General features: G+C 50.1%; 1 protein-coding gene across 2 annotated transcripts; it reads right to left on the bottom strand.

Annotated features, from left to right (window-relative positions):
• Positions 1 to 9,852: 9,852 nt before the first annotated feature.
• Positions 9,853 to 41,891, bottom strand: CHRDL2 (chordin like 2). 2 transcript variants are annotated; one of them, XM_004279791.3, is made up of 12 exons: positions 41,146 to 41,891; positions 30,562 to 30,674; positions 26,395 to 26,488; positions 24,006 to 24,148; positions 21,662 to 21,755; positions 19,909 to 19,964; positions 17,902 to 18,070; positions 16,766 to 16,960; positions 15,240 to 15,413; positions 14,344 to 14,398; positions 10,760 to 10,852; positions 9,853 to 10,015 (listed from the first exon to the last, which is right to left on the bottom strand). In XM_004279791.3, exons 1-12 carry the CDS (start codon positions 41,225 to 41,227, stop codon positions 9,925 to 9,927), a joined length of 1,359 nt encoding a protein of 452 aa, XP_004279839.1. In that variant the 5' UTR covers positions 41,228 to 41,891; the 3' UTR covers positions 9,853 to 9,924. The 2 variants fall into 2 exon arrangements, with proteins under 2 accessions (XP_004279839.1, XP_004279840.1); XM_004279792.3 differs by lacking the exon at positions 14,344 to 14,398.
• Between the last annotated feature and the right edge of the window lie 14,145 nt (positions 41,892 to 56,036).

The following is a 56,036-nucleotide window of genomic DNA, read 5'->3' on the forward strand; positions in this document are numbered from 1 at the left end:
TAAGCTATGAGGATATATGTTGTTTTCTTATCAAAAAAAAAAAGATGTAGGTGATCCCCAGATTGGCTCAGTGTGGGTCATCGGTGTCATTGAGGATTCTGTTCTCTACAGCCTTCCTTAGCATTGCTGGCTTCCATAATCCTTGGCCTCATGGTCACAAGATGGCTGCTGCAGCTCCACGTCTCATGTCCTTAAATGATAGCATTTGAAGCAGGAAGCAAAGGGAGGGCATCAACAAAAAGGCTTTCTCCTCGTGTGACTCTCTACTATGCAGAGAAAAATCTCCCCCCACCCCACACCCCACCAGAAATGGGGTCATGGGCTCAACCGTAGACCAGTAACCGGCAGAGGAGAATTGGATTGCCAAAGCTGACTTAAGTCAGTCATGGTTCACTCCAGATGCTGAGCACCTATCCAGATGGGGTTCTATTAGCAAAGAGGAGGTTGGGGAATGGCTACTAGGTGGGCATCCAACAGCCTCTGCCATAGAACATCACTTTTCCTCATTTGCAAAAGAGTAATTTTCGTACCTACCTCTGATATTCATAGTGAAGATGAAATGAGCTGATTTTTTTCCTTTTTAGCTGCACTGCATGGCATGCGGGATTTTAGTTCCGCCACCAGGGATCGAATCCATGCCCCCTGCAGGGGAAGCACGGAGTCTTAACCATTGGACCACCAGGGAAATCCCCAGAAAAGAGCTGATTTTAATTGCTATGTATGTTCACACCGTTTCTTCTCTGCTGCACTGTGAGCTCACTGAAGGTAGAGGCCATGTCTCACTCACCTTTGCTTCCCTTGATTCTACCCTCTAAATGGTGCTGAACCCCGTCGACTTCTCTCCATCTCTGTTGTCACACCCTAGTCCCTACTGCCATCATCTCTCTCATGATAGTTGATAAATTACTCATGGCTGGCTTTGCTTCCATTCTTGGCTCCCTCCAAGGCTTTTTCTCCCACAGAAGCCTGAGGAAAGTTTATAAAACAGAAATCTGATTGAGTCACCTCCTTGCTGAAAGCACTTCCAGGCAAAAAAAAAAAAAAAGAAAAAAGGGGTGATATTCAGAATAATTACTGATTTGGAATAGGCTCTGGGCAGTCAGAATAGGTACCAGCATTGACAGCCATGTGAGGGCATCCTCCCTGAGCACCACTCCTGTTCTGAGGGCCCTGGAAGAGCTGGCCTCTGCCTACCTCTCCTGGCTTTTCTCTAGAGGCTGTTGCCGCCACTCCCTGCTGCCTGTACTGCCTGCCTCCACTGCCCAGCCCAACTGTCTTGCCAGGCTGGTCTGCTTGCACTCCCTGAATGTACCACTCTTACTTGTCTCCAGGCCTCTGAACGTGCTGTTTCCTGGGACTGGAATGTGATTTCCCCACTTTCTCTGGCTGCTTCCTTAAAGTCTCTACTTAGGTATCCCCTCTTCCAGGATGCTTTCTTTTTGAGGGTACATTGGGACACAGAGGACCATTGCATCACTGGTGCTGGTAGTAATGGGTGGTGATAGTGGTGGTGGTGATGGTGGAGGGCAGGACAACGCTTAGAACCAGGCAAGGGGGACCCCATCCTGGGCCACACCCTCTAGAGGGCCCCAGTCTGACCCCCTTTCAGCTGCACCCCTACCCATATAGCACAAGGAGTCTGTGGCATCAAAAGGATGTGTGCCCACCCACCCCCCTTTTAGACCAGGGAACCCAGGGCCCTGGTATTCTCTGCCTAAACAGCCTGAGTCTGCCTCCAGGACTGTGCAGTCCTCTTCCCTAGGTCTGTTCTCTAAGCCTGAAGGGTAGTTTGCCTGGGGAGGGGGCGAGGGTTTGAATGAAACTTGGACATTTTTCTAGTTATTATTGCTACATAACAGATTACTCTAAAACTTAGCTTAAGACAACTATTTTGGGAGGGAATTTTAAATATCTTTTATTGAAATATAGTTGATGTATAATATTATGTTAGTTTCAGGTATACTACATAATGATTTGACATTTGCATACATTATGAAATGTTTACCAGGATAAGTCTAGTAACCGTCTGTCCTCATATAAAATTATTACAGTATTTGCACTGTATTCCTTATGCTATATATTACATAATAAATAAATATCATTTATAATATAACTAGAGGTTTGTACCTCTTATTTTTCTTTCTTCTTTTTTTTGCAGTATGCGGGCCTCTCACTGTCGTGGCCTCTCCCATTGGGGAGCACAAGCTCCGGACGCGCAGGCTCAGCGGCCATGGCTCACGGGCCCAGCCGCTCCGCGGCATGTGGGATCTTCCCAGACTGGGGCACGAACCCGTGTCCCCTGCATCGGCAGGTGGACTCTCAACCACTGTGCCACCAGGGAAGCCCTAGAGGTTTGTACCTCTTAATCCTCTAAACCTGTTTTGCCCACCACCCACTTCCCTCCCTTCTGGCAACCACCCATTTGGTCCCTGTATCTATGAGTCTGTTTTTGTTTTGTTTGTTTTTTTAGAATCTGCATATAAATGAGATCATGCAGTATTTATCTTTCTCTGACTTATTTCACTTAGCATAATACCTTCTAAGTCCATTCATGTTGTCAGAAATGGCAAGATTTCATTCTTTTTCATGGCTGAGAAATATTCCTATATATATATATATATATATCACATCTTTATCCATTCATATGTTGATGGACACAGGCTGCTTCTATATCTTGGCTATTATAAATAATGCTGCATTGGTATACATATATCTTTTTAAATTAGTATTTTTGTTTCTTTGGATAAATATAATACCTAGAAGTGGAATTGGTGGTTCATATGGTAGTTCTAGTTTTAATTTTTTGAGGAAACTCCATAATGTTTTGCATAGTGACTGTACCAATTTACAATCCCACCAACAGTGCACAAGGGTTCATTTTCTCCACATCCTTGCCAACACTTATTGTTTGTTGTCTTTTTGATAATAGCCATTCTGACAGTTGTGAGGTGATATCTTATTCTGGTCTTGATTTGCATTTCCCTCATGATTAGTGATGCTGAGCATCTTTTCATGTGTCTGCTGGCCATATGTATATCTTCTTTGGAAAAGACGACTATTCAGATCCTCTGCCCATTTTTTAATTGGGTTGTTTGTTTTTTTGATGTTGAGTTGTATGAGTTGTTTGTATATTTTGGATATTAACCCCTTATCAGATGTATCATTTGCAAATATCTTCTTCCATTCACTTATGCTGCCATTTTCATTTTGTTGATAAATTCCTTTGCTGTGCCAACGCTTTGTAGTTTGACACAGTCCCATATGTTTATTTTTGCTTTTGTTTTCCTTGCCTGAGGAGACATATCCAAAAAAATACTGCTAAGACCGATGTCATAGAGCATACTGCCTATGTTTTCTAGGAGTTTTATGATTTTAGGTCTTACACTTAAGTCTTTAATCCATTTTTAGTTTATTTTTGCATATGGTGTGAAAAAGTAGTCCAGTTTGATTCTTTTGCGTGTAGCCATCCAGCTTTCCCAGCACCATTTATTGAAGAGGATGTCTTTTCCCCATTGTATATTCTTGCCTCCTTTGTTGTAGGTTAATTGCCCATATAAGTGTGGGTTCATTTTGGGGCTCTCTATTCTGTTCCATTGATCTATGTGTCTGTTTTTGTGCCAGTACCATACTGTTTTGATTACTGTGGCTTTGTAGTATAGTCTGAAATTAGGAAGCATGATACCTCTAGCTTTGTTCTTCTTTCTCAAACTTGTTTTGGCTCTTTGGGGTATTTTGTGTTTCAATACAAACTTAAGAATTATTTGTAAAATAACTTTTTTAATGCTTATGAATTCTGTGAGTCAGGAACTTAGACAGGGCACAATGGGAATGATGTGTCTCAGCTCCATAATGTCTGGGACATCAGCTGGGGAGACTCAGTGACTGGGGGCTAGAATCATCTGGAGGGGTCTTTATCTGTATATCTGATGGTTGATGCTGGTAGTTGGCTGGGAGGCCAGTTGTGATTATTGACTGGAGCATCCATGTATAGGCTCCCCATGTGCTCTGGGCTTCCTCACAGTATGGCAGACTCAGAGCACTTGGATTTCTTATTTGGAGCAAGTATCTTAGTAAACAGAGAAGCAGCTGCGTTGCCTTTTCTGGCCTAGCCTTGGAAGCCACCCAGCATAATCTATTGGGTTACAAATGAGTCACAGCCCACCCAGACTTAAGGGGAGGGCACTCCTCTCAATGAGAGGAGTATAAAAGCATTTCTAGATGTGTTTTAAAACCACCAAAGACATGTAGACTAGGGTATCTCCACCTAGTCTATGTGTGTATGAGACCCCTCATAGTTCAGGACAGAGCTGGAATGAGAAGAGAGTTGGGCCAGGAGCTAGAAGCCAGGGGGCTGGGCTTCCTGTGCTTCCATGCTCTGGCAAAGAATTCAGAGAAGTCAGAAATTTTAAAATTTGAACTTGGCCTTCCAGGTCATTAAGAAAATATGTTTGTCAAGGTAGGAAGATAGAACATATTTATTTAATGGTTTGTTAGTTTGGTTTATAGCTTTTAAATATTTAGGATATGATAAATAGGCTCCATTTGTATTCCTGGCTGGGCCTTGCAAATGAGAGGGGTAGTCCTGGTGGTGGAGGTGGCAGTAATGGTGGTGGCACTGGCAGTGATGGTGGTGAAAATGGCAGTGGCGATCATTCGAGGGCTCAACATTTATTGAGCACCTACTATAGGTCAGCAGTCAACCACATTGTACCACCATTGTCTTCATTGTCATTATTTCCCTTCCTTCCCTCCTTTCCTTCTTCAATAAGTACATATTATTAGGGCCATGCTAGGGGCTGGGAATACAAAGATAACCACCATGTGGTCTCTGGCTCAAGAAGCTTACTGAGCAGTGGGAGAAAGGCTCAGGAACAGATCACTGCAGTACAAAAGGGTGAATTCAATTACAGAAGAGGGTGCAATACTGGGGCAGCAGAGGGAACCAGGGAGGGCTATTCTGAGGAGGGCTTAAAGTCTAAGCTGGACCACCATAGGCAGAAAATAGGGAAAAGCATTCTAGAAAGTGGGAACAGCATGTTTAAGGTGTGGAAGAGAGGACACTGGCTTAAGAAATGGTCTGAAGGTGTAGCAGTGGCAGCCTGGGAACAGGGATTCCTTTTGTGACCATGTGTGTGCTGTCCACCCCCTTATTTGGGGGACTGCTCCCCCAATCCAATCATATGATTCTAATACCTCCTTCCTAATCACCCAAGATGGACGAATCCAAGTCCTCCCCGAGAATCTCTCTATTGGAATTGGAAGGGAAGAACCTTTGTATCTTATCTAATTGAGAGCTATCAGGATACTGAGCAGTGCACGGTATATCTCCTTCTTGAAAGAGCTGGTTGGAAAGAAATTGCTGATAGGCAGGGAGCAACAGAGAGAGAACATCCTGATGGTGTCAGAGCCTGTGATCCAGGTGTTCCTAAAGCCCACACCCATCCCAGCTTGATCAGGTGGGGCAGCAAACCAGACCCTGGGATGCAGCTGGGAGAAGAAGTGGGGGAATTAGGGCTGAAGAGGCAGCAGGAGTCAGATCCTGAAGGGCCGGGAGAGGAAGTTTCAAGGCTATTCTGAGGGCAGAGGGAAGCCATTGAAGGAGGGGCTTAATGGAGGGGAGACAGAGTAAGATTTGCATTTTTAAAAGATCATTCTGGTTTGATAGGCAAGACTTGCTAGGAAGGGGAAAGCGTGGAGAGGAGAGGCTGGTGGCAGGGGAGCTGGCGAGAAGACAGATCTTATCCTCAGCCCGGACATCATGGGGCAGAGGGAGAGGGCAGACTTTGGGGCCAGACCCTGCAGGTTCCAGTCACAGCTCCAACTCTTCATTGCTGTTTGACTTTGGGCAAGTTATGTGGGCTCTGTTTTGTGCCAGGGGTGGATAAGGTGGGGAGAGACATTAGGTGTCATGTGGTCATTCAAACAGCCTTGAGCTGGGGACCAGAGATCCAGGTCCTAACTCCCATTATAGAAGGTCTGAGATAAGCCCTGTGCACAGAAACCCACACCACCCCAACCCCTCCCAACTTCAGCCAGCCTCCTAAGGCGCTTCCTGTTCATCTTCCACGAACTGACCCTGCAGGTGAAGAAGGCAGGCAGTGGGTGTCTTCCAGGGACCAGGGTGAAGGGAAGGAGGGTGGCCGGACCTGCCCTGGAGAGAGATGCCATTGTGCCTGGTGGGGCCCCAGGCCTTCCCTCACCCCCAGGCCAGTCCCAAACCACAGGCCATGTCCTGTTTCTCAGAAATACTGCCATTTCCCAGAGCCCAGGGTTTGTTGGGGGACAGGGGGAGGTGGCTTCACAGCTGCTGGAGGAGGAAGAAAAGAAGAAGGAGGAGGAGGAGGAGGAGGGAGCCTCTCCAGGAAATCTGGAGGCCAGGTGTGGCCTCATAATAGGATGATCAAGTTTAGGGGCCAGGAAGCTACCTGGGAAGGTTGAGTGGAGCAGAGGCTGCACCTGCTCCAGCCCAGGACCTGGCCCCTCCAGTGCTCTGGGCTCCATCAGGGTGCAGAATCCCAGACCTCAGCTGGAATCCAAGCCTTCCATTTACTAATGTGTGATCTTAATTAGGTCACTTCCTCTCCCTGAGCCTTAGTTTCCTCATCTCCATAATATGGTTGACATGCCCCACCTAACTGGGTTGTTCCAGGGGTTAGACGAGACAACGGACTTGACCGTGCCTGTGGGAGGGGATGTCCCTACTTCATGCAGAGCCCAGCCTGGCCACCAAGATAGTGGATCCCACAGGACTCCCTGCTGCGGTCTCAGGGAGCCCCATCAGGGATAGAGCTGGGCAGCCCCAGGAGACCACCGCATCCCTCTCCCCCGTCCCACTCATGGGGAGACCAGCCAGGGTTATGCAGCGAGTTAGTGGCTGGGGAAGAATGGATTTTAACTTGTCCCTAAATCTTCCCTTCCTCCATCCTCACTCCTATTTCTTCTACTTTTCCCTCTCCTGTGAGGTCTCCTCATCAGCAAGACTTGCTTAAATCTCTCCCGCCTGAAAAACCCCCTTCTTCCATCTCATGTTCACTGTCAGCCGCTGCCCTGCCTCTCTCCTCTCCTTTACCACCCAAGTTCTTCAAAGGCTTGTCTGTTTCCTCACCTCCCAGACACCGCCTCAGCCCTGCACAACCTGCTCCTGCCTCCCAGCTCCCCTCACAGTGCCCATGGCCATGGTCACCAGAAGCCCCCTTTCCAGGTTTCACCTATTGGACTCTCAGCTGTGCACCCTCCTGGCTTCTCTCTCGCCTCCATGCAGTTCCTTTGCTGATGCCCCGGGGCTCTGTCCTAATGACCCTTCTCTTTTCACTCTACAGGCCAATGTCTCCCATCTCCTGGCATTAGTTACCACCTGCAGGCCAACAGCTCCCAAATCCTTGTCTCTGGCCCAGCCTCCTCTCCAGACCATAATATACCCAAAGGGCTGGGGTTCTCTCCTGAGACTCAGCTCAGCTGAAACTCCTGGGTTCTGGTCACCACGTGAGGCACCAGCTGCACCCCGACTCCCCCCTCTTCCTCAGCTCTGCCTTCTCTCCCACCCCCGTCGCCTCTCTCCTGCCCAGGCGTTGTCATCCCTTCCACGGATCCCACAGCAGCCCCCTACCTGGTCTCCGCCTCTCTCCTCCACACCGTGCTTCACCCAGCAGGCAGGGCCAGCTTTCTAAACCACAAATCTGACCAAAGCACTAAAACCCTTCCAGGGCTCTCTGCTGCCCTCAGGATGACGCCAAAGTTTCTCGGCCGGGCATTCAGCCTCACCTCCCTCTGCTCTTTGCCTCACATTTTATTATCCAGCAACAGTGAGCTGTTTGTGGTTCTCCTTGTAAGATGCTGTTTTTCCTCTTCCATGAAGCTGTCTCTTCCTGTACCACTGTCCCACCCGCCTCTCCCTGCCTCCACCTTTTCTTCTAACTCCTGCTCATCCCTCAGAGCTAGCTGAAGTGTCCTCCATCTGGGCAGGGGCTGTGGTCCCCACAGCCCTGCTGTCACAGCCCTTGTACTCATGGTGTTGTGAGGCCTCATCTCCTGCTCAAGATTTTGGCTCCCTAGGGACAGGCAGGGCTGTATTGTTTCCTTACACTGTGTCAGTCATCTAGCACAAGGCCTAGGCCAGTGGAGATCAGAAAGTGTCTTATGAATGAATACAGGGAAGGAGAAGACAACTCAGAGTGATGTAGAGCCCTGGGAGAGCTGCTTAGAGATTCCCAAGGCAGGCCTTATGTTGACACACTCAGAAAAGTCTGGACCAAAGTCCGGAGGTGCTGATGGGCTGAACATGCTCCCATGGTGGGAAAGATCTGGGGTGAATGTCACAGGCTTCGGATAAGTCCATCAGAGAAACCAGGAAGGCAGTTGGCCTGCAACACTAGGAAAAGTATACAGGGAAGTCATTCCTGTCCTGAGGCCCCGGAGATGCCTCTGATTACAGAGCCTTGCCTTCAACCCCATTCTCCAGCCGAGGGGAGGGGCCCCTGTGCAGGAGCAGGGGTGGGGGTGGCGTGGCAGGAAAAGCCCCGCTGAGCAGGAGACATCTGAGCTAGGTTGAAGGATGACCAGTTCATGGTGTGACTGGCTGGCTCCTATGTTTTAAATGCAGGAGGCTCAGAAGCCACGCCTGGACTTCCAAGTTAACCCCACGTGGGGATCAAACAAGGCCAGAATGGCGAGTCTTCTCCAGGAGGGCCAGGCAGAGGCTGTGAGGAGCTGGATGTCCTTTGACTCAGAGGATGAGGGGGAGGTTGCAACCATGTTCCTCAAACCCCAGACTCTCGATCCAGCCCCCCTGGGAGCTGGCAGAGGGAGTTTGGGGAGGGTGATACCCGTCCCTGCTCAGTAAGGGCAGCACTGGGAGGCTGCTTAGACGACTTCCCAGACCTCAGACGCCCAGGTATAAGACCAGGGCTCGGAGCAGAGCCCTCTAAGTGGCTGCAGGTGGCAGAATCCCACCAAAAGGCCACTTGACACTGTCTCTCCACGGCTTCCGATCAGGCTTGGGGTGGGAGTGGGCCTGGCCGTGGGATGAGAGCACAGGTCTAGGAGTCAGTAGGTCTGAATTCTGGTTCTGGCTTCACCACTCATCACCGTGAGGCTTTGGGGAAGACAGTGGCCGATCCTGAACCTCTGTTCTCTCCTCTCTAAAATGGGGGTAATTCCTGTACTAGTTCACCTCAAGTAGAATCACGGGCATTAAAACATCTTTGAAACGGCGAGGAACTGCACACGCGGGCAGGATCAATGACTGATGTTGTCTTTAATTGTAACCGTTAGGCTTTCTTCCCAGAACGTGGTGCCAGGGTTGGCAATCTGACTGCCAAGTCTTGGAAATCCTCTGAGGTGAGAAGGTTTGGGTTTATAACATTGGTCACGGTGGAACAGGGACGAGTGCTAGCTTGGAGCAAGAGACCGGGCATCCAATTCCAAATCTGCTACCACCCTGCTCTGTGGCTTCAGGCAAATGACTGCTCCTCCCTAAACTCAGCGACCTCATTGTAAAGTGTAGCTGACAACTGTAAGGATCTCTGGAATATCTGCTGGGAAAGCACTTTGAGGCTCCGTGCACCCCGCTCCTCTGGCTAACTCCAGTCAGTCCCCTTTCCTAGGCTCACTGCCAAAGAGCTATGGGAGGGGGATGGCCCACAAAAGCAGGAGGCGCTGTAGTTGGGGGCTGGGCACAGAAGCAGCACAGAGCAGGGGAGAGGCCACGATGGCAGACGAGGGTCTGGGTCAGAAGGCTGGGGGAACTAGCCCCGACTCTCATAACAGCTCACCGTGAGGACGCGGGCCAGTCTCTGCCTGTCTGCAGTCACTGTGAGAACACGTGGAGACTGGATATGGACTCAGCAGGCAGGGTTGAGGGGTGATGCAACTTCTTATTTATTAATATATAACAACAAAAATAATAGAGCTCACATCTGCAGCTGTTCAGGTCTGTGTTACAAGGTCTTGGTCACTTTGTCTGGACTGGCCGTGACCTTCAGCTCCGGGGTCTGGGCTAGGAAGACGTTCCAGTGACCTGCATGGAGAAAAGAGGAAGAGTCGCGTGTGTGTGTAGGGGTGTGTGCTGTATGTGTGTGTGCAGGGGTGTGTGTGTGTGTTGTGTGCGTGTGGTGTGTGCGTTTGCATGCATGTGCACAACAGAGATGGGGTGACTGGGGTGGGGCAAACTTAGGACAACGAGGATTGAGTAGCCTGGGTTTGGAGCCCACAGGGAGGAGGGAGGTGGGGACCCCATCACACCCCAAATCCCAGAGGGTTCTGACACATGACTCCGCCTCAAACAACCAACATGTGTGGGCCGGGCTGGTATCCTGACTCTTGTTGGTGACCCTCCCGTCTGTGACTTCCTCTCCCCCACCTGAAGACCCACCTGGGTCCCTCTTCCTCGGGGGAGTGTAGAGCAACTTAAGGGCATCAGAAGGAACGTGGTTAGAAGGTTTCAGTGGGAAAAGTTCCAGTGGAGAGAAACGAAGCAGCACCAGGACTTAGGGGCTCAGAGCCCCACCTCTGACAGCCCCGTCTCCCTCACCCCCAAGACCAAATCCAGCTGGCTCTGCTTTACCTTCCCGCTCCCAAGCTCCCGGGCGTCTGAGTTAGGAAATCTCTGGCCCAGACGCCCACTGGATTCCTGTGCCGGGAACTGACGTCTGTGGCTGACAGCCGCCCTCCTCCCGGCACCAGCAGCCTGGAACTCTCCAGGAGGCCCCAGCTTCTAGCCCGGCTCTCTTCCCAGGCCCCAGTCCTCAGCCCAGGGTCCCACCTTTGTGGGTGCCAGTGAGCAACCGGAAGTTCTGTGCCTCTTTCTGGAAGTCTTGCTTCCTGACTTTCTTGATCTGAATCAAGTGGAAGATTCCTGAGGGCAGAGACAAGGGCATGAGCAGGAAAGGCAGGGTGTGTGGTCAGTGAAACAGGGTGACTTAGACCTGGGACAGACCCCGTCACCTCCCTCCCCTCCCCTTTTCTGACCAGCCACCAAATCCTGTGGACTAAATTCCCTAAATATTTTGAATCTGTTCTCCTAACCCCACTGTCACCCTTCCCATTCAGGCCCCATCATGCCTTGCCTGGGTCACTGCACTAGACTTCTGACCCCTTTAACCCCGCCTCTAACCTATGATCCTGGCTGTGGTCATTGGAAAATATGCATGTTACCCCGTCATTCCCCTTCCGTGACCCTGCTCCTGTCACTGTCACCTTCCTGCTCTCACACCACTCACCTGTCCACAATGCAGAGAGGGGGAATGCAGGAGGGAGGGAGGAAAGAAGGAAGAAAAGCTGCCAGGCCTGTAGGGCCTGGTCAAGCTTTTATCTGGACACAGAACGTATGATAAAAATCAATAGGTGATTTGCTTCAGACACCCAAGCACTACAGGTGTCAGGGTTGTAGTCTCCCTTTCGGCTCAAGGCTCAGTTTACCCCATCCCTCTGAGTGGCCCTGCCTGTGCTACAGTCCTAATCAGCTACTTGAGGTCCCTGAGGGGGCCAAGCCTTTACATATGCTGCCCCCTCTGCTGAAACACCTGCTCCTATTGCCACAGGTGAACTCCTACTCATCCTCCCAGCCTCACCTGGGAAGTCTTCCTCTCTTCTCCCTCTTCCCCCAAATAGTTATAATTTCCTCCTTGGGTTACCCACAGCTCTTGGCTTCTGTTTGTGATTGTTCCTATTTCTAATGTGCTATCATTGTGTCTGCTCTTGCCTCCCTTACCAGACTGGGAACTTGGGGAGGGTGTTCCTCTTGGGTTCCCTGCACCCGGCCCACATTAGGCATGCTGAATGAATGAATCCATGGGTGGATGGATGGATGGATAAGCAAATATATGTGTACCCTGTGTAGGCCAGGCCCTGAGGGGGAATGAGGTACTAGCTGTGTCTCCTGATGTTTGCATCCCCTGGGGAGCACAGGCACCACACATGGGGCTGAGGCCCTGAGCACATGGGCTCTGATGTCGTGCCGGCTGTTACCACCGGGGTCTGTGGCCAGAAAGAACAGATGTGACAGCAAGACCTCTGGTAGGCCAGCACCGCCCTCAAGAAAACCAGGAACCGGCCTTACTTATGGGAATCCAAGTGGGATCCCACCGAGGGGAAGAGACAGCACGGATCCTGGGACTGAGGTCCAGGAAGCTGGGAATGCCCAGCACTGTCTTCAGGCCCCCCGGTCCAGAGGCCAAGGACCAGAATACGGGAGAGACTTGCTCCAGAGGCCCAGGTCACATCACAAGCATAAGATGGGGACAGGTCCTGGTGCTCCAGTCCTGCCGCTGCACAAACCCCCAAACACAAATTGGAGAGGTAACGGGGCTGAGGGCAGGTCCCCACGCTGTTGCCTATAAGGCATGAGTGAAAGGTCCGAGATCTTGGGCCTGGAATCAAGAGCTTGCCTGAGGGTCATGGTTGTGCCTCTTGCTCTTTGAAGGGCGTGCCAGGCCTGAGAGTGGCTGGGCTCTGTGTGTCCTGGGCAGAGGTGGCAGTGGTGGGTGAGTTCCAAGAGATAGGACAGGCTTCGCTTAGTGTGAAGAACCCTCTCTGGGTAGAGCCATGTCCAGAATGGCAAGTGAACCACCTGTCTGGAGGTGGGGAGGGGTTGTGTGCAGTCAGGGGCTAGAGACCATCAGGGAGGCTGCAGGGAGACTTCCTTCCTGGGGTGGGGGGAGGAATGGAGACCCCTGAGGTCCCTTCTACTCTGAAATTCTAGACTCTAAAAAGCCCTTTAACCCTACGCCAGCTCTCTGCTCAGACTCTGAGCCTGGGGCTGGTCCCACTGTGGTGTGGCCTCAGCCCAGCTTTCAGCATCCACCTGCTCACTTTGTGTCCAGGCCAATTGCCCTCTTCCTCTCCTGGCCCCCAAGGCCTGCTGTTTCCACTTGTCTGGGTGAGGAGACAGGAAAGGTTTCCCACTGACGATCAGACCTTGGCAGAGTTTGTTCTGACTTTCACAGTCTGGGACAGGGAGGTAACAGACAGGGAGGCTGATGGGGCATTTCAGGCACCCAGAGGCTCAGGAGATAGGGGGGCGGGGGTGGGGGAAGGTTTGTTAGTGACAGGATGGCAGGGCCTGGCATTGTAAAGTTGAAGAGTTCTCCCCACCTTGTTCCTTTTTGTTGGGCCGCCTGGTAATGAGATTTTGCCTTGAGCTATCATGCCTCCTTCTCTGCCATCCTGGGCCTTCCTTAGGCCCTTCCCTAAAAGCATAAGGTCACCTTTGTGGAGGCGGCACTGGGGACAGTAAGACCTGGGTTTGAATCTTTGCTTTACTGTTTAAACTGTGTGGTTTTGAGCAAATCATTTTACCTCTCAGACTCAGTTTTCTTATCTGCAAAATGGGGCATTAATACATACCCTTCAGCTTTCTTATATGTGGGTGAATTGAAGCACATTATATATAGTACCTGCTAAATGCCAATCACAGAGCACCAGGCATGTAAATGTGGGCTCTGGCACCAGAGTTTGAGGCTGTCACTGTCAGCCTGCCTGTAGTGTGCCCCTCTTGCCTTTCTAAATCCTGTCCAGCTCAGGCCCATCCTCCACAAAGCCTTCCCTGACCAGCTTAGCTCCCAGGGAGCTCCTCCTGCACCCAGGGCACAGAGCCATGGGGTCCTGAGGACAGAGCCTGGGCCTGTTACTCTCTGTGGTCACAGAGGGGTGGGAGGAGGCCCATCGTAAACATGCAGCCCCACCTGTCCAGGGAAAGATGGAATCTCAAGGTTCAAAACAATCACGAAGGTTATTGAACTTAACTCCTCAGCCAGTGGCCAAGTCCCCACCCAGCCCTTGCCTGCACACTTGCGTGAATGGAACTTGCTTCCTCCCTTCCACTGCAGGAAGGCTTTACGCTTGAGAAGGTGCTTCCTCTCATAAACTGAAACCTGCCTCTCTGCCATTCTAACCAACTGATGAGGCGGGATAAGAAGGAGGCTGACATTTTTAGCACTTACTATAGGTCAGGGGTGGTACCTATATTCTTTCATGTAATCCTCCAAAACCCCTTCTCCCCCATTAACAGAAGAGAAATCTGAGGCCCAGAGAGGTCAAGTGATTGCCCAAGGCCACACAGCTAAGAAATGGCAGAGCCGGGATTCAAACCCAGGTCTGTGTGATTCCAAAGCCCCTGCTTGTTGTTCTGACCCTTGTGGTCACTGAGAACACAACTGCTCCCTTTGCCTGGGGCAGTCCTTCAGAGCCATGAAGCCAGCGGTCCTGTCCCCTGAGTCTTCTCTTCTCCAGGCTGAACAGCTCCGCTTTCTTCGTCCATTCCTCCTACGACAGGGGGCAGAGTAGAGCAGGGAAAGAGCCGCATCTGACGTCACAAGACCTGGGCTCTAGCTCCCGTCCTCCACTTACTGGCTGTGTGGCCTTGGGCCAGGTACTTCACCTCTCTGAGCCTCAGTTTCCTCATCTGTAAAATGGGGATAATAATACCTAACTCTCAGGATCGTTGAGGATCAAATGAGATAATGAACGTGAAAGCACTTTGTAAACTCCAAAGTGCTTCACACATTGGTTGTTATTATCATTGTCATCATTCTTATTATCATCCCCTCTTTCACCCCCCACATCTCCCCCACCTCCCCACTGCCAGCCAAACACATCAATAAATTGACCTTACAGCTAATTTCCACTTAAAGGTTTTAATTTGTTTTACTCTATCCAGGGGATTTATGTTTTACAAGAAGAGCCCCAAAACTGAACTCTCGGCAATTCCCTATAAATGAAAACTCTTGACCTTCAGCTGGTGATAGGAGCAGCCTGCTGAACAGGGTGAGTTTCTACAGAACGAGAAACATATTCTGATGTCGACTTACCTTGGAGGGATAGAATCCACCTTATAGAAAGGGCTGAATGAGACTAGCCTTGAGGATTTGAGGATGCTGTGAGGGCCCTCCTGCCTGAAAAGATCTCTCCTCCCAGTCTGCTGAAATTCTACCAATAGACAGCTCTTTGTTTTATCAGGGTAGGCATTACTCTGTCCTGGCTCCTCACAAAGTGTAAAAACCCCTTTCCCCCAGGAGAGGGAGCACTTCAAGGGCCTGGCATTTCAGAGTGGGTGAGCTTATCAGAATCGTCAGATAGAATCAGTCTCCCTCTATCTCGGAATCTGGGACTCAAAGCTGGAAGGTGGCCCAAGGCAGGTCTTCCTGGGCCAGAGGCACTTGATCAACAAAACTCCCTTACCACCCTTGGCGGGTCTGCAGCAAAGGAAGGGGGACAGGCCAGAGTGGGAGTGGGCCCCTGCTCACCTTCTACCAGCTTCCAGAGGTAGATCTCCACCTGTTCAGAAGCCTCACGCTCGAGGGCCAGGCGACGCAGGTTGTCCGGGCTTGGGGATACTGATGTGTGGACAAGGACCCGGCCCGGCGCCTTCGGACACTTGGTGGCACTGATCTCACTGTGGCCAGGGTCTGCCTTGTCCTCTGGGAGAGACAAGGAGCTCATGAACACTCTGTCTCCCCACCCCTGGTAGCCCAGGAAGAGGGGCCACTGGTCTGACATCTCCCTCAGGGTCAATAGGGCCCTTGGGAAAGTTCTGGTGCCCCTGGGAAGAGAAGGAGGTCTCTGGGGAAGAGAGAAGGGGCCTCTCCCCCATTCACCTCCCATTGATTAGCATGTCAGGAAACTTCTCACCCTTCAGGGCCCAGCTCACCTTCCACCTCTTCCAGGCAGCCCACCTGGAACAGCTCAGCGCACCATTTCCTCCCACCCATAGCTTGTAAAACCCTTCTTGCTTATGCCTCTCCCTCAGGCCCTTAATCCCACACTGCCTTGCATTGCCTTGTAATTGTTTCACTTGGGTATGTTTTCTCTCTAAAAAAAACCCACAGGGTGAAGGGCAGGAATCATGTTCTCCAAGTCTTTTGAGTGACTCATACCACCCAGCACAGGCTCACACTGAACACACGTAGAATGAAAGGTTTGGGAGGGATTGAGGTGACGATGGCAGTAATGATGATGAGTGTGATACAGGACAGGTTCTAGGAGGAGTTCCAGTTCCAGCTCTACTGCTCTTTTGCTGTGTGACTTAGGAAGTTCCCTTCCCTTCTCTGGGTCTCAGTTTTCCCATATGTTGATGAGGATTGAAGGAAGACAGCAGTGGTGAAGAGCATGGTCTTTGTGGGAATTCCCTGGCGGTCTAGTGGTTAGGATTCCACGCTTTCACTGCTGTGGGCCTGGGATCCGATCCCTGGTCAGGGAACTAAGATCCTGCGAGCCGCGCTGCGCAGCCAAAATAAATAAATAAGTAAATAAAAAGAGGGCATTGTCTTTGGAATAAGACCGACAGGGTTCCTATCCCAGCTCTGTCACTTACAGCTTTGGGACCTGGGACAAGGTATGTATCTTCTCATTCTGTAAAATGGAGATAAAGATGCCTGCCTTGTCCGTTTTGGTGAGGATTACATGAATTCAGCCAAAATACCTACCCGGCACATGATAAGTGCTCAATAAATGTTGGCCATTCCTCTTAAAAGTCCTAATAGCCTAAGATTTTATGACTTCACAGAATCCAGGACATTATTTGATTCTATGTATGTCTGAAAGTCTCTGAATCTGTAACAGTAGATGGTTCCATAAGTCTAATATTTTATGAGTTGGGCATTTTTCACTGCTGTGCTTCTAACATTCTGTGCATGTGATAACCCCTACATCCCCTGGCTCTGAGGCCATGCCCCATTCATGTCAGAGATGTTCCAAGTGTCTGTGCTCTGGGGAGAGAGACCCATGGCTCACTCTGGCCAGTGCCCTCCCTGCCCCCAGGCCCTCTTTGTACCTGGACAAATCTTGCAGCACTTCCCAGCCACTTTCTTGGGCTGACGGCAGGGGTACTCAGTGGGGCAGGTCACCCGCTGGCAGTCCTGGCGGCCGTCCTGACAGGTGCACAGGATGCAGGGCAGGGGTCCAAAGGAGCGGAAGGCTGGGTGCCACACCTCCCCATGGGAGTACGTCTTCCCGCCATGCACACAGGCTGGGAGGGCAGGAAGGGAGGAGGGTCAGTGCCTCGGACTCGGGTCAGAGTCCAATAATGGCTGGGAGTAGGTCCTTGGGGCGCCCCTGCTCCGCCAGTCTGGCCCAGCCACACTGCCTGCAAAGTGGAGGCCAGGGAGTAAACCAGTCCTCTGTCCCTGACATCCCCCATCTCAGCACTCAGGGCCGAGATGGGCCAGTAAGTTCTTGCCGAAGATGGAGAGTCCTCCCCTGCACTTCACAGGCACCTCCAGTGGGGCATGGGGAGGGATGGCCTGACAGTAGGAGACCTGTGATCAAGTGCTGTCACTACCTGGCCATGTGAGCTCTGTCAGGTCCCTTCTCCTGTCTCAACCTCAGTGTCCCATCTGTACAGCGAGGGGCTGGACGGATGCCTCTGCAACCCCTCCCGCTCCACCAATCAGGGTGCCCTGCAGTGAGGCCTCTTTCCTCCCCCTCTGCTGCCACAATTGTCCCCTTAGCCTCCTTCCCTGATCCATCCCAACCATCCTCCTGCAGCCCAGCTCTGTGTCCTCCTTCCTTCATCAAAAACTTTCCCTCACCACTTCCTTATCTTATAATAATTAATGTAAATGTCTGTCTGCCCTACTAGTCTAGGAGCGCCTGGAGGACAGGGACCATTTTCATCTGTCTGTTCTGTGTCCCTCAATTCCCAGCAAAGACGTGGCAGATGCTAAAAAAAATATTGTTGTATGGCCCGTAGTCCTGGTTCCGGGACTGGTTCTGTCTCTAACTCAATACTCTGAACCTCAGTGTCCTCATCTGTCAAATGGGGGTTTAGACCCGACGTTCTAGGGGTCTACAAGCTCATGGCCAAGTTGAGATTGGGGAACCACTCAGTGGAGGTGCAGGGATGGGAAGTGGGAGCGGTCAGGGCCCCCCTTTCCCACCTCAGGGGTCGGCAGAGGCTCCAGTTCCCACCTTTCTTATGTTTCTCCTTCAAAACAATCTTGACTGTCGTGCTGCCTGCCTCCTTCGGTCGGAAGTGGCGAGGGAGGAAGCCCAGGGGGGCGCTGGGGCCAGTGGGGCTTGGGGTGCTCAGGTCTCTCTTTCTCCCACCGTCCCCTGAACACGGATCCTGGGAATGTCTCTGCAAAGGGCAGGAAGGATGCAGATCACCGACAGGCCACTGCCAGTGCAGAAGCAGCCAGACAGAGGCTGCGGGGAGAGGCCTGAGGATGGCTCTAGTGACTGAGCCTGATGGCCCAGGGAAGACAGGGCATAGGCTCTGGGTAGAAAGAAGATCTGGATGGGGTCGAAGATGTTCCCAGGCCTTTGAAAACTCTCAGAGGATAGTGGTTTGGAAATCTAGCCTCCACTGAGCCCTTCTCAGGCTGGCAGAGCCAGAGCCTTGGGGCTGAGATGGGCAAGGGTACTGTGGTCTTGATCTGGGAGACATAAGTGATCAGGGACCTGGAGAACTTAATATGTAAGAAATGGAAGGTGAGAATGTAGTGAGGATGAGAGTCAGGAAATTCTTCTTTGTCCAAGAAGATTTAGGTGATGGGACAGGGGATGGGCCTCTGAAGATCCCACCAGGCCCCGGAATCCCACAGGCAGGAGGGCTGAGAGCAGGCCCTGTCCGGAGATGATGGGTCTTGGGAGCCTCCTTTCCTGAGTCCCTGGAATCCAACATCCCGAGACCCCACCCCTCCAGATCAGGTCTTGGGAGGGCTGGCAGTGAGAACAAAGGGTGTGTGTGTGAAGGCAGCCTAACAGGGCAGGGGCTCCCCAGTCCAGAGATTGGGGGTTGGGAGCTCCAGGCCGTGGGAGAGGAGCAAGTGGGCTGGGGGCAAAGGGCAGAGCTTACCACCCCGTCACTGACACTGAGTCACTCACATGCCTTCTTCTGCAGCCCCTTTCTGACTGTACAATCTCTGAGTCTGTCCTCTGATGGCTGGACTGAGCCCACAAGAGCTCCTAGAGTGGAAACTGTGTCCCAGGCCCCAGCACAGGCCGAGGCACACAGGAGGCACCCAGGAAATGCTTGTCAAGTAGAATAGAGGCAGAAAGGAATTGAAGAGCCCAGCCCCCTAATTGGTGACTTGCCCACGGCATCCAGCAAGTCAGTAAGTAGCTGCTCGGGGCCTGGAACTAAGTCTGGTGGGTTTCACTTAGCTGCCTCCTGGGGAGAGGATGGGGAGGAAGGGGGATGACATGGTCAGGTCCCGTGGCCCAGCACCCACTAGACAAAGCCCAGCCTGGGAAGTGGGGGTGAGCTGGCAGGGGAGAAGGGAGAGCGCATTCGTTCAGACCCCCGGGGAGTCTCTGGGAAGGGGAACCCCCCCCCCCTTCGAGTCCCCCAGGGTCCAGGTGACCCAGGATGAAAGAGCAGGTGGAGCTCTTCACATCATAGACATAGCACAGGTGCAGACAGGGACGTGAGTCAGTGTGCGGGCCCATTCTCCCACCTCTTTCCTCTCTGACCAGAGAGCGCTGGGCAGGTTAGCTCATCTTAACTCTAGACCAAGATCGAGAGGGGTCAAGATGGAGCCAGCAACAGTGAGGTAGCCCCAGATGAAGAACTGGTACCTCAGGAGCTAGATGGGGAAGGCTGGCCCAAGTCAGAGGCCATTCCCCTGGGGGACATGCTGCCCAGAGGCGGCCTGAATAAGGACAGACACAGGCTCTGGGTGGAACAGCGTCAGAATTTTCCAGGAAGGAAATTGGGAAGCTTGGGGCCTGCTCCTGCCCTGTGTGGTGTTTTATCCCAGACCCTCCTGACTCACCAGCCCACGGTGGGAGCCAGGATGGAAGTCTAAGGAGAGGGCCTGGAACCTGGTGGCAGCTAACGGAGCTGACCCAGGGGACAAATGAGAAACGAGGGCAACAACTGGTATTGCCTGCTCCAGAGCAAGGAGACCTAGGCCCTGGATACCAGCGCCCTCCCCTCCTCTCCCCACCCTGTCCCTAAAGCTGTGTACTCACCACCCCACGGTGTGACTGCGTGGCATCCTCTTCAGCTGACTTCTCACTTGACCCATCTGAAAACCCAAAGGGAGTTGGGTCAGCCTCTGCTTCCTCAGCCTTGGGGCCAGAGCCCTGCAGGCCACCACCTCTAGGCTCTGCCCCTCCAAGGCCTGTTGCCACTTCTGCAGCCCCCCACACCAGTAGGTCCCTTTGCCCCAGTGGGGCCTTATTCCTACTTCTCATTACAGCGTCACCTCACCCTTAGGTTGATGAAGTCCCTACAACTGGGCCACTGCCTCAGTTTCCCCACACTGGCCTCTTGGTCACTTAAGACTGAACCACCTGGCTGGGCCAGAGCATCTTGTTCAGTGTCGTCACAGATGGCCCGAGGGCTCTGAATCCCAGCCTGCTTAGCTGCAGTCCCCCGGGCAGCCTCTCTGTCCAGCCACGCATGAAGTCACCAGACTTGGTCTACACCATACCCTCCCGTGGTTGCCCTCTAGCCCCTCTGCCCCTCCAGCTGGAAAAGCCTAGGACTCCTCCATCCCCTACATCCTGGGGCACCAGCACACAAAACCCTCTGGAGTCCTGCCGCTTCCTAGATCCCTGAGTGGGATTCTCTCCCCTTCACCCCTGCCTCACATACAGAGTGTCTACCACTGAGCATTCTGGGTTCAAAGATCCAGAACGTTGGAATCAGCCTGTACATTAGAAATCACCAAGGCCAATTTCTCAGTGCACACACAGCACAGCTGAGGCCCAGAGAGGGGAAGGAATCTGCAGGAATTAGCTGGAAGAACCAGGACTAAACTGGGATCACCTGGCTCCTGGCCCGGTGCCCTTCCACAGTGCCAACATCTGGGGAAACGTTCTATAGTGCAGCACTCCCCTCCTCAAGTCCTGCCCACAGGGGACAGTCCGGCCATCTGTGCACTTCATTCTGCCCAAGCTGCTTGCCCCGCACTCGTCAGTGTGTTGCCTCTCTCTGTGCTATACAGAGATGCTACCTGGATTCTGCTTGACACAGGTGCCCTGAGCTCCAGTGAGCCCAGGCCTGTGCCCGGCTCTGCCATGAGGAAGACAGGAAGAGACACGGTCACTGCCTGTACAGACCCCTCTCTTGTGCCTCTTCTGATCCTCTTGGCCTCATTTGATTGCAGGGATTTTGTCCCCTCACTGCAGGCACTGCAGCAATACCCCCTTCACATGGGCTCCAGCCAACTTCCCTCAGACTCACCCAGCGGGTGCCCTCGTGCCACACCTCCTCCATGTCTCTGCCCCCACTTCTTACCCTGCCCCACTCCCACCTCCTGCTCCCAGGACAGCCTAGCACAACCGGGGAGTGTGAGGGAATCACCCCGCCTTGGGGTGAATCTTTGACCAGTGAGAGTTGGTGGCTGGTGGGCAAGTTCCACCTCCTCCTCTATCACCTCCAGACTTTTCTGAGGAGGAGGAGGTCACTTAGAGCAATAGGTCACACTTGATATCAAGCAAAGGCCAGCTCCCCAACACATTCCTGTGTTGTTTTTCCCTCCCTCCCTGCTTCACTTTCCCTTCCCCTCCTTCCTGCTCCCTGAGATTGCAATAAAAAATAATGCACATCAGCCTCTGACACAGGCTTAGCTTTCTAGAGGCTGCAGCTAAGCCACCGCCCTGAGGAAAGAATGGTTTGCTACATGCTTGGTGTTCCCTGAGGTTCCCCCCTAACAGTCCATGGCTAGGTCCCTGCGGTGGGATGGGCGGGCACTGCCAGATCTAGGGACAGACTCACCTTTGCAGGCCTGGCAGCAGGAGGCAGGCAGCAGGAGGGGTGCAGGGCAGCCCGGTTCTGGGCAGGTCATGAGGCCGCAGTAGATCTGGCCCTCCTGACAGGCAGAGCAAACAGGAGCTGGGAGATGAGCTCTGTTGAGCACCAGCCTTGGGGCTGGGAGAGCCCCTGCCCGGTGGGGGGCAAATGGCCTTGGGGTCCCCTCTGAGGTGGGGAGGGAGGGAGCAGTAGAGTGTCCTGGGCACGGCCCAGCCATCTCAGAGGCGGGGTCCCTGTACCCCTCCCACTCTTACCCAGGCCCTGAGGTAACAGTTACCCTTCAGCTTCTAAAGTGTTTTTGTACCCAGTCTCTCCCTAGGCTTTCACAGCAACCCAATGAGGTGAGATTCTCCCATCCTACAGATGGGGAGGGACTGTGGAGGGGCCTGGACCTTCTGACGTCAGAGACACAGCTGGGCAGAATGGACTAGAACCCAGTCTTCAGGCTTTTCCTACTGCTATCAGTGTCCTTCTCCCCTGGCCTAGAACAGGGAGCCCAGCATAGAGGAGGGGATGAGTGCATGACTACTTGGGCTCATCTTGCTCTTACTGAAACTCGAGGTTTCCCAAACTTCAGGATGCAGCCTGCAAAGGCAAGACTGCAGGAGAAAGGGCCTTCTGGGAGTCAGAGGCCAGATGACCTTAGGTGAGTCACTTCTCTTCTCTGGGCCTCAGTTTCCTCTTCTGTGAAATGGGGGCACTCCCATCTGGGTTGTGAAATCAAATGAGGGAATGGTTATGAAAACCCTTGTTAAACTGCGAGGCACAATGTGTACCTGGGAGGAAGTGATATTACCTTGAGTCCTTTCCCTATTCCTTTTCCAGTGAGTCTCAGAAGTAAGGATTCTGATCCTTCAAACCACTCCCATATAAACAGGGATCAGAAGAAAGAAGGGGAGACCCAAGTATCCAGGGAGAGGAGACAAGGGGTCACAAGAATGCTTCTTACCACCCCACCACCATCAGTTCTGTCTCTTCCCACAGCCCCTGCTAATCTAGGTGGTCATCCCTTCACAGGAAGCCACACAGTGCAGGTAAAGGAATGTGGGTTTGGAATTATATGGCCCTGGGTCTGAATTCTGAGTCTGCCACTTAACTAGCTGTGTGACCTCAGGCAAATCGCTTAACTGCTCTGAGCCTCAGTTTTCTTATCTAAAAACTATGAATAGTGATATCCCCCTCATAGGGCCACTGGGATGCTGTATATAAACATAAGGCATTTCCTAGTAGGTACAGTGTACTAGTCCACTGCAAGAGGCCCAGGCCCTGCAAAAATAACCATTCTCTCAGTTGATTTCTAAGTGGTCACTCTTGTTATTATTAAGTTGTTTGCTCTGCAGCACAGATAACTTAAAATTCAGATTCTTGGAGGGGTGAGATCCTCTCACTGAAAAGATGGGAGGCAGGCCTGAGAGAGGTGACTCTCTCAAGGTCACACAGGGAACCATGGCAGAGCTGGAGCTGAAACATGGGTCTCGGTCTCTTATCCTCTCATCACCACTGAATCAGATTATTATCTTAAATGGAGAGGACCTTGGAGATCACCTGGTCAGACTCCCTTACACACTCAGAGGAACTGAGGCCCAGAGAAGTTCGATGGTCAGGTAGTAGGGAAATCAGGAGGGCAGGAGTTTCTCCCACCAAAGCACAGATGCGCTAAGCCCAAGGATGAGGGTGACATGCCAAAGGCCACCTGCAAACATGCAGCAGGGCCAGGCCCAGAACCCACCCTGAGGAGGAGGGGAAGACTTTCCAGCTCAGGCCCTGCTTGGCTTCGGTTTCTGTCCCCTGATAACACTGCTGGTTCAGCCCTGCCTGTCCCTAGGCCCAACTCCGACCACAGCAGGGGAGTTTAAGCAGCTTCAGATTAAACTGCATTTACTGCAAGCAGTCTGGCTCTGTCTCTGTGCCCCAGGATTGATAACTGATCATTTACTCATTCACTCATTCACTCACTCATTCATTCAACAATCATTATAGACATCTGTGTGCCAGGCCCTGAGCTGGGCGTAGTGGGGGATATAGAAATGAGTTGAACATATCCCCTCCCCTCAAGGAGTGCAGAGTCTACTGGGGGACACAGTAATGGCAAATGTCAGTGCAAGGTGACCAGGCAGCTTAGGAGGGTGCGGAAGCCCAGAGAAAGGCAGGACATTCCAAGTCCCAGATGTTCCCTTCTCCCTGAGCCCATTCACTTTCACTGTCCTTTGACCAGGAGGAACAATTCCCCTTACCCCCCCGGTCCACACCACTGTGCTCTGCAGGCCCAGACCACTGGCCTGTGCTAAAGGGAAGTAGCAGGTCTTACGGTACAGCTGCAGAGGACACACTGGTTGGGCAGGCGGGAAGGGAGCAGCTCGTGGGCACTGAAGATCTCTCCATGTTGGTACGTGGTCCCGTTGTGCTGGCAGGACCTTGGCGGGGCCCGGAGCCCAGAGGGGGTGTGAGGTTCTGCAGGTGGGAAGGGGAAGGAGGAAGGAGAAAACGGTTGAAAAGCTTCGCCAGAACTAACTTGGGCACTTTTCTGAAATTTTTGTATCCTATCCCTTGCTATCATTTAAACCAAGCTCTGGCCTCAGCCTTCCCAGCCAGACCTCCTATCAGTGAACGAAGAGGTCCCCGGGACACCTATGTCTGACTATGTCACTCCCTCCCATAGCCTTTGAGCCCCTCAGTTTCAGAGCTGGCGCTGATCAGAGCAAGAAGGCAAGGCCAGAGGCTTCAGGTACACTGAGCCCCACTCGGTGGGGACCTGTGTGAGTTCATTCAACATTCGATAAGCATCCGTGGAGCACCTCCTAGTGCCAGGCACTGTTCTAGGCGCTGGGGATACAGCAGTGAACGAGACAAGGTCCCATATGGAGTTTCATCCTAGTGGAGTCAGCTGGTATGATATGGACTGTGCTTGTGTAAGCTTGGCGTCAGCTCCTGCCATTCCCTGGCCACCAGAGCCCCCTCCCCGTCACCTGCCAATTAGCCAGTCCTCACCCTGCTGGGTAGAGGGGTAAGCCTCCTGTCCAGGGGGAACCTGCTCATTCTTTTTTTTTTTTAATTTTATTTTTTAACATCTTTATTGGAGTATAATTGCTTTACAGTGGTGTGTTAGCTTCTGCTTTATAACAAAGTGAATCAGCTCTACCTATACATATATCCCCACATCTCCTCCCTCTTGCGTCTCCCTGCCACCCTCCCTATCCCACCCCTCTAGGTGGTCACAACCTGCTCATTCTTTCAAGACATACTTACTAAGCACTTTCTCTGCACCAGGCGCCATGCTACACAATGGGAATGGAGCGCGAATAAGACCCGGCCCCTCCCATCAGGAAACTGACAGGCTCACTGGGTAGAGACAGGTCCCAAGCAGTGACACTGGTGTGGTATGGGCTAGGGCGATGCAAGCACAGAAGTTGTGGCAGCACAGAGGAGGCGCCCCTAACTCAGGTGGTCAGGGAAGGCTTCCTGAAGGGGCTGATGGCTGAGCTGAGTCTTAGGAGCTGAAGAACACGCAGACCAGGCAGGGAAAGGGGCAAGGCTGGGTAAGAGAGGGGGAGGGAGGAGCCTGTGATGAAGAAGGGGTCTGGGCCAAGGCACAGTCCGCAAGGCGTGGTCGGGAGTCCCGGGGTCAGCCTCAGCTGGGGAGGAGGCGTGATGCCCCCTCACTAGGCGGGATGAAGCACAAAGCCTCTGCTCCCCTAGGGAATCCAGAATCAGGAAACTATGACCCAAGCTGGAGTCATGGTCAGATCCCTACTGGGGTCCCACTTGGAAAAGGAGGCCCTCTACCTACATCCTCCATACAGGTCCCCAGCTCCCCAGGAGAGCCATGATTCCAGAGTCTGGAGCCTCCCTCCCTTCACCATCTTCTTTTTCTTTTTCTCACCCAACTGAACTTTTTTCTTTTAACATCTTTACTGAAATATAATTGCTTTACAGTGCTGTGTTAGGTCCTGCTGTACAACGAAGTGAATCAGCTGTACGCATCACCTTAACGCTACGAAGCGTGGATGCGCCTCTCAACGTGGCCCTGCCTTCTGAGTTGGCCTCCCCACTGGCTGCCCCTCATTTGCCACTTGGTTCTGCCAGTTTCTTCTCAGACCACCTCTCCTCTCCTCTCTCTTACCTCTGCTTCCTAGAATCCGAGTCTCAGAGGCTCCCAGCAGATTCTTAAAATCATGGACATTTAGCATCATGGCACACAGCAGCCCTAAACCCCAGCCCTGGGAGGAATCTAAGAGCACATGTACTCCAACTCCTTTGGCCAGTCCCAGCCCCTGGTGGTAATCCTGGGCTGATCCTGGGGTGACGCTGCAGGGCCTCCCAGCCCCAGCTCACTCACTTGCACTTACACAAGGCACGTCCACTCACTCAGGCTCTGGCCAGCCCAAGAGCGATAGGAGACCATGTGTGTCGTCAACAAGCCAAGCATATGCCCATTTTCCTTCAGCTATTTTCCACGTTCTCTCTGTCTTCAAACACAGCTACTTATGTACGAGAAGTTTGTGGCTACCCCAGCCCTCCTTGGGGATCCATGGAGGATGTCTTCCCCTGAGCACCTTGGTGTCTTAACACTTCTGGTGTCTGCAGACTGCCCCTCTCATTCCAGGGGTCTCCTTCAGCTGGAGGCCTGTGTCAGGAGTGGGTCAAGTGTCAGTGGGCAAGCGGGAGGCTGGCACGAGGGCAGGAGCGTGGCTACTTACCCACACACCGGGGACAGCACTGCTGTGGCTCGGTCACAGGCTGGGGGCAGTGGACAGGCGGGCAGTGGAGGCGGTAACAGCTCACATGGGCACTCTGAAGGGGACACAGGGGTCAGTCCTAGTTCCAAGGAGCCACTGTCTCCCACCGTCCTCTCCCCAAACCCCCTCCCAACTGCAGGGCACTGTACTCGTTTTAAGCCTGCGATGGGATAAAAGTGATAAACTCTGTGTGTCCAGTCTCTCCCCTTCCCCTCCTTATTTGTGTGGCTCGCCCATCCGTGTCCCTCCCCCACACGGAGGAGGGCACCGTGTGCCTGGATTTACACAGATCTTTTGTGTCCCTTTGTGGTATTTGAGAAATACAAGTGAAAGACTGGGTTATTCTAACGTTGATCTTGACTCTGTGCTTTTTTAACTGCAGGGCTTTGTTCTTTTACCTCTGGACCTGAGCCTCAGGGCTAAGAGAGGAGTGTGACACAGAAAGGGAGGTGACAGGGATGGGGACACAGCTAGAAACAGGATGTGGAGAAGACTCAGGGCTTTGTGATCTGCTCTCTAAATCTCTGGGAGGTGTGGTTGATCCCACACAAAGCCTTGGGATTGGTACCAGAGGAAGGGCCTGAAATCTTGGACTTTTTCAAATACAGCAAACGAGAGAGAAGGGGCAGAGAAGCGTTCACAGAGATGAGCAGAAACAGAAGAACTGGAGGGAGAGGCCACCACTGGAGATGTTCCCAGGCAGTCTGTCAGCCTGTCACAGACGTCCCACACTTTCCTCTCCCTCTGCTGTAAGGGCGTTGCCCCGTGTTGTAACAAACCATTACATCTGTCTCTTCTGTTCAGCCGCGAATTCCCAAGAACAAGGGCCAAGGCTCACTCTACTCCTCTCTGAACTGTGGGCACAGGGCCTTGCTCCAAACAAGTGCCTGCTGAAGTTCGAATGAACGAATGAGTGAATGAATGAGAGCCAAGAGGGGAAGGAGAGATGGTCTCTTCCTTAGTCAGATGGAGCCAGCTTTGTTTAAACTTTGGAGTTGGCAAGTGTGTTTCCAGCCCCAGCTGAGTGCCCCCGAAACACTTCTCCCAAGGCAGCCTCCTGCCCCATGGAGAACCCTGGAGCAGGCCTTAGTCTCTCTGGGGTCACTGCTTCCCCAGATGGCCAGAAGTGATGACAAGGATTCATCAGTGCTAAGGGACATCCTAGAGTCCACAGGATTGGTCTGAGCTCCAGAAGGGGCCTTCTAGAGGCCTGGCACACAGCGGTGTTTGATAAATGTCCAGAGGGTGAACGGAGCCCCTCAGGTGAGAAACCAGGGTAGAGTATGAGGAACTGTGTTGTCTGAAGAGTTAGAATCTCTCTCCTGATTCTGGCGTTGAAGGAACCAAGGGGTGGAGATGATGATGAGCGACATGCAGCAGGAAGTAAGGCAGAGACAGGCTGTGGGGACGAAAGGGCAGGGGCAAGGCAGGAGGCCTTGCAGCCAAGGGGTGCCTCTCAGGAAAGTCATAACTACCATTTGGAGTGGCTACTAGGTATGGGCATTATGTTATATAGAAATGCATTCTCTCACTTCATCGTCTCAACAACCCTAGAGGTAGATACTATTTATTATCCACCATTTCAAAATGAGAAAAGAACCTCTGAGAGGTCCATTTGCCTAAGACACACAGCAGGTGAGCACTGTGCAGGGTCTGTGCACTTTCCATGAAAGTGCCTCTGGTGGAGGGGGCGGGAACTAACTCATTCACTCAATGTTTACTGCATGACAGCTGGGCGCCACATCCTCTTCTGAGCACTAGGGGCATAGCAGTGAGCGAGAGACAAGAGCTCTGTCTCACGGAGCTCCCCCCTAGCAGGGGGAGACAGACTATAAAAAATAAATAAGTAGGAACAAGATCATGTCAGATGTTAAATTTATAACAGGAATAAAACAGTGTAATGTGATTGCGTTAACAAGGTTAGACTATTTTAGAAACAGCCATAGAGAAAGCCTCATAAGGAGGCAACTTTATGTTATAAACTGCAAGATGAGAAGGAACCATTCCTGGGAAGATCTGGGGGAAGAACATTCCGGGTGGAGGAACAAGTCGGAATGAGTTGAAGTGTTGGTGCAGGTAGGAAATGAGGTTGGAGAATAAGGCAGAGTCATATCACATAGCGCCCACAGCAGGCAATTTGAATTTTACTTTAGGTGCAACGAGAAGCTATTGGAGGGTTTTAAGAGATTTTTGAATGACATGATTAGTTTTTTGTTCAGAAAAGATCCTTCTAGCTGCTGTGCGGAGGACAGATTAGAAAGGGGTACAGGGAGACCTCATGGGATGCTCACATAGCAGCCTAGGTGAGAGAGGAAGGTGGCTTAGATTAGGGGGGAGCAGTGATGATGGAGAGAAGGAAGGGATTCAGGGTGTATTGGGGGGATGCCGGCTACAGCCCCTTGGGGTGAGGACACTGTGTATGTGTGAACTCCGGGGAGGGAGAAATGAATTAGCTCCACTGGATCACAAAACTTGGACTTTGTCAACTGGACCGCATGATATGTCTGGAATTTTCTGTTATGGTTTCCTTCCTGTTTTTTGGCTATATTTCACAAAGTTCTTTCTGAAAAAGCTGATTGGCCTCAGATGTGCTAAGGAAAACCAAGGGGAAGTAGGGATGGGGGGTTGTGCTCCCACTGGCATCAGGTTCGACCAGGGGCCAGCATGGTAGAAGCAGTGGGGAATCAGAGGGAAAGACCCCAGGAGGAGTGAGACCCCAGTGGTCAGAGTCAGGAGAGGGGCTGGCCCACCCCGCCTCCATGTCCCAGTGTTTCCTCAGAAGCTCTTCTCTGCTCCCACCCTGAGGATTGTTTTAACAAGGGAGGCTCTCACAGCCTTGGCTGTGCAGGGAAAGAGAGGAGCTAAGGGGCTGGCTCCAGCTGGGAGCTAGGTACTCCCTCCCCTCAGCACCCTCCCCTGGACAGAGAGAGCTGCAGACTTCACACCAATGAGACTGGGCAGCTAAGCCAGGGCCGAGGGGGTTCAAGCCTCCTAAATCAGCGGTCCCCAACCTTTTTGGTGCCAGGGACCGGTTCTGTGGAAGACAATTTTTCTACGGACAGACAGGGCAGGGTGGGGGGCGGGAATATTAATTCAGGTGGTAATGCGAGCAATGGGGGGGATGGTTCAGGCGATAACGTGAGCAATGGGGAGCATCGCGGCAGATGAGGCTTCACTCGCCCACTGCTCACCTCCTGCTGTGCGGCCCAGTTCCTAACAGGCCGCGGACCGGTACCGTGGGTTGGGGACCCCTGTTCTAAATCACTCCTTCCTTCGCCATCCTCTAACCCCATGCCTGGCCTGGGGATTCTGGACCACGTGGGGGTCTCGTTTATTCCACCCAGTTGACTGTACAAGGGTCTGTGGAGGGTGCTGGGTTGGGGTGGGCTGGGGGGAGTCAGAGGTTAACAGAAGATCTGGTCTCTGCCCCAGTTGGTATAGCCTTCTGCAGGACCCCGAAATGGGCATGAGTGAATGCCTAGGAAGACCTGCTCCCAGGGCTCCATCTAGGCGAGGCAGTAACTAACAGACACAGACAACCATTTTACTTGGCCAACAGTGATCAGGAGAAAGGGACAGAGAAACTTATGTGGCCTCCCAGAAGAAAATACTTCCAGCTGAGGGATCAAGTAAGGCTCCTGGTGGAGGTGGCGTTTGGGTGAAGCTGCAAAGAATAAATACTTGGACCAGTGGTATTGGGAGAACGCATCCTAAGGCAGGGCGGCAAGAGAGGTGGCTGGAGGAGATAGCCCGAGGAAAGGAAGGATTAGGAGGTCAGGTCAGGAAGGCTGTCTTCTGCTGCATGGGCACAGGGAGGCTGGCACCAGCAGGAAAGAAGGCTGGATGAGAGATGGGAGGCCTGGGTCCTCATCCCAGCCCAGCTACTGACCCACTGTGTGATTTATCTCTGGGAGGCGCACAGTAGGCATCTATGCCTATGTATTAGATACCCAGTAGTGAAGTGGTGTGGCCCCAAGTCCCTCCGTTGCTGCTGACAGAGCACGATTCCAGGGGGCCCAGTTCCAGAGTGCCCCTGACCCTCAGAGTCAGGCTGTCCTCCCTCCCTCCGGGGTGCCTTCACTGGAGGTCTCCCAGACATACCTGTGACAGGTGGCCAGAGGAACCTACCTCGGAGCAAGTACAGCGCAGGCAGTACATCAGGCCCTGGGGCTCCAGGTAGGGGTGCCAGCTCTCGCCGGGGGAATACCTCTTCCCGTGAAAGAGGCAGAACATGTCTGGGCCTGGCAAACCAACCAGTGCTTTGTCAGTCCCAGGAGGCTCCAGCCTGAAGTCCCTGCCTCATCCCTCCTTCTTTCTGGCTCTAGGAAGGATGTCATCTGGACCACTCAAGTGAAGGAGAATCCACGGGACATGCTCTCCTAGTCAGAGGGCCAGAATGTCTGAGTTTGAATATCAGCTTGACCACACACTTGCTGTGTGACTTTGGGCATGTCACTGTCCCTCTCTGAACCTTGAAAGTTCTCTCACAGCGTGGTTAGGGGATTAAGCAGTGAACATGCTTTACAGATTTAAATTGTGGTGTAAATGTTAGTTATTATAATTAGATGAATGATCTGAGGCCCAGAGAGGCCAAACTACACCTCGAAAAACACACAGTAAGTCAGTCATCAAGCAGGGATGACAGCCAAAGTCTCCTGACTCACAAGGCAGTGCTCCTTCTGCCCTCATAATCATACTTGCTTCCTTTTCCTTTGTCCCATTTTGCTTATTTATTTACTACATCTCTGCACCCTCCCCTCCCTTGCCCTCTGCTGCTCCCCTGCCTATACACGCACCCACGCGCACGCGCACACACACACACACACACACACACACACACACACACACACCCCTTCTCTGGGCCATGTGACCTATCTTTCGAATAAAGCCACTGTCAGCAGCTTTCTTGCTTTCATACTCTACCGTGTCCCTATATCTCATTGAGTTCTGATGGAAAGTGCTTGAATTGGGAAAACAAAGTGCTGCCTAGTGAAAGGTTGTTAGGAAACTGACTTTTAAATATCCTTAAAAATAGTCATTGGTACTGTGACTGTACATCACTTGATTACTTTTGTAATCTGCGTATCAGTCGTCAATATGTAGATGAATGCTTCTAAGAATGACTAGAATAGTTTATTTCCTTATGTGGGTTAGATATCTCTCCTGCAATCCTTCTTTCTTGAGACCTCCACCCCTTCTCTCCTCCCACAGCCCATCAATTGCCCAGTCTTTCGAGCTCTGTCTAGAACACTCATGTCCTCACCTCTCGCCGGCTCAGCACCTAGCCCCAGGTCAGGGCTCCAGGTCAGGTGTTGAGGCCCCCTTGCTGTGTTCCTCTGCCTCTGGCCCTATCCTTGCCAGCCCTCCTCCATACAGGTACCTGATGATTTTTACAACCCAGAAGGGATGCTATCATTCCTACAAAAACCTCTCCATTATCCAAAGAATAATCTAAGCTCTTTCAGGGAGAAACTGGGAGGCCCAGCACAAGCTGAGTATCCATAAAGACGTGTTGAATTAAATGAGATTGAAATTTGGAGAAAGGAACCAACACTTGTTGATGATATTCTATTTACATAAATTACTTAATTATCTTATTAACATCAGTGTTTTGAGAATTAAATTGAATAATGCTTGGAAAGTGCTTACTTAGCCCCATTCCTGACACTTAGTTGAATGCTATTATTATGATAATTATGGTAACAATGACCCTGCAAGATGGACGTTATCATCTGTTCAAGATTCAAGAGGATAAAGTCAGTTTTGCAGGGTCATTGGGATCGTTACCATGATTATAAGAAAACTAGATGAGAAAACTGAGGATCACAAAGACTGAGTGACTTGCCTGAGGCCACCCACCTATTGATTTGAACCCAGGACCCCAGGTTCCCAAGCGGAGATCCCTTTAGTTCACCTCACCTGCCATGCTCACCTGCTCAAACTCAGGGCCTAGAGGTTTATTCTCTCGGTCCCCCGGGCCACCATCCCCCATTCACTGTTTTTTTCTCTGGGTCCCCTATTGGTCTAGAATCTAGAGATTGCCTTTCATGCCTCCTCCTGCACACTTTCTAGAGTCTCACACTTTCTGAATCATTCTCTTAGATGTTTGAACTCACAGAATCATGGAGCATCGAAAGCAGTACAGTAGCAAGGGCAGCTCACCCGCGAGGCCAGAGTCCCCTCTCTGTGCTGGGGATGGCCTGCAGTGGAGGACAGGAGCTAAGGGCCACTGCGAACCTTTAGAAAGTTTCCTTTGTGAGAAGCTGAGGCCAGCCTCCCTGGGTCCCTGCACTGCTTCTGCTCTGCCTCTTGGGCCTCCCCAAAACAAGGATTTGAGGCCGCGGTCGTGATGCCCTCAGAGTCTGTGCTTCAGTGGCCACTGGGGCGGCCAAGGCTTGGTTTGCTCCCCACCCACTCTCCAGCCCCGCATGGTTAGAGGGGGGATCAGACAGCAGATCCCGTTCCCAGCAAGGCCCCGGCTGGCCCGTATCAAATGAGCTGTGTTTATCTCTCAGCCGCTGCTGGCAGAGAGGGCAGGACACAGACCCAGCTGGGGTGCTCCGCAGAGCCAGCCCAATGCTCCGAGGATTGAATAATGTCTTTCTTCCTCAGTCCCTCCCCCACCAGAGAAGGGAGCGATTGCAACACCGCTGTGGCCTTACGTCTTAGGCTTGCTGCTGAAGAAAACCTGTCCCACCTTCTCTGGGGCGGCCCTGTAGCCCGGCCCCTGTGCCAGTTGGCAACCCCTCCCCCTCCCCTCCGGCTCAGAGCATGAAGACAGAGAGAATGTCTCAGCCCTGGCCTGGGACGGACCTGGCAGCAGCTAAGAATGTGGAGGCCTGGCAAGCTGTCCCCCAACCCCAGGAGTCCCAGGCCCACCACGCCCTCCAAGGTGAGAAGCACTGCCCAGAGCTCCCTCTTCTTCTAGGGAGGTGAGTGCCCAGGGCCACGCCAAAACCAGGCAGGAGGAAGAACTGCCAAGACCTCAGGCTGCCTCCGTCCCCACAGTCCTGGCACTTGCCCCATCCTTGCACGTGGCTGGTAGAAGGGGATCTAGCTCCTTATGCCACGAAATCACTGTGTGATGTTGAGGAAGACTCTTTCGTTCCTTCTCTGAGCCTCAGTTTCCCATCTGCAAGATAAGGGGTGGGGGTGAACTTGGATCTTCACGGGTTTACTGTACAGATAGTTTCTGAATCCATGATTTCAAAATTCTAAGATTCCAAGGTTCTAGGTTTCTAAGATTCTACATTTCATTAGAACACAAAGCTTCTAGAGTTGTAGGATGTTGTGCTTCTAAGATTCGATCATTTCAAGCTTCCATGATTTCGGATGTGTTGATGGTCCCATACACCTAGGCTCTCAGGGGCTCCAAGGGGGGCTAGGATGAGGTTCAGGCAGCCAGTGCAGCCGATCCTGATGACATGGAGAAGGAGGCAAAGTCTGTTTCTCTTATGCCCTCCCTTCCCATCCACTCTCTGTTGGTCCTCTGTGGCCTTCCCACTCCAGCCCTGGCCTGAGGCCTGCCCTGCTTCTTCTCTCCACCTCGCCACCATATCTCATCCCACCCATCATCTCTTTCTCCAACTCAGGGGCCAACTGCGTCTTCCCTCGGAGGACTTTCGGAGTTAACGTGCCCCGCCAGTGATGTCTAACCCAGGAAAAAGACATTAGTGGAGGAAGTTTTTGTTTGTGGAGGACGATTGGCCCTGTTCCAGGCTTTAGAGAGACAAAGAAGAATTAAAGTGGGACAGGTCTCACACCCCTCAAAACCCCTTACCCAGTGTGTATGTAGTTCCCAAACTCTGGCTTCAGAGTCCAATAGGCTGGGGTTCAAACTGGATTTGGCTTTTATCTGCAGCCTGCATTTAGACAAGCTATTTAAACATTCCAGGCCTCAGTTTCCATATCTGTTCAATGAGATTAGTAATAATCTTTGGGGGTTATTGCAGAATTAAGTCAAATAATATGTGTAATATGCCTAATGCCTGCCACATATTAGATGCTCAATTAAATGGTAGGTTAAAAACAAACAGACAGAAAGCAGACCTGGGTGCTGACCCCAAACTTCCCTAACAGTCCATTTCTCATGGTGTTCCTTCTACTCCCAGAATTCTATTAGGGCATGAACATCATGGTGCCTGCCATTAAGGTCAAATCTCCCAGGTCTCAACCTCACCAACCTTGCTTCCTGTGGTTCCCTGCACTCTCCTAGCTCCACTCACAAGCCAGACTCCCTCAACACCACTTCTACCTACACAGATCTGGGCTGGGATACGGCCATGAAAGTGGTCAGAAAGGCTGGAGTAGAAAATGGGAAGGCAGGGATGAGAGGCCAGAGATCAGGCTGGAGAAAGAGGCAGAGGCTCACGAAGGGCCTTGAGATCCCCAAGGGCAAAGGAAAGCCACAGAAAGGCCTTAAACTGGGGTGTGCCCACGGTCAGGTTTTCATTTTAGAATCAACACTGCGGCTGCAGGAATGGAGAATGGATTGGAGAGCAAGACTGGAGGCAGAGAGACCAGGGAGAGGCTGTTACAGTCGTCTGTTTTGAGATAATGCTGGCCTGGACCAAGGCAGGAGCAGTGCTGATTGGCAAAAGTACAGATTTGAGGAACACTAAGTAGGTACAGTAGGTAGGCTTTCAGACAGACTGGATGTGGGTGGAGAGGGTGAAAGGGCAGTCAAGGATGGGATTGAGGTTTCAGGCCTGAATAACCAGGTGAATGTGGGGTTCTTAGCACAACAGGCAGTAAATGTTATTGTCATTAGTTTTGATGTATTATTATCATTAGTAATAGTAACATTAGTTCCTGCTATTCATTCACTGATTGAGCATTTTGTATATCAAGTCATACATGTCCATGGGCCTTGTACATAGCTAAATAAGACACCCTCCCCACCCTCAAGGAGCTTACAGCCTAATGAAGAAGACAGATAGATATGATACATACAGTTGACAAGTTCTAAAATAGTGGAAGCATGGGGGCTTGAGGGAAGGCTTCCCTGAGAAGGTGCCTGACCTGGACCTTGAAGGAGTTAACAAGGTAGAGACAGGTTGACCTAATCTGAATTCAGGGTAGCAACATTTATCAGAGAGACTCTGGTATCTGTCACAGTGTTATCACGTCACCCCAGCCTGTCACGAGCAGGCTCCCACTTGCTTTTCCAGCAGAACTCTCGGTGGTGGCCCTTTTTTAAGCCTCACCTCCTCTTGCTAACTTTCTCACTCCCCCCATCCAGCCCCCACCCACACTCCTTCAGGCTTCTGTGCCTTTACACACGCTGTTTCTTCCACCTGGAATGTGATCCCCCATCTCCAACGTTTGACCAACTCCTCATTCTTCCAAAGTCTGTTTAGATGCCGCCCCGTGAAGCCACCCAAACCTTCCGGGCCACTGGCCAGTCCTTCCTGTGGGGTCCCACAGAACTGAGTTCAGCCCTCTGTCACAATTTTCATCATACTAGATTAGAAATACTTATTGAATGGATTCCTCTTCCTTACTAAACTGAGTTTCTTGAGAGCAAGGACAAGATCTCATTCATTTTTGTATCTCCCGTGTTCCGTGCAGAGGCTACATAGTTGGCACTTGATAAATGAATGTATGATGAAAGAATGGAGTTGAGGGAGGTTCTGGAAGAGGAGGTGATTGCTGGTCCTTAATCCTGGAAACCTCTTGCTTTAACAAAAAGGGATATTCATGATGTGACATGAGAGCCAAATCCCTTAAGGCACTTTGATCTTGCCACCTAACGGGAATTAGCCTTTGACCTCCCCTTTCCGTCTCCCATCATCTGAACTCCCAAATTACCCACCAAACCAAACACCATGTACAAAAAGGCCAGGAGCCTGGGGAGGTATGCGGCTGAGCGATTCCATGATCTTTACGTGTAAGTCAAAATTCCCAAACTGCCCCATCCAAGGTCAATGCACATTCTGCCTTGAAACCCTCATGCTACGATAAAGGTCTCTCATAGTAGTCAGGAGTGGGTAGTGTGGCTGGGAATTCTTCCAAAAAGAGACAGAAAAGACAAGAAAGAAACTTCTGGGCTGCAGGAGAGGCTGGATAAGACCACGAAAATGGCACCAGGTGGAGCTGGGGCTGGAACTGTGGCTGGCCTGTCCGCAGCCTGAGAGAACTCAGGAAAAACCTTAGAGAGAGCCAGCCTGCGAGGGAATGTGAGAACATTCACATCTTTTCCCTCGTGCCCAATCAGCCATAGTTTATTTATGTATAGCTTCCTTTTCACACAAACAAACTTGCTCCCCTCTGAGACATAAGCTCTGCTCTGGGCACTGGCAGTCGATGGGGGAGGTCTCCTAAGGGAATCAGAAGTAAAAACCTCGCTCCTCAGTGGCTGAGCTGTGCAACCTAGGGAAAGGGCCCTCACTTCCCTGAAGCTGAATTCGTATCTGGCACATGGCAGATGTTCAGGAGCATAGAAGGACCTCAAAGGAGACAGTCGTCAAACCAGGAAAGGCAGCTCTGTTGCCTGGCAAATGTCAGGGGGCATAGAAGACCCTATTTACGTTCCATTCTGCCTTGGACATATACATTTATAGATTTACAGAATCTTAGAAAGTTAGGGATTGAGAGATGATGTCCAATCCCCAATTTTACAGATGTGGACACTGAGTGCCCGAAAGGGATTGGGACTTGTCTAAGGTCATTGATTTTTGCCAGCATGAACTCCAATACCAGTCTTCAGATCTGGGTAGGTGGAAGCTGATTATAGGAAAACCCATACCCTAAGAGACAGGATCAGAAGAAATGGCTTTAAATTGCAAACAAAAGGATTTAGCTGAGACACAAGGAAGAATCCTGACTGCAACAGAAGAGTGTGGAACAGGCTTCTCTGGGATGGGATCCTGCCCAGAGGCAGGGGGATGCCTGCAATTATCTGTGCATTGCACCTCCCAGCAGCACTGCTCCCATGCCAGTCCTCTTCTTTGGGAGTCCAAAGGATTCAAGGTCCCTCTCCCAGAGCCTGGCACCGTGGCCAGCGGCTGGGGGAACTTGAGAGGCCAGTCCTGGAACAGGTGCAACAGCTGGAGCAACTGCACAGCTGCTGCCCTGCTCGGCTCCGCAGCCTGCAAGCCAGTGAGTGAGACAGAGACCTCTACTGGTGGGAGAGAGGAGGTGCAGAACCTCCTAGACAGACCCAGAGAGGGGCCTGACTGGAGCCAGATGTCAGCCCTCTGTACTCACTGTGCCAGGCCCTCTAGGCACTTTCTCTTGGTGTCTGAGAATCAGTCCATCTATCCACTCCTCCCTGGCAGGGCAGGAGTACCAGGCTGCAGACCCATACTCTCCCAACTCCCTTTTCCAAAGGTCAGAGCAGACTCAGAACCAAGGCAACAGCATCTTTGGGTCTTAGAGTCTTAGATTCATGGGATGTTAAAGCTGGAATGGTCCTCAATGATTATCTGTTTGACTCCAACCATCTCACTTTACAGCTGGGGAAATCTCAGGGGCAGAGAAAGGCAACTTGCCCCAGGTCACAGTTGGAAGTGGTGGCAGAGCCAGGGCTGCAGCCCTGACCTTCTAATTCCAAGTTTGCCCTCTGTACCATATCATATCATGGGAGCTCCCTTCCCGCCCCATCTCTGCCTATGGGGTCTGGGGTTTTGTCACCTGGGAACAAAATCTTTGATTCCCATAGTATATATAACCCTTGGAGATAGAATAGAGCAGCCGATGTTTTTACCTGATAACTGACTCTCTCCTGAAATCAGGATTGGCTGGAGGGAGAGATGAGAAAGCAGAAGTGTGCTGGACACCTTAAAGGGGGGTGTGGAGGGCACAATTAGTAAGGAAAGAGCACAAAGAAGAGGAGCTGACATAGGAGAAAGAGCACTGGAAAGGGAGTCAAGGTACTAGGCAGGTTCTTGTTCCACAGACAGAAGGGAGGGATGGGTGCCCAAAGCGACTGACATCATGTACGCATGCAGCTCAGCCTGGGACTGGCAACAGTACTGGTCAGTGACCAGGTCAGGGATCCCACCCTGGCTAAGGGCTCTAGCTGGGAATGGAATAGGGGTTTGATCTATGGTAGTGTTTTAGGATTAGGCCTCAGCCTGTGGCTGGAGTTGAGATTCAGTTTGGGCTAGGATCAAGGCTCAATCTGTGGCTGGAAATAGAGCCAAGGATAGAATAACCTTTGTTTGAATACCCTTGTGCTTTAAATAAGGAGCAAGCTGTTCACAGGACCTAGGCATTTTGCAGGACTGGGCCACCTCAGGAGTCAGACACCACATGGGCTTGAGAATTTCCATCTGTCGGTATCACTTCTGAAAGCACCTAAGATGCCACCAGGAGATTTCATATCTATAACAGGCCCTAGATCTTACTAACTAAACTTACTAAACTAAGACGAGGGTCTTCATAGGAGAACTTCAAATAAGACCTCGGCAAATGACTATAGGATTGTTTCTAGATTCATAGGTTTTTTAGCACTACACAGAATGAGGCTCAGAGAAGGAAAGTGATTTGTCCTAATTCACACAACCAGTAAGTGACAAATCGGGGACTAGGATCCAGGTCTCTGTTCTTTGCTTTAATAAATTTGCTGTGTGACTTTGGACAAGTCACTCCCCCTTTCTGGGCTTCAGTTTAACTATAAGGATTGGTACATCGAGGGGTAGAAGATTTTCAAATGTTCTTCTGGCTTTGACATCCCAGAATCTTACACCCCTCTGACTACCGGTCCACCTCACATTAACTCAACAGTTCTGCTCTGAGGTTTTTCTTGCACGTCGGGAACTAGGCTCCAGACTAGGGGAGATGGAATACTGGCAGCACCTAGTGAGAAACATGGCCCAAAGGCCAGTGGAGGCACAGAGGAGGGGAGATCAGAGTGCATCAGGTGGCAGGGAGAGTTTGCTGGAAGAGGTGTGACCTAAGCAAGGCTGTAGAGGGCTGACAAACTGTGGGAGGCAAGAAGGAGAGGTGTGGGTAGGACATGAGCAATCTGCAGAAAGATCTGATTCTAGGACATCTTTCTAAGCCAGGGCAACGAAATTTGGAGAAAAGCCTTGGGGGTTAAGAGCCATGTGCCAAGTGGAAGGGAGGCAGGCATGGAGGGCATCCTGTGCTAAGTCGCTTTTAAGAAACAACAGGAAGGTACTAGGAGGAAACCTCCAGGGCTCCAGGAGGGGGAGGAGACATTGATTGAGTAGTAGGCATTGTGCTGGGCACTTAACACAGTCACCTCCTTTAATCCTCCCATGAAGTGTTCGGGTTCCAGGTGCGTATGGGTCTTAGACAGATGCAGAAATTGAGGCTCAGAGAAGTTGTCACTTATGAAAAGTCACACAGCTACTAAGAGGCAGAGCCAGGACTTGAACCAACCCTGGGCTCTTTTCAGGACTTGTTACTAAGGACTTCTATGAGTCTCATGCTGCTGGCAGCCCAGAGACGACCAGACATGCAGCCTGCCCTTATGATCAGAGACAAGAATGAAACAAAATCCAGCACTGCCGGCTCCAGAAAGTCACGTGCAAAAGAAGGCAGAGATGGGGGAGCTGAGCTGTGGACAGGAAAGAGCTCTAGGCTGGGAAACTGGGGTTTCATCCTAGGCTCCGCCCTGTGTAACCTGGAGCAGACCACTGCCCTGGGCCTCGGTTTCTTTATTGGGTATGTCAGGGTTTGAACTAAGCTCCTTCCTTCTTTTTAAGAGAATCTTTGGTTTTGTTTTCCACCCTCACAGCGTTGCAAGAGAGTGGCAGAAGATGGGGAGGAGGTCCACCAGCCTATTGTGGAAACAGTGAGGAAACTGAGGTTCAGAGAGATTATAAAAACTGTTTGCAGTTACGCTGTATCTAAGTGGAAAAGCATGAATTAGGGAACATGTTTTTCAAGAACCTACCATGGACCAGCTAGTTGCTGGTGCTGGTCGCTTTCCATGTTTTCTTGAATTTAATCCTCAGAACAGTCCTAGGATTTTTCACTCCCATTTTACAGATTAGCAAACTGAGGCTCCAAGACATGCCCTCCATGCCTCCCTCCTACCAGCTGGTATTCAACAGATCTGGGATAGTGAAGACCCTGGTCTATCTCACTGTGCCCTGCTACCTCCCAGTGTCTCACAACTCCAAATCAGGGTTCCTTCCACATGCTGTGGGACACAGGGGAAAAAGGCATAGGATTTGGAACTGGAGAGTCCTGACTTTGGATAGCTCACTACCTCTGTAAACTTGAGCGCGTTTCTTCTCTCAGCCTAAGTTTTCTCATCTGTAAAATGCAAATGATAATACCCACCTCATGGGAGTGTTGTGAGCATCAAAAGAGAAAAGCAATGGGAAAGTTCTCCTAGTTAGCTCTTCTTTCTTTCCACTGGCTCTCTTTAAATGCAATAGCCTCTTCGTCTTCATCACACCCTTGCAGCCAAACATACCAGACTCTCTACTAGGAATAAGCATAGCCCCTCCCCCACAAAAAGCACAGCGCCCTGCCCTCTCTCCCACTGCTCTCAGTTCCCTCCTCCTCGGGTCCATGGCTGCAGCCCCCTTGGCTCTGAGTCTTGCCAAGTTCCCCCCAGTCTCCCAGACTCTTGAGCCCATACTGGTCCGCAGAGAAGTCTCCACCCTCCCGGTACAGGTGCTCCCTGGATGGCTGTCAGAACAGTCTGGGGTCCCAAGTCCTGGCACTTTCCCGCGCATCCCGGGTCTCCCATCCCTCTTCTGCCATCCAGCACACCCACCCGTTACTTACGGGCTCGTGCGTGGGAGTCCAAGGGGAACCAGAGCAGCGCGAGTCCCAGCAAGGAGGAGAGGACCCTTACCTCGGGAACCATCCTTCCTTTCCCAGGGCCAGGCCCCCAGGCGCTGAGCCGGGAGGGGGAGTCGGGAGAAAGTGAGATGAGGGGGTCACTGAGGCACAGCGCCACAAAGCAATGCACAGACCCAGGGAGGGCGGCTGCTACCGTGGAGATTCAGAGAAGGGTCGAGAAGAAGGTGGTGAGGACAAAAAGGGAGGTCCAAGGTGGGAATAAGAGGAAGGTGGAAAGAGAACGGAGGGAAAGAGATGGAGGGATAGAGGAAGGTATGCAAGAGGGGAAAGCGATTAAAGCAAAGGAGAAGGTGAGAGGGAGGGGTGGAGAAGAAAGACAGGAGAGGACAGGGGTCCACCGAGCGCGCAGCGCTGGGCGAGGCGCGCGGGACCGGCGGGCTGTTCCGGGCGTGCGGGCTAGAAGCGGCAGGCGCCCTCTGCTCGCTGGGCTCGGGGTCGGGCCGCGGGGTCCTGGGGCCCGGCGGGGCGGCGGTACCGGCGGCGGCGATGGCGCGGCGGCCGCGGGGGGAGGCTGCGCGCGGGCCGGCTGTGCACGCCAAGGGCGCCAGGCGCCGCGCTCGGGCGCATTTGTACTTTGCCGCGGGAAGCAGGCAGCCCCGGCCTGGCGCTGGCCTAGCGCTGGCGCCTCCTCTGGGGCACCGCGGGCTCGGTGGATTGGCCACCCGAGAAACAGGCCCACTTTCCCCCTCCTCTCTAGTGCCGGTCTCTGGGACAGACGCTCCAGGCGCGGCGCCGAGAGGAGGCGAGGGGGCTGGGGAGGGGGAAGGAGCCACCCGGGCCACGGGTTTTAACCCCTGACTCCCCGCGGCGCCCAGAGTGCAGGAGGACCGAACCCAGTTAGGCTTCAGGTGGGAACTGGGGGTGGGGAAGGATGAGATGTCGAGTCGGGGAGGGGAAGCGGGCTGAGGAACCGAGAGGCGCTCAGGTTAGGGAACTCGGCGGTGCGTGCACGGAACTCCGCCTCTGGATGAAATCGGGACACTTGCTGTTCTTAATTCTGTTTGTGGACTTGGCCACTCCACCTGAGTCTGTTTCCCAGATCCCGATACTAAAATTGGGATCTTAGTATCTTTTGATATTTTAATGTCTTCCCGCAATTATTTCGAACATGAAATGAGATAATGAACGTCAAAGCACTCAGATCTCAAAAGGAAGGGGGCCTAATTCCAGGAGCCTGGAATGCTCTTACCAGTTACCCCCCGAACCCACAGACACCATATGCCCAAGCTGAAATCCAGCCCAGAGGGATCCTTGGTCCTTACTTTGGGAGTCTTCCTCTGCTTCCCCCTCCCAGTCCTGAAGCAGGACACAATCTCTCCTTTGCCTCTGCAGGTGAGGCCTGCACCTCTCTGAGAGTGTTTGTCATACTCAGTCCTCTTGAGTAAGAGCTTTTTGTCAAAGTGTTGTCTTTCTTACCAGAAGGTGAGCTCTGGGAGGGCAAAGCCTAGAGCTTCCCACCCCAGCCCATGGTTGGTGCTACATACCTCGTGCTGAATGAGTGTATGAATTAATAGGACCTAAGAAGAGAACCACCAGCTCCGTCCAGATAAGAAACACTCAAAATCTGAACTCAAAAGGGCAGGGCTGGGCTTCCCTGGTGGTGCAGTGGTTGAGAGTCCGCCTGCCGATGCAGGGGACGAGGGTTCGTGCCCCGGTCCGGGAAGATCCCACATGCCGCGGAGCGGCTGGGGCCCGTGAGCCATAGCCGCTGAGCCTGCGCGTCCGGAGCCTGTGCCCTGCAACGGGAGAGGCCACAACAGTGAGAGGCCCGCGTACTGCAAAAAAAAAAAAAAAAAAAAAAAAAAAAGGGCAGGGCCCTTGTCCTGGCTCTCTCCCTAGCTTGGACATCTTTTGTAAGTTCATCCACCCCCAATTTGGACCTCAGCTTCATGCCCAGCTTCTGTTGCAGAGCTGCTGGAAACTCCAGTGAATGTTGGAGGGGAGAAGACCGGGAGGAATAAGAGAGAAGATGGGATTTTGAATCACATCCCACTCTGGTAGGGAATCACATTTCCAGGTTGAAGCACTTCTGACTGTGTCTGTAAAGATAACTTCCTGGGCTATGGCTGTGCTCCGCATCTACTGTGTTACCTCCATGCTCTCCAAGAACAGAGAGCACTGGAGGAACCAGTGATCCCGGAAACAGAGCTTCCCCAGGGCTCTCCGAAATAGAGACAAACATGATCTGCCCCTGGGTGCCCTTCAAGCTTAATTTCTCCTTCTCCAACATGGCCAGCCACTTCCTCTCCCTTGAGTTTCCCTTTTTGCTTAGGCTTTCAGGGAACTCAGAGTTAAATTTAGTGTTTAATTGTGTCCTCCCTCCCCACTCCCCTTTTCTTGGCCACTCTGCCTGAGGCTTGTGGGATCTTAGTTCCCTGACCAGAGATTGAACCTTCGCCCTTGGCAGTGAAAGTGCCGAGTTCTACCACTGGACCTCCAGAGAATTCCCATTTTAGTGTTTAATTGCAGAAATAACCTCATCCCAAGGACTTGGGACAGAGCTCTTTTCCTTTCTCCATCTTTGTTTAAAGTCTGCTATACACATATATTCATGTCTTAGGTAAAAGAGGTGGATTGAGATTGGCCTCCCTTACATCCTGTCCATTCTACTTCAGGAAAGGTCTCTACCATGAGACAAAAAAGGTCTCAACACTCCTCTCCATCCTTATTGTCCTCAGAGCTCAGGCCATCTTCATCCCCTACTGGACTTTCTTAATAGCCTCTTCGCAAGTCTTCTGCCCCTAGCGTGGCTCCTCCAATCTATTTTCTTCACACCTGCCATAAGGATTATGTTGATCATTTCTACTGACAAATCTGATCCCATCATTTTCCCACTTAAAACCCATTATTGGAAATTAAAAATGTATAACATTAAGTGCAATGTGATATCCTGGATTGGATTCTGGGGCGGTAAAAGGACATTAGTGGGAAAACTGGTGAATAAAGTCCATACTTTATAGTAATGTACCAACATTGGTTTCTTAGTCTTGACAAATGTGCCATGCCTATGTAAGGTGATAACCTTGGGGGAAACAGGGTGAAAGATCTATGGTTCTTAGATAAAAACGCTGTACTATCTTTGCAACTTTTCTGTCAATCTAAAACCCTTCCAAAATAAAAAGTTTATTAAATATATAACAGGATAAAACATTATTGACTTCCTATCATTTATGGATTCTAATCCAAAATCATTAGCATTGGATTCAAGACCACACATTTTTTGGCTTTGCCACCTCCCCTATACTTTCACCAGCCACTCGCCTCCCAGACTGGCCGTGCATTTTCACACCCCCGTAGCTTTGTATATGTTTTCCTTCTGCCTGGACTATCTTTCTCCTCCTTCATCTAGTGAATTTTGTTTTACTTTTCAAAAGTCAGCTCTGAGTCATTTCTCTCTCAGGCCTTCTCTGAGTCCCCCAGGCAAAGTGAATTTTTGGTAGCAAAAATTTTAGCAAATAGCAAAAATTTGTATTTTAACTGTTGAAGTGTAAATATTTGCATTTCTACCTTGCACTCTGAGGGCAGGGTTTGTTTGTTTTCATTTATATCTATATTTCCAGCATTTAGCAAAGTCCCTGATACACAAAGATACTGGGTAAATAATTGCTTCATGAAGGAATGAAGACCTCGGCGATATTATTCTCTCATGGGAGAGACTTCAGCACCCCTATTGCCCTCAGCTTTAATCAGTGATTGACATAAGAAACAAGCTCTTGAGGAAAGTTTCTGTGTCATCTGTAGAATTGCTGTTGAGGACGGTTGTCCATATATTATCTAATATCCTTTTAAAAAGGAGATTTGATAAATTTTTCCAAAATCTAGTCAGGAAAAAAAATTACCCATAGCAATTTGTTGCGCCAAGTTTGTCTGGCACCTGCTTGCTTCTGCCTTAGGGAACTTGCTCACAGCCTTCCTTGGTGGCCCATTGCACTGTTGGACAGCTCTGTTAGAAAGCTCTTTAACTGAAATCTGATTCTCTGAGATTCCCCTCGTTGCTCTTAGCTCTGCCCTCAGGGCTGCACGGAACAAGCCAAGTCCTTTGGTCTTCTGAGATCTCTACAGAGATGTGAGGCACAGAACTCTTCCGTACTCTCATCTTTACCAGTTCTGGCCCCTGGACCCCTCATGCCACATTAAATTTTCTCTCTCTTCAGATGTGCTGAGCTCTTTTCTCCCTACGCCTCTGCACAGTATGTTTTTTTCTAACACCTCCCTCTACCCACTCTTATCTGTCTGGCTTATTTTTCCAGGATCAAGGTAACCTCCTTCATTCATCCAATAGTTATTGAGAGCCAACCTTGTGCTGGGCACAGTACTAGGTGCTAGGGACACAGTGGAGAACAAGACAGACACTGATGCTTATAGTTGAGGTTCTCGCTGAAGTCTCTCTAATGGCCTTCTTTCCTCCATGCTTCTGTATCTCCATTATAGCCCTTGTTGCACTGTATCACCAAAGGTTTTATGTTACCTCCTCTAAAGTGAGAACATTCACTGTTATTTGTCTAATATCCTCCCTAGCTTTCAGCACACAGTTTTGTACATAGTAGCTGCTAAATAAAGGTTTGTTGAACAGAATTCTTGTTCTTTCAGACAGTCCTTTTGTGACTTGTTATTTGTGGCCAACAGGCCTCCTCCTGGACTGCAGGCTGCTTGATTATGTAAAATTAATATAGCAATAAGGACCATAGAGTTCAGAGTCAAGGAAAGTTTTCTTAATTCAGTCAACTTAGTTCTGTAAGTAAGATTCTAAAAGCAGATTTACCATATAAGAATCAATATAAGAGGACTACATAATACATACTACAACAGTGGTATGCTGATAAATGTTTAACAACCAGTTCTCCAAGGGAAAAAAGCCCTGGTTTATAGCATTTGCCAATTTCCATGGTGTAAATATTCCCATCAGGGCCAATTTCAGGCTACTGAGGGACATCATTGGATGTGGAGTTGAGATGCACAGTAGGACACCATTATGCAGTGCTTCCATCATACAGATACAATAAATGTAAATAACTTCAAGAACATTGATAGTAAAATGTAATAAAATAATTAGGAGGCAATACTTCGCATGTTTTAAATATAAATTATTTAACTGTAAATTTATATGTTACCGTTTAGTAACGACCGAGTTTAACAATCAGCTTGCAAAATTCCTGAAAATTTACCACTGGGCTCTCCCAAGCCCTTATAAGCCAACTCTAGCACATTGCCTTTCTGTGATGCCCTGAAAAGGGTGAACAAATTGACTCTTGAAAGTTGTGTCTAATTTAGATACATTAAGAGGAGAGTCTTATTTATAGGAGCTGTTAAAGTTGATGTTATTTGTAAAGTGAACAGTCCCCACTCCACTTCTACTCTTCAGCCAGGTCAGAGTTATTCATCCATGTAAAACATATTTATTTAAGACCTACCGTTATTTTAGGACATGTTCGTTTGGATCTCCAGGTACTGTGCATGTAGTTGGCCTAAATAAATGTTTGTAGAATGAACATGAGGCTCACCCATATTTATTTGTATGGGTACTTATGTGGCTATGTGAATATTCCTAAGTCCTTTTTTTTCCTCCGTCAGTGGGCCATCTCTTCCCAGGACAGCCTGCACACAGAGATTCTGATGGAGGAGGTATCAGGAAAGCAGGATGGGGGAGCACATAGCCCTTAATTTCACAGAGCCCTCATGAGCGAAACTGAGTGGGGACAAAGTGTCTTCAATGGAAGACATGGAGTGGGAGCATCCTTCGTCCAGGTCCTAAGCTTTGCGACCGACCAGACGCCTCCTCCACTGCTGGCGTCATCACTAACCAAGCACCAAGGAGAATGGATCTTCTGTTCCTACCTCCTCCAAGCTCAGGGGGACTTTTGAAAAGCAGTTTGTCCTCAGAGACTTCTTTCCATAGGTCTGTGAAGATGTAGCTAGAGCACCAGTAAACAGTGCCACACGACTTGGGTTCTATAGCCAGACAGTGGCAGGCACTGGATCCACCCAAAGGTAGAGTGAGGAACCACCAGAGTTATCTTTTAAAAATGTAAATCATTCAGTGTCACCTTCTTGCTTAAAACCTCTACATTGCACTTAGAATAAAATCTAAACCTTTTGTCATATTTTGAAAACCCCTCCATGACCTGGCCTCTGCCTGCCCTCTAACTGTAGACCATCCTGCCGGGGCCTGCAAGGTTCTAGTACGTTGGCTTTCTTTCTGTCCCTGGGTACACCAAGCTGCCTGGACCCTTGGCAGGGTCTTTGGCCTGGAAGTTTCTCCTGCTTGGAATGCTCTTCCCTCAGCTTTTTTTCCCCAGCTGACACTATATTCAGCTCAGATGTCACTTCCTCAGTGAGGTTTCCTTTGTGCAACCTGTCTAATGATGTCCCCTTCCCATCATTTTCTATCATATTGCCTTATTTTGTTTCCGTTGTGTCACATCATTATCTGCGATGTATTTCTTCATTATTATATTATCTGCCTCTGCCATGAGCAATGTAAGCTCTATAACAGCCTGGACCGTAATGCTTTTTTTTTTTAATTAATTAATTAATTTGTTGGGCTGCGTTGGGTCTTCATTGCTGCACTCAGGCTTTCTCTAGTTGCAGCGGGCAGGGGCTACTCTTCATTGTGGTACCCGGCTTCTCACTGCGGTGGCTTCTCTTGTTGCGGAGCATGGGCTCTAGGCACGCGGGCTTCAGTAGTTGTGGCTCGCGGGCTCTAGAGCGCAGGCTGAGTAGTTGTGGCGCAGGGGCTTAAGTGCTCTGCGGCATGTGGGATCTTCCTGGACCAGGGCTCGAACCCGTGTCCCCTGAATTGGCAGGCAGATTCTTAACCACTGCACCACCAGGGAATTCCCATGGACCCTAATTCTTGATCTCTGTTTTATTCCTAGTTGGTAGAACAGTGCCTAGCACATAGAAGGGGCTTACTGAATTTTTTTTTAATAAATGAAAATAAATGGAAGATATCTGGATTATCTGGATTATCTGATTCCTGTGAGGAACGGACCCTAAACTCAAGACTCCAAATCCTCGGAATTCAACCATGCTTGTATTTTCATCATTATTATTACTGCTCTCACTTTTATTATCATCTCACAACCTACAACAGTGCCGCATGGCACATGGGGGTACTTACTGTCTGTAGAATGAACGAGTGAATGAATAGACATCAACTTTACAGCTGACCTCAAACTTCGTTCCTAGCCTTATTTGCTACTCCATCCCCAGTCCAGCTTCTTATATATACTAAGCTCCAGTTACTCCAAACCAATCGTTTTCACCTGACACACCCTATCTACACGTCTCTGTGTGTCGGCTTATTCTACTATTCCTTCTATTTAGAATTCCCATTCCCTGTCTTTGATGAGTTCTCATTCTTCCTTAGGACCCAGTTTTGTATTCCATCCAGGTAGTTAGTCACTTCTTCTTCTTGTGCTTCACTTTGTCTACACCACTGTTAAAAACTCATCTCCTGAATTATAGTCATTTGTTGACATATCTGCCTTCTCCTCTAGATAGTGAGCTCCTTGTGGACAGAGACAATATATTTTCATCTCTGTGTTCTCAGGAACCATTGCTGGGCCTACCACATAGCAGTTTCACAATATCTGTTGAAATCCTGCATCTGGTATTGGGCATAGGCTGCCTACAGGGGCATAGGCTGCCTACAGTACCATATGCTAGGTTCTGAAGGAGAAGATGTACAATGTTGGGCAAAACATGGTCCCTGGCCCCAAGGATTTACAATCTAATTAGAGAGACAAGTCCTTTTTATGGAAAGGATGTTATTAAAAACCAGTGTATTCTAGAATTAAATATGAGACGGGAGAAAGCTTGGTGTGGTAGAACACGTATAGGACTGGAATAGCCAGTAGACTTAGTTTCTGGTTCCGACTTTACCATTAATTCACTATGTGGCCTTGACAAATGATTTCTTTTCTTTAGGCCTTGGTTTTCATCCCTGTAAAGAAAGATGTTTGATCAGAAGCCTTGGATGGTTTCTAAAGCGGATTCCAGCTCTGACATTCCGAGTTTGGCTCCATGGAAACTGGGTGGAAGAGATGGTGGGAAGAGCTCAGTAGTCTTGGTTTGCCCCCTGGTGGTCACTCAGCGACATCACAATCCCGGGAGACCTGGCTTTTCTCCCGGACGGAGATAGCAGAGCCCAGAGCCTAGTAAACAAAGAACTGTGGAACAATGACCATTCTAGAAGAGAACCAATCAGCTGGTCACTGGTGGATCGGTATAGAATCCTATCCTCCTTCAGGACGAAGGAACTTGGGAGACCATGCTCTCTGTTCTCGGCCTCCAGCTAAATCCATCTCATATCTGTTTCTATTCAAACCACCGGAAGTCAATCTTTAGAAGCTCTTTTGTAGCCCCCCTGACTTTTTCTTCTGCTCCCATCACAGTACTCTCTCTGAGGCAAATTTTTTTTTCTACTTTCAGAATAATTGAGGAATTGTACTCCTCCATTCTCTCTTTGTTCTTATTTCACATGGAAAGAAACCGATCCTTAGAGCACTGCCTCTTGTCTCCAGCTAGTTTGGGTTCAGAAGAATTGGACAGTGATATGAGTACATAATCCATTGTCCCTCTTGGCCAAATTCGAGTCTAAGGACAGATGAATTTGAAGTTGTAGTCCTGAACCCCAGTGTCCTCCAACTCTACCCCTCCCCCTTGGGCTTTCTGATACCTATTTTACAGGAGAGCAATTGAACATCCAGAACAAAGCAGAGGCAAATTTTTCATTCTGGTCAGAATTACTATCCACCCATTTATTTATGACAAAATGAGGGTTTTTGCTCCTTCCCACTCTTTTCCTGGAGTAGGGCCATGAGCCCCTCCTTCTGGGGCACTTGGTCCAGAAAAAGTGAAGGTAGCAGAAGGATTTCTTTGATGAGATGAGAAAAACAGACAGACTAGAATAAGATATGTTATTATACTGTAAAAGGTAATCAATAATAGCGGAGAAAAGTTTGTCTTTTACTATCATTATTTTTTAGATTCATGCTTTATATTTTTCTTCCAGTTTTATTGAGATTGAATTCATATACAACACTGTATAAGTTTCAGGTGTGCAGCATAGTGATTTGACTTACATACAACGTGAAATGATTATCACAGTAAGTTAAGGGAACATCCCTTATCTCATATAGATACAAAATTTTAAAAAAAGAAATTTTTTTCTGTGGTGAGAACTCTTAGGGTTTACTCTCTTTAACAACTTTCATATGTAACATACGACAGTGTTAATTACATTAATCAAGTAGTACATTACATCCCTAGTACTTATTTACCTTATAAGTAGAAATTTATACTCTTTGATCACCTTCATCTAATTCCGCCTCCACCTCCATGCCCCCCAGATTCATACTTTAGAAAGATCATTCATTCTGGCTGCAAGATAGAAAATAGAAGAAGGCAGGACTAGATGGAAAATGTGCTGTATATTTTCTGTTTGCCTCTCCAGATATTCTCTCCACCCTGCTCCACCTGTTCTGTGTCCCAGAAGTTTGACCTATGTGGGCTCCCAATGGACCCCAAAGTTTTGCCTTTTAGGTGTCTCACTCTGAAGTGGAGTTAAGAAGGGCCATTTATTTCCTTATTCTGTATATGTTGAACCTAAAGGATTTCTTAGAGCCATCTCTATTGCCTTAAGAGAAGAACAACCAAATAAAAGAGGGAATTCTTTGCTTGGAATCTTGGGCCAGAGCCTGAGGGTAGGGAAGAGAGGAAGCAAGACCAAGGGGATGGGAGGGAGGTGCAGAGAGTGAAAGAGAGAGAGTGAAACTAGCTGTGGATTTTAGGTGGATTTATAGGTATCTAGAGGGGGAAGTTTAAAGAAATTAAAGAATTATTTTTCTCCACCAACGTGCTTGTTGGTTAAACAGATTTTTTTCTTTTCTGGCAATGCACTGCTCTTTGAACCTTGCTAAACACTAAAGACATAACTAAGGGTATAACATTCATTCATTCCGCGGCATCTAGAATGTGCCAAATACTGTACCTAAAGCTGGTCCCACCAAAGCTGGCCCAGCATCCACACCTTGCCTGCCTTGTTCACTCCTGAATTCTCAGCACCTATATTATCCTACCACATAGTAGGTGCTCTCTAGATACTTGTTGAATATATGAATGTTAAGTGCACTATACTTTCTCCAATGACACCTCAACTCCATGGAGGTGGGATGAAGTCTGCTTAGATTATTTTTATTCCTCACTGGTAATTATAAGATTGAGAGGTATCCTTATAAAATACAAATCTATACCTAACACTCCCTTGGTTTAAATGAGATAGATGGATTACTGCTGGGCATGTGCCTAGCACGTGGTAGTTGTTCAATAAATTCTAGTTCCTTTTCTTCTCCAATTTTCTAGCCTCATGTCCAACCCAGTGTTCTAGCCACATCAAATTCCTCATTAGTTCCACACAGATCCTGAACTTTCATACGTTTGTGCTTCTGCTCTTGTTTTCCCTCTGTCTGGAATGCCTTTCCTGTGTCTACCTAGTGAACTCTTCCTCATCGTCCAAAACAGAGCTCACATGTCTTCTCCTCTGGGAAACTTTTCCTACTGCCCCCTCTCTACCAGCTTTGCTCTCTGCTTCCATCGCACCTTGTACGTGTCTCAGCTTTAGAGCTTGTAATTCTGTTGTAATTGTCTCTTTTTTTCCGTGATAATTATTTACGTACAGTTTTGCCTCTCTGTTAGGCTGTGACCTTGAGGGAGGCAGGAACCAAGTCTTATTTGTATTTGTAGAGCATTTGGAAAGAATCTGGAGGAGGCTGAAAAGATGACAGGTAGAAGGATGAGCTTTGCAAAAAGAACTACTTCTTCCCCTGAAACAAAAGGGAAGGAACTGAAGATGAGTGACAGTTAGAATGTAGCAAGAACCTTTAAAGCAAAAGGGAGGGGGGCCAAATCACAAGGAGAAATCTGGCTTGAGGGAGGAAGAGTACAGGAAGAAGAGGCCACCAGGAGAGATGAGCAGGGCAAAGGAGGGGTGGGGCTGGTGGGGTCTGAGGGACTGAGCCTTCTCCTTCCTAGATGTTTGAGGCCTCAGGAGGGACTCAGTGCCTGGGCTGGCAAAAAGGGGTTTGGGGGCCCACAGGGAGGAACAGCCTGTCTCCACCTGGAACAATGCCAAGTAGCTTTGCTTCACATTTGAGTCTTTCAGTCCAGCAGGAAGTAGCTGGAGCCTCCAGCTGGAAGGAAGAGGGTAGGTTTGCAGTGATGTGGATGAGGAGAGCTAAAGTGATGGCGGTGGTATGGACCATGGAGTGCTAGTTAGGGACACACTATGAGAAGGATGGCAGGGAATTTTGGCATTGATGCAATCGTCAGAAAGTATGGCAGGAGTGGCAGAGAAAAGACAGCTGGAGAGGAAGCACTGTAGGTGTGGCTGCACCGCGACCTGTTCCAGTTGGCATCCTCAATGACTGCATTCGAGTAAGCCTGTAAGTCCTTCTTCCCTGGGTGGACTGTGGTACAGGTGGGGGATTCGGGAAAAAGCAACACATGCAACTTGGGCTTCTTCTACTTTAGGCTGTCAGACTAAGCTTCTCAGATGGTTTCATATTGGTTCTTCATTGCTGCACGCAGGATTTCTCTAGTTGTGGCAAGCAGGGGCTACTCTTCGTTGTGGAGCACAGGCTTCTCATTGCAGTGGCTTCTCTTGTTGCGGAGCGTGGGCTCTAGGCGCACGGGCTTCAATAGTTGCAGCACGTGGGCTCAGGAGTTGAGGCACGTGGGCACTAGAGCCTGCGGGCTTCAGTAGTTGTGGCACATGGACTCAGTAGTTGTGGCTCGCGGGCTCTAGAGCGCAGGCTCAGTAGTTGTGGCACTCGGGCTTAGCTGCTCCGCGGCATGTGGGATCTTCCCGGATCCGGGATCGAACCCGTGTCCCCTGCACTGGCAGGTGGATTCTCAACCACTGCACCACCAGGGAAGTCCCTTCAGGTGACATTTTAAAAACAACAAGCCAGTGTCTCAGAGTACTTTGTTACAAACAACAGAAATTGTGAGTAATTTAAGGAAAAAAAAGACATTTACTCAAAGGATATAGAGAGTTGACAGGAAGGCTGGCAAGCTGGATTGTGGAAAATGGGTTGTAACCTAGGAAGGCCAGGCAGCAGGCACTACGGCCAAGTTCGTGCCTTAGGAACAATCTGGCGTGGCCACCATCACCACGGTAGGGACACTCCCCCTTCTACCCCAACCCCCAAGGGACCCACTGTGGTTGGACACCTACTGTCTCCATTCCTGTAATTCTAAACTTGTCAATATGCCTTTGTGTCATCCCCTGAAGATTCAAAGTTCAGAGAGGAGTGGCCACGTGGCCGAGCCTAGGTCATATTTCATTTTCTGGCTGCCCCGGGGCAGGGAGAAGGCTATCTCTCTGATTCAGCTTCCCTAGTCTCAGCAAAACTGCACAGAACGGGTCATTCCCCCAAACAGGAGGAAGTTTTGGATGCTGATGGTAACTAAATAAAGCAAAATGTCTACCATGCCCTCATCTTTCAGACTGCTTTTCCTTCCCAGTTACTCTCTTTTGTTGGTGGTGATTTGTGATCATAATCTCAGGCTTCCCAGGCTTGACACTTTAAAACCATCCTCATCGCCCTCATTTTCCCACATAGTGAATAACTCTCCAAATTTCTTAGATTTGCCTTGCCTTCTGTCACAGATACTGCTTTAGTAAGATTACTTTGGCAACAGCATAGAGGAGAGAAGAGACTGGAAATTGGGAGTCAGACTTCTAGAATGTTAGAGCTAGAAAGGACCTTTGAATTTATCCATTGTAGTGGTCTTATCTAGGAGTATTCATTAGAATTCCTATGGCATTATAAAAATTAACATGCTGGCATCCCATCCTCAGGTTTTGGGTTCAGTAGATCTGAAAAGGGACGTTGGCATATGTGTATATATGTGTGTGTTCGTGTATGCGCATGCGTGTGTCTTTCTGAAGTGTATCCCAGGTTGAGAACTGCTGAATTCCAGTACACTTGTTTTAAAGATGAGGTGACTAAGGTCCAGAGGGAATTTATCTGTTTGAAATTATCCAAATTAATGAAATGGAGAAAGTGGTCATGACCAATCCTAGATCTCCTGGCTTTTGGTCTAGTATTACTCAGAACTCTTGCTTTTTCCCTCTGCAAAAAGAAATTTCTTGTCTTTATTTGTATTCGAGAAAGCATGCTACACTGCTATGGTTCAGCTTCTCCAATAGAAAGTAGACTTCAGATTGAGAGCCCCAAACTGTCAAGAGTGAACAGCCCATACCAAGGGCCCCGTCTCTAAGAATAATTGGCTTGATCTCTGGACCACAGGCCTTCCTTGTCAGAATCTGTGCAAAGCATCCTCACTTCCCATCCAAAGTGGGAAGTGAAATGAAGAGGACCTTTGGAAGCACAGCCTGGATGAAGCCATACTTCTGAGTTTGTCAGGATTCTGACTGTCTGGGCCTCTGTGCACACAAGCCCTTGTTTCAATTACGCATTGACCCTTCTTCAATTCTTCACTGTCCTTTAGCCATCTGGTTCTCATTTTGGGAATCCACTTCTTTCTTTGCTCTGCTGACTTCCACCAATCACTCTGCCTTGGACTGGTTTACTATCAGCTCAGGTACTGTTTCCAGGCAATCTCATGGAAACCCAGGGCCTCTGATGCCTTCCATTACATTATGTTACTTTTTTTTTTTTAATTTGCTCTCCTTACAAAACTTGTGCTTTCTTATAAATATTCCCAAGAGGAAATGCCATTTGCTGAATGCCTTCCTGCTCCAAATCTACTTTAGTGCAAAAAAGCAAAGGGTGGGAGAAGCGCTGTAGCACAACCTTCTCTCTGTCAGAGGGAAGCTATTGTTTCTCTTGCACCCTCTGCATCCAGAAAGGGGACTGGCACCAAAGTCTGAGCACCTCACTCAGTGACTAAGCCAAGCAGGAATGGTGTGGTCAGAGCTGTCCTTTAGGAAGTAACTCTAAGAACTATGGAGGATGGATTGGAGGAAGAGAGTCTGTGGGCAGGGAGACAATTTATAGAAGCTTCTGCAATAATGTAGGTGAGAGATGATGAGACCTGAATTGGGCAGTGGGAATGGGATGAAGAAGAGACGATAGGTAGGAAAATGGTCATTTTGGTGGGAGAATTGACAGAACTAAGAAACTGACAGATGTGGGAGATGAGGGAGAAGTAAAGATTACCAGGTTTGGAGCTTGAGGAACTGGGAGAATCGTACCTTTACTGGAATGAGGGGAATAAGAAGAGCTGTTTTGAAAGGAGGGTGGTAGACAGTGACTTTAGTTTGGTACATGAGGGATGCAGACATCCAAGATGATGCTTCCAGCAGGCAGTTAACTATGCAGGGCTGGACTCAGGATGTGTGGACTGCAGATATCAATTCGAGATTTTCAGCTGGAAGAAAATGTGAGGTGGGGTATGGGCTGGGGGGGGGGCAATACACGGAAAGGAGTAGAGGACTGAGGCCTGAGCCTAGAGGAATACCCACATTTAAGCCCGCAACAAGGGGGAGGGCTCAGGAAAAGAGTCTGAGAAAGAGCTGAGAGAGGGAAAAAAAAAACAAGGAAAGTGTAGCTTTGCCAGCCAAGGGAGGGAAGTTTCAGGAAGGAATCTGGAGAGAGAGTTTACTGAGATGTGCACTGACAAGAAGCTGCTATTTTTGGCAGTTAGTTGCTGGTCAGGGTAGGACTGGTCTCAGTCACAGCAGCTATGAAGCAGAGGCAGGGTTCTGAGTAATTCACATACTCCCCAATCACATTAGCCTCAGTTATCAGGGTATTGCAGGATAAATAAGTGTAATTACTTCA

Source organism: Orcinus orca, chromosome 8 (assembly GCF_937001465.1).
Source record: "Orcinus orca chromosome 8, mOrcOrc1.1, whole genome shotgun sequence".
NCBI lineage: Eukaryota > Metazoa > Chordata > Mammalia > Artiodactyla > Delphinidae > Orcinus > Orcinus orca.

What these genes read in the sequence shown, in the direction of transcription:
- CHRDL2 (XM_004279791.3), bottom strand. Translation starts at nt 41,227, where the DNA reads ATGGTTCCCGAGGTAAGGGTCCTCTCCTCCTTGCTGGGACTCGCGCTG. An exon ending in GGACTCCCACGCACGAGCCC is followed by an intron (nt 30,675 to 41,145) that starts GTAAGTAACGGG and finishes TTGGTTTGCCAG; the next exon opens with GCCCAGACATGTTCTGCCTC. An exon ending in GAAGGAGAAACATAAGAAAG is followed by an intron (nt 16,961 to 17,901) that starts GTGGGAACTGGA and finishes CTGCCCTCCCAG; the next exon opens with CCTGTGTGCATGGCGGGAAG.